The sequence below is a fragment of the Bombus huntii genome, chromosome 8 (assembly GCF_024542735.1).
Source record: "Bombus huntii isolate Logan2020A chromosome 8, iyBomHunt1.1, whole genome shotgun sequence".
In the NCBI taxonomy this organism is placed as follows: domain Eukaryota; kingdom Metazoa; phylum Arthropoda; class Insecta; order Hymenoptera; family Apidae; genus Bombus; species Bombus huntii.
Window position 1 is genome coordinate 15,318,686 of NC_066245.1, and position 72,089 is coordinate 15,390,774.

A 72,089-nucleotide genomic window follows, 5' to 3' on the forward strand; every position below is an offset into this window, starting at 1 on the left:
GCAGTGTACGTATAAATCTATTGATGTATTTGCGAACAATAGCTTATCGAGTAGGAATTTCACAAGAAGCAGTAAGAAGAATAATACGTAAAGAAGGTCTATGTTTTTATATGGTTCATATAATGTAAGAACTTTGTACGGTAGATTATACGGTACGGTAAATAGAAAAAAAAACCGATATTTCTTAGGCAATCTATCCACGATACTACATATCTGACTTTAAAATATGAACAAAATCAGTTTAAAAATTCAGGACACTTTAAATACCTGTTTCTAAGAGAACAGATTTTTGCAACAGGAAAAAATTTGGCCTTGTTAATCATGTTCAGTGTTGAGGTTATTCGATGTGTAAACAGAGAAAACACGTGGATAAATTGTAAGGCAGAAAATATATTTAAATAGAAGTGAATAAGTAAAAATACAATTTGAGCTGGTCCAGATCCGCACGCTAGCTGTGTTACCCAATAACTGAAAACCCCGAAGCCAACGTCGCCTGTCTATTGTTTATGGCCTTACTTCGTCGCAGTCTTTTGTCTACGCGCTGTCAATGGCTTCAGTGCTTGAGAAAACTAAAAAGACCAGGTGTAGAATTTTCTTAGAAGTGGTAACCATTTCAACATTCAGGAAATTTGGCGTTCCACTTTTTTGACAAATAAATATTTTAACACGCTGTACATAGTAGTAGCAATATGCTTCTGTTAATAAATTTTTAAGGACTAACGAGTGATGGCTAAAATCTTCTGGAAGTTAATCAGAAGTGTGTCCTTGTCAACATATATCAAGGCCCAAGGTATTGGTGCTGGCTTCCCTTTTGTTAGTATTTATTTGACTATGTAATTGTATATATGTACTATTTGATCCGCTTCAATGTGATTTCGGCCTATTTTCAAGAAGGAAAGGGGAAATATAACCCTCCCTCCTTTTTATCGATTTACTTTCGCGTTTCGTCTCAAAATTATGTTAAATTTTGCTTGTTACAGTACCACGCCAAAAAAATTTACTTATAATTCTCAATGAGAGTTGATTGAAAATAGTTCGGTCGAGTAATAATAACTCCATTTGATTTTAGGATTGAGTTCGACTCTATTTTATTTTGAATTTCTTGAATTTCCTTATAAGATCTCGAGTATGTTGCTGGTCCGTGATTGAATGTTGCTTTTTTCACTATGAAGTGATATGTGTCATCAACGGCATCAAAAGACACAATGAGGAACCGAACGCACAAGACAAGATAGATAGTTTATTTTCTAACTGTGAGCACAGGAACTACTACATACTTAATCCTTAAAGAACAGGGCACAGTAGATAATTATTATTATTAAATAATTTCCATTGAAGTACTTTTTACTATCAACTCAACATATGTATAAATATATGTATATAAATGAAATGAATGCAAATGAATTTTAGAGAGTTTTAAAGAATGCTTTGCACTGTTTCGGTAAAGTTATAATTCAGTCCTAAGCGGTACAAAGTAAAGTGTATAATTTATTTATTTTAATTTACAATGAAGAACGCAAGAATGATCATTAGATCGCTTATGCAAATAATAAATTTTCATTATTTTTAAAAATGCAATAATTATTTTAAGTTTAACTGGGAATTGTCAAGATTTATAGCTACTTCGTTTATGATTAATAAATATTGATTGGGTGAAACTATAGAACCGTAACGTCTTTTCCGACTTCAATGACTTTTGAATATGTTGTCAAGTGCATGATTGCGAACAACTTCCTTCTTTAACTATCTAAGAAATCTATCTATATCATTACAATGAATTCTGTTTATAAATTACATATCATATAATTATATAATGACTCATTGAAAACCAGCTTTCATTTTTTGTTGATAGTATGGTAAGAAAATGTCAAGTTCGAACGCTTGTAACGATTGCCTGAGTTGCGTCATCCTTGGTTTTAGGAAAAGATAGGGAAGTCACTCAAGGATGTCGCGGCTTCGATGTCTTTCGTAGCTGCGACGCGGAGGCCACTCGGTTGTTCTTTGAACAATCGTCAACGTGGACGAACGTCAAAGCGAAACCACGCGAATTCGGCATTTCCGATAATACGGAACACTGTAAACGCGACTGCGTTGAATTCGTTCGATTAATTCCTAGCAGTATCTATAAACAGTGAACTTAAGGCCCCATACACAACTGCATACGCTAGGTTGTAAGAAATAATAGCTATATGCGTATGTAGCGGCACATGAGTTAGAGGACGATGCAAATCGAGAGCGACTCATATTATTGTTTTGCCTCGTGACACTGACGCAATCTTGACGTACATGTAACGTCAACAAATATCTCCAACAGACTCAGGAAATCTGAACCGCCTTGCACACGACACCGACTCCCAAAACAAAGGAATATGAATTCGGCACATAGGCATAAGATAAACGAACATCTAGAAGGGCTGAGTCTTGATCGAGGCTTCAGTCTTTCGGTAACGGTCTAATCGCACACTTGTAATCCTATTATAAAATAAAGATCCTATTAAAAAAAACCTCGAACTCTGGTTCAAGAACCCAACATTTTTTTATTATTATTTTCCCATTATTTTTACGTGACATTTTGGCGATCCTGCCAGGATCCATTCGTTTCAGTGTAAGCGAAATTACGATTTCGGTCTACGGACATTATTGAAGATCGAAGGATTCGAAGCACTTGTGTTATGAACTCTGCTGCCAATAATTTACCACAGTGGATCAAATCAACGGGACCACTGCCAGCATAGAACAAATCAACAGAACGAGTTTGACACTCAAACAACACCTTTGAACGCGCCACAGAGGAAAACACCGCAAGGGAACCTCATTCTACGAACTTACGTATCAAGGTGAGAAAAGTCTGGATTCTTTTAAACAATATAGAACGCGAAAAGTTAGTTTCTCTAGTAACTCTAGCGAAGAGACAATATTCACTATGAACAACAAGAAAGACTCAATAGTCGAGACAAGTTTACCCTCTACAAGTGGAGTCCAAAATAAAACGGGATCACTCGATTCCTCTACCAGAGCAATTTTAGACTTAGTACAGAGACAGAACGAAGAATTTCGACAACAATTTAACGAAATAAAGAATGCTTTAAAATTAGCCAACGAAGAAAATAGAAAACGCGTTAACGAAATGGAAATATTAGGTAGAAACCTCTCTCGTGTTAAACTATCACAAATAGACGTAAAATCAACTGAATTCGGTTCTATGATGACTGACGATGACGATAATATATCAATATTAAAACACGATACTAATCCACCTCCACCTGTGCCACCAAGACCACCAACATATGTCCAACCATCCAATCCAACAGCTGCAAACTCTGGAAATCTAAAAGCTGTTTAGTATCTTCGATACTAACCGGAGAAGACGATATAGGTGTAGAAGATTTTATTCGTGAAATAAAAGAAATGAGAATGATGTGTAGCGAACAAACGTTATTATTAAAAATGATCAAAATAGAGAAAATTGTAGGAAAAGCCGCAATGACAATCCGCAATATTCATATTAACGAATTCGAAATTCTGTACGAAGGATTAAGACGTAACGTAGCTACTCAAGCATCAGTAAGAGAACACCAAGATCAGTTAAGAGTGATAAAGCAAGGAATAACCGAAAGCGTGCAAAATTATAACATTAGATTTCGACGTGTTTTCAACAAACTTCAATACAGCATTACCAATGAATATAAAGACGAACTAACTCGATGAGCGATGAACGATCGACTATACATGGTTTCTGTGATTGACTATGTAAGTAAGAGGCCTTCGTTCAGAAATAGGACGCGTGCTATTGGCTAATCCCCCCTCCCCCCCCAAACATCATCGATGCAGAAAAAAAGACAATGGACGTGGAAAAATACTTTCGCGAAGACAACGCTCGCAGACGGATGACACGACAAACAACCACTCCACCATCTTATCGTAACCAGACGTCTCGTCCAGTAGGTAACCGCTTCACGATTACAAGTAACATGAATAACAAAACTCCACCCACACAAAACATTCAACCAAGAATGAATAATTTTACAAAGCTTGAGAATCGACCATTAAACGAAAGGTCACAAACGAAATGTTTCAAATGAAATCGATTGGGACACCTTGCCAATCAATGCCAAAATTTTCGAATACCGCCTCAAACAAAAGCCTCTCCAGGAATAAACCACATTCAAGAACAATCAGAATTAACAATGATACCTCAGGAAGATTATCCACAATACGACTACAATTACCAGGACGACCAGGATTGCGATTTTTCGTTGACTCGGGAGCAGGAATCAACTTGCTTAAACAAGGATGCTACCCAGGAGGAACAATAATACCAGACACATAGAAATTCTCCATGGGACATTCCAAATACGAATCCAATTCCAAAATTAAACTAAATTTATTGAACAAAGAGATAGAATTTGCCTTAGTAGATGATAATTTCCCTATCATAGAAGACGGCATATTAGGCTTACCCGCTTTAAATCAATATCGATTCGAACTCTCCAATAAAACATTAAAATTAGATAATAATACCCTTCTGCTGCAGCAAGAACCAACCCTCGCATCAGGAGAAATCGTTCAAAAAATTGTATACCTCGAGGGAAAGCCAACGCCAGTATGCTTTATCAATGGTGGTAAGTTTTCAGTCCAAATTTCTAACATTATTGAAAATATAAACACTGTAGATCAAATCGAAAAATTCAAATCTTTGATTCGACTATCGCACATAGAAAAACCTCTTAGAGAACCTATGTAGTATTTTCGTCTGTACCTACTTTAATTATATTTATCTTATTTTCCTTTAAGCATTCGTGAACGTAGTGGTAATGGACTTCAATGTGTTTAGAATTTTTTGTGAAATTTCCGTACTTTGCTATACTTATCACTCCAGAGTTATCGTCATAAATTTTTACAGGGTTATTGTCTAGATTTACATTGAAGACCTTCATAATTTCTCTAATAGACATTAATTCACTCACCGCTTCCGATAGAGCTACATACTCTGCATACGTCCAGGCTTTTGTCACACACCTTTGTTTTTTAGATTTCCACCCGATTACATTTCCATACAATTTAATTACATATCCAGAAGTAGATTTCCTATCTAAATGATCTCCTGCCCAATCAGCGTCCACATAACAATCTATTGTTTCACACTTTTCATTCCTTTTCTAATGTAACCTTAAATCTTCTTCTTAAAACCCAATCTCGTCACATACCTATCAAAACACTCATACCAGTTCCTCGGACTTTCTTTTAACCCATAAGGCGCTTTCGATAATTTACAAACTCTATTCGTTCCGTCTGCATATCCCTTTGGTTGATTTACATATACCTCCGAACTTATTTCACCATTTAAAAAGGCAGTTTTTACATCCATTTGCTCAATGATTAATGCATTTTGACAACAATATGATAGCAATATTTTAAAGGTCTGATTACTCGCTACTGGAGAATATATGTCATCGACTACGTTTCTTTGTTGAAATCCTCTTACCACTAATCTAGCCTGATACCTGTCATCTGATTTTCTCGTGTAAACCCATTTTACATCTAATACTTCTTTGCCTTTTACCCTTTCTACCAATTTCCAAGTTTTATTTTTATAGAGACATTCTATTTCTTTATCCATAGCCTGTTTCCAATCTTCACTATTTTCACAACAAATCGCCTCCTCAAATGTACAAAGGATATCTACTCTACAATAATTTGCGTGAATCTCACTACTGTTTTCCTTTTCTGGATACCATACTGGAATTTTCTTATTACGAGTAGATCTCCTAGGAATCTTTAAGCTTTCAGAACTATTATCATTTTCATCTTCTCTACTTTCTAACTCTTCCTTATTCATGCTATCCAATAAATAATTATCTTTACTATCATCGCTAACTGCATCGAATGAATTCTCCTCAAAACCGATACATTTTTTGTCTGTTTCTACGACCTCTACATGTCGCTACTGTTATTTTTCCACCTAATAGGACTCTGTAACCTACTTCGCTATATCCTAACAGAATTCCCATATCTGCCTTCTTATCCCATTTAGAAACTCTTTTTTGTTCTGGCCTTCTTACAAAAACTTTACTTCCATATAGATACAAATTTTCAACACTTGGTTTTCTCTCGAAGAATATTTCAAAAGGTGTCTTTCTCTCTACAATGTTTGCTAGTATTCGATTTTTCAAGTACGCCGCTGTACATATTATTTCCGGCCAGTACTTTTTATGTACTTTCGCTTCCGTTAACAAGCAACGCGCCGTGTCCATCACTGTTCTATTATACCTTTCCGCTGTCCCGCTTAATTCATGTACGTAGGTAGGACAATTATTTATTATGATATCTTTATCCCTAGCAAATTTATAAATTCGATTGTTTAAGTATTCTCTTCCATTACCGCATCTTAATATTTTTAACCTCTTGCCCCTTAAGTTCTCAACTTCATTTACAAACTGTACGAGAGAATGACAGACCTTATCTTTTGATTTTATACAATAGATCCTAGCTATTTTACTATAATCATCGATAAATGAAATAAAATATTTCTCTCCATTTAATCCGGTAGTCTTAAAGATACCGCACACGTCCGTATGAATAATTTCCATTATCTCCCTAGCCTTAGTTCGATTATTTTTGAAAGATAAATTATGAATTTTACTTTCTATATACACCTTACATTTGAACAATTCCTTTTCAAATTTATTCGGTATACCTGTCACTAGCTGCTCTTTACTTGCCCAAAATATTTAAGTATCTAAAATTTACGCGTCCTAGCATCCTATGCCATCTTTCCTTTTTACTCATACCACTACGTTCGGCACTGTTTACTAAGTGCTTCTTCCTTTCAATATACTTTTCATTTTATATGTACCATTCTCTTTGACCGCTAAAGCTGTAAGTTTATTGTTCTCATCTATTATTTTTGCAATATTTCCTTTTGAAATAACCATATTATTATTATCCGTTAACTTGCCTAAACTAATCAAGATTGCGGACATTTCTTTCACATAAAAAACTTTATTCATATTTATTTTATTTCGCTTTCCAAATGCTTCAAAATAGCTAATAACATTTCATACTTCTGTTGCCTTTATCGATCTATTATCGCCCAAATATATATTTACCGGTTCTTTAAGGTCGATAGATTTATCAAAATAATTTACATCGTTAATAATGTGATCGGTAGAACCGCTATCTAATAGGCATGTTATTTCGTTACCACTTATCTCGTTCATCTCGCTGCTGTGTGCTGCGTGCGCTGTTGCCATCTATGTGCCTGCTCCTGTGTTGCCATATTCGCCATATTCGCTCGTGCCGGCTGCTGATTGACGATGGAAGTTTCCACGCCCCCTGCTCGTATTGCCATTGTTTCCTCTTCCTCTGCTGCGACCGCGTGTTGACTCACACCGATAACTGTTACTGCTTCCCCTTGGACGCTATTTTGACACTCTCTTGCAAAATGTCCCACTCTTCCACATTTGAAGCATCCTTCCTTTTTTGCAGCAAAGGCATTAGTTTTCATTTCTCCTCGATTAGACTTATCTTTCTTTTCCGCTATTTCTATTTTATTCTTCACGCACGCTACCGTTTCTTTCTCTTCTTTCACTGCATCTATTTTATCCGCTATGTAGCTATACTCTTCGGGTAACGTATTTAGCATGTAATTCAGCTTTTCCCTCTCACTCACTTGTGCGCCTGCACCTTTTAATTCATTTATTAATTTTTCAAAATCGCTAAAGAACGATGCTGAATCACTGTATTTATCAAGACTTATCTTCTCCAATCTCCTTCTGCACACGATCTAGTGCCGTCGACTCTTTCAAGTACACTTCGTCGAACTTTTTCATTATTTCATACGCTGTTTTTTCTCCCCTAATATATTCCAATTGTCTATTTGAGAAGGCACTGTAAATTATATTTATCTCCTTCAGATCCTTTTTATCCCAGTCTGGATTGTCTGTTTCAGTCTTCACTCTAGTTATAACAATATCACATTCTTTATACCTCAGAAACATTGTTATTCTTTTCTTCCACATACCGTAACCCTCACCATCAAATATCGATATCATAATTTCCGATCTCTCCATTTTAATTGATTTCCTATTCTTTACTCAAGCGTTCCTACGTGCTTGAAGTATTTTTTCTTTTATTTTATATTCTTTGAACGTTTCTTCCCTTACTAAACTCGCAAGACTAAAAACCACGCACTAAATAGCTTGCAAAACTAGTAACCACGCTCTGCTACCATGTTAAGGTATACAGAGGATTCGAAAATACAAATAGTTTACTTTATTTCGCACACAACAGCTATACATATATATATATATATATTACACTCTGAAGACTTCGATAACCTTCTTGCACGCACGCTTGTTGTCAAGCAACTCTTCTAGATTCTCCTAACAGCCTCCAATCGTCTTTTGTCTCAACTGAGACCTGGACGCCCTCTGACGCTTACACACACATTCACATGTACAGTGTAAATGTATCATCTACCTAACAAGATCATCAACGTAAAATCCTACCGTCCTCCCGAACATCATAAAACCGAAATAAATATACAGATGACTGAAATGTTAAACAAAAAGATTATAGAATCCTCCGACTCCCCCTATAACTCTCCTGTCTGGGTCGTTCCAAAGACAATCGACGCACCAGGGAAACAAAAGTGGCGAGTAGTGATTGACTTTAGGAAGTTAAACGAACTAACAGACCAAGACGCCTATCCACTACCTGACATTGACGATATACTATCACAACTAGGAAATGCGAAATATTTCTCCGCTTTAGACTTATCTTCAGGGTTCCATCAAATACCCATGGACGAGAATTCAAAGAAATACACTGCATTTAGCACACCACAAGAACACTTCCACTATAATAGAATGCCACTCGGGCTCAAGAACGCACCTGCTACCTTTCAAAGAATGGTGGATACCACGTTAAGAGGTTTGATTAACAATCATTGTTTCGTTTATCTCGATGATATCATTATATTCGGGCAATCGATAGAAGAACATAATAAAAACTTAGCCATTATATACCAAAGACTCAGGGGAGTAGGTCTAAGAATACAACCAGATAAATGTGAATTCTTAAAGCCCGAATTAGAATATCTAGGACATGTAGTGACAGCAGATGGAATAAAACCTAACCCTAAAAAGATGGAAGCAGTAAAGAATTTTAAACTACCAAAAAATCCTACAGATGTAAAATCATTCCTTGGGCTAGCTGGATACTATAGAAAATTTATTAGAAACTTCTCTAAAATTGCCAAACCTCAATCTATTTTTAAAGAAGGACATTTAGTATTAGTTCATAACGATCATAAATAACACAAGTTAGATACTGAATGGCCAGAGCCATACACCATTGAAAAAGTGAAAAGCCCCTTATTATGAAATAATAGTAAATGACTCGATTAGGAAAATACATGGTAACCGTATTAAACCTTACTTTCCAGGACGATCTTCACCTTCTACATAGTTAGCTAAGCTAAACGTTATACCTCTTAACGGTAGTTCTATATATCAAGAAAAATTAGCTCATGCATACTTATATAGCGAATCTGTAAACGTAATTATAGGTTTAGACATTAAGGATATATATGCAAAACTCAGCGAAATTAAGAGATTTAGACTAATGTTAACAGAGCATTATAAAAGTGAATGCCCGCATTCCAATGAAATGATTACACGCGCTCGCGAAAGAAATTTAGACAATTTAATAATGCATATGTAGTATCGGGGAGAAGGGCCTAAGAAACGTCGAGCTAACTACAGACAATGTCGCGAGAGTCGTGGCGCTGTCGGCTCCATCAATGCATTACCGGGTCCTTCAAATAAATAGCTTCGCCGAAAAGACCTACGTGACCCTGGCTACGAGCGTCTGCAGAACACATGTGCGGTGGGCCTAGCAAAAGACAATAGAATGCTACAACGGCCAGAGAGTCAGTCGAGAAGCAGAGTGCGAGATGAGCTGATACGGAGTGTGAGTCGGCGTGCGACGATATCGTAGTCGGTCCTGTTGTTATCGAATATCACTTATTAAAATACATCAAACTTTGAACTCTACCATCATCACTTGTCCTTACTCTAAGAATCCATCAGTTACTACACATATAACGTAATACGTTATAACGTTATACCATATAATGTATTGCGTCATGGCGTTATACCATATGACGTTATACCATATAACGTAATACGTTATAACGTTATACCATATAACGTAATACGTTATAACGTTATACCATATAACGTAATACGTTATAACGTTATACCATATAACGTAATAAGTTATAACGTTATACCATATAACGTAATACGTTATAACGTTATACCATATAACGTAATAAGTTATAACGTTATACCATATAACGTAATACGTTATAACGTTATACCATATAACTTTTTTGTTCTGGCCTTCTTACAAAAACTTTACTTCCATATAGATACAAATTTTCAACACTTGGTTTTCTCTCGAAGAATATTTCAAAAGGTGTCTTTCTCTCTACAATGTTTGCTAGTATTCGATTTTTCAAGTACGCCGCTGTACATATTATTTCCGGCCAGTACTTTTTATGTACTTTCGCTTCCGTTAACAAGCAACGCGCCGTGTCCATCACTGTTCTATTATACCTTTCCGCTGTCCCGCTTAATTCATGTACGTAGGTAGGACAATTATTTATTATGATATCTTTATCCCTAGCAAATTTATAAATTCGATTGTTTAAGTATTCTCTTCCATTACCGCATCTTAATATTTTTAACCTCTTGCCCCTTAAGTTCTCAACTTCATTTACAAACTGTACGAGAGAATGACAGACCTTATCTTTTGATTTTATACAATAGATCCTAGCTATTTTACTATAATCATCGATAAATGAAATAAAATATTTCTCTCCATTTAATCCGGTAGTCTTAAAGATACCGCACACGTCCGTATGAATAATTTCCATTATCTCCCTAGCCTTAGTTCGATTATTTTTGAAAGATAAATTATGAATTTTACTTTCTATATACACCTTACATTTGAACAATTCCTTTTCAAATTTATTCGGTATACCTGTCACTAGCTGCTCTTTACTTGCCCAAAATATTTAAGTATCTAAAATTTACGCGTCCTAGCATCCTATGCCATCTTTCCTTTTTACTCATACCACTACGTTCGGCACTGTTTACTAAGTGCTTCTTCCTTTCAATATACTTTTCATTTTATATGTACCATTCTCTTTGACCGCTAAAGCTGTAAGTTTATTGTTCTCATCTATTATTTTTGCAATATTTCCTTTTGAAATAACCATATTATTATTATCCGTTAACTTGCCTAAACTAATCAAGATTGCGGACATTTCTTTCACATAAAAAACTTTATTCATATTTATTTTATTTCGCTTTCCAAATGCTTCAAAATAGCTAATAACATTTCATACTTCTGTTGCCTTTATCGATCTATTATCGCCCAAATATATATTTACCGGTTCTTTAAGGTCGATAGATTTATCAAAATAATTTACATCGTTAATAATGTGATCGGTAGAACCGCTATCTAATAGGCATGTTATTTCGTTACCACTTATCTCGTTCATCTCGCTGCTGTGTGCTGCGTGCGCTGTTGCCATCCATGTGCCTGCTCCTGTGTTGCCATATTCGCCATATTCGCTCGTGCCGGCTGCTGATTGACGATGGAAGTTTCCACGCCCCCTGCTCGTATTGCCATTGTTTCCTCTTCCTCTGCTGCGACCGCGTGTTGACTCACACCGATAACTGTTACTGCTTCCCCTTGGACGCTATTTTGACACTCTCTTGCAAAATGTCCCACTCTTCCACATTTGAAGCATCCTTCCTTTTTTGCAGCAAAGGCATTAGTTTTCATTTCTCCTCGATTAGACTTATCTTTCTTTTCCGCTATTTCTATTTTATTCTTCACGCACGCTACCGTTTCTTTCTCTTCTTTCACTGCATCTATTTTATCCGCTATGTAGCTATACTCTTCGGGTAACGTATTTAGCATGTAATTCAGCTTTTCCCTCTCACTCACTTGTGCGCCTGCACCTTTTAATTCATTTATTAATTTTTCAAAATCGCTAAAGAACGATGCTGAATCACTGTATTTATCAAGACTTATCTTCTCCAATCTCCTTCTGCACACGATCTAGTGCCGTCGACTCTTTCAAGTACACTTCGTCGAACTTTTTCATTATTTCATACGCTGTTTTTTCTCCCCTAATATATTCCAATTGTCTATTTGAGAAGGCACTGTAAATTATATTTATCTCCTTCAGATCCTTTTTATCCCAGTCTGGATTGTCTGTTTCAGTCTTCACTCTAGTTATAACAATATCACATTCTTTATACCTCAGAAACATTGTTATTCTTTTCTTCCACATACCGTAACCCTCACCATCAAATATCGATATCATAATTTCCGATCTCTCCATTTTAATTGATTTCCTATTCTTTACTCAAGCGTTCCTACGTGCTTGAAGTATTTTTTCTTTTATTTTATATTCTTTGAACGTTTCTTCCCTTACTAAACTCGCAAGACTAAAAACCACGCACTAAATAGCTTGCAAAACTAGTAACCACGCTCTGCTACCATGTTAAGGTATACAGAGGATTCGAAAATACAAATAGTTTACTTTATTTCGCACACAACAGCTATACATATATATATATATATATTACACTCTGAAGACTTCGATAACCTTCTTGCACGCACGCTTGTTGTCAAGCAACTCTTCTAGATTCTCCTAACAGCCTCCAATCGTCTTTTGTCTCAACTGAGACCTGGACGCCCTCTGACGCTTACACACACATTCACATGTACAGTGTAAATGTATCATCTACCTAACAAGATCATCAACGTAAAATCCTACCGTCCTCCCGAACATCATAAAACCGAAATAAATATACAGATGACTGAAATGTTAAACAAAAAGATTATAGAATCCTCCGACTCCCCCTATAACTCTCCTGTCTGGGTCGTTCCAAAGACAATCGACGCACCAGGGAAACAAAAGTGGCGAGTAGTGATTGACTTTAGGAAGTTAAACGAACTAACAGACCAAGACGCCTATCCACTACCTGACATTGACGATATACTATCACAACTAGGAAATGCGAAATATTTCTCCGCTTTAGACTTATCTTCAGGGTTCCATCAAATACCCATGGACGAGAATTCAAAGAAATACACTGCATTTAGCACACCACAAGAACACTTCCACTATAATAGAATGCCACTCGGGCTCAAGAACGCACCTGCTACCTTTCAAAGAATGGTGGATACCACGTTAAGAGGTTTGATTAACAATCATTGTTTCGTTTATCTCGATGATATCATTATATTCGGGCAATCGATAGAAGAACATAATAAAAACTTAGCCATTATATACCAAAGACTCAGGGGAGTAGGTCTAAGAATACAACCAGATAAATGTGAATTCTTAAAGCCCGAATTAGAATATCTAGGACATGTAGTGACAGCAGATGGAATAAAACCTAACCCTAAAAAGATGGAAGCAGTAAAGAATTTTAAACTACCAAAAAATCCTACAGATGTAAAATCATTCCTTGGGCTAGCTGGATACTATAGAAAATTTATTAGAAACTTCTCTAAAATTGCCAAACCTCAATCTATTTTTAAAGAAGGACATTTAGTATTAGTTCATAACGATCATAAATAACACAAGTTAGATACTGAATGGCCAGAGCCATACACCATTGAAAAAGTGAAAAGCCCCTTATTATGAAATAATAGTAAATGACTCGATTAGGAAAATACATGGTAACCGTATTAAACCTTACTTTCCAGGACGATCTTCACCTTCTACATAGTTAGCTAAGCTAAACGTTATACCTCTTTATAACGTTTTATACCTCTCTTTAGTATACCTCTAAAGTATACCTCTTTATAAGCTTAACGTTATAACGGTAGTTCTATATATCAAGAAAAATTAGCTCATGCATACTTATATAGCGAATCTGTAAACGTAATTATAGGTTTAGACATTAAGGATATATATGCAAAACTCAGCGAAATTAAGAGATTTAGACTAATGTTAACAGAGCATTATAAAAGTGAATGCCCGCATTCCAATGAAATGATTACACGCGCTCGCGAAAGAAATTTAGACAATTTAATAATGCATATGTAGTATCGGGGAGAAGGGCCTAAGAAACGTCGAGCTAACTACAGACAATGTCGCGAGAGTCGTGGCGCTGTCGGCTCCATCAATGCATTACCGGGTCCTTCAAATAAATAGCTTCGCCGAAAAGACCTACGTGACCCTGGCTACGAGCGTCTGCAGAACACATGTGCGGTGGGCCTAGCAAAAGACAATAGAATGCTACAACGGCCAGAGAGTCAGTCGAGAAGCAGAGTGCGAGATGAGCTGATACGGAGTGTGAGTCGGCGTGCGACGATATCGTAGTCGGTCCTGTTGTTATCGAATATCACTTATTAAAATACATCAAACTTTGAACTCTACCATCATCACTTGTCCTTACTCTAAGAATCCATCAGTTACTACACATATAACGTAATACGTTATAACGTTATACCATATAATGTATTGCGTCATGGCGTTATACCATATGACGTTATACCATATAACGTAATACGTTATAACGTTATACCATATAACGTAATACGTTATAACGTTATACCATATAACGTAATACGTTATAACGTTATACCATATAACGTAATAAGTTATAACGTTATACCATATAACGTAATACGTTATAACGTTATACCATATAACGTAATAAGTTATAACGTTATACCATATAACGTAATACGTTATAACGTTATACCAAATAACTTTTTTGTTCTGGCCTTCTTACAAAAACTTTACTTCCATATAGATACAAATTTTCAACACTTGGTTTTCTCTCGAAGAATATTTCAAAAGGTGTCTTTCTCTCTACAATGTTTGCTAGTATTCGATTTTTCAAGTACGCCGCTGTACATATTATTTCCGGCCAGTACTTTTTATGTACTTTCGCTTCCGTTAACAAGCAACGCGCCGTGTCCATCACTGTTCTATTATACCTTTCCGCTGTCCCGCTTAATTCATGTACGTAGGTAGGACAATTATTTATTATGATATCTTTATCCCTAGCAAATTTATAAATTCGATTGTTTAAGTATTCTCTTCCATTACCGCATCTTAATATTTTTAACCTCTTGCCCCTTAAGTTCTCAACTTCATTTACAAACTGTACGAGAGAATGACAGACCTTATCTTTTGATTTTATACAATAGATCCCAGCTATTTTACTATAATCATCGATAAATGAAATAAAATATTTCTCTCCATTTAATCCGGTAGTCTTAAAGATACCGCACACGTCCGTATGAATAATTTCCATTATCTCCCTAACCTTAGTTCGATTATTTTTGAAAGATAAATTATGAATTTTACGTTCTATATACACCTTACATTTGAACAATTCCTTTTCAAATTTATTCGGTATACCTGTCACTAGCTGCTCTTTACTTGCCCAAAATATTTAAGTATCTAAAATTTACGCGTCCTAGCATCCTATGCCATCTTTCCTTTTTACTCATACCACTACGTTCGGCACTGTTTACTAAGTGCTTCTTCCTTTCAATATACTTTTCATTTTATATGTACCATTCTCTTTGACCGCTAAAGCTGTAAGTTTATTGTTCTCATCTATTATTTTTGCAATATTTCCTTTTGAAATAACCATATTATTATTATCCGTTAACTTGCCTAAACTAATCAAGATTGCGGACATTTCTTTCACATAAAAAACTTTATTCATATTTATTTTATTTCGCTTTCCAAATGCTTCAAAATAGCTAATAACATTTCATACTTCTGTTGCCTTTATCGATCTATTATCGCCCAAATATATATTTACCGGTTCTTTAAGGTCGATAGATTTATCAAAATAATTTACATCGTTAATAATGTGATCGGTAGAACCGCTATCTAATAGGCATGTTATTTCGTTACCACTTATCTCGTTCATCTCGCTGCTGTGTGCTGCGTGCGCTGTTGCCATCCATGTGCCTGCTCCTGTGTTGCCATATTCGCCATATTCGCTCGTGCCGGCTGCTGATTGACGATGGAAGTTTCCACGCCCCCTGCTCGTATTGCCATTGTTTCCTCTTCCTCTGCTGCGACCGCGTGTTGACTCACACCGATAACTGTTACTGCTTCCCCTTGGACGCTATTTTGACACTCTCTTGCAAAATGTCCCACTCTTCCACATTTGAAGCATCCTTCCTTTTTTGCAGCAAAGGCATTAGTTTTCATTTCTCCTCGATTAGACTTATCTTTCTTTTCCGCTATTTCTATTTTATTCTTCACGCACGCTACCGTTTCTTTCTCTTCTTTCACTGCATCTATTTTATCCGCTATGTAGCTATACTCTTCGGGTAACGTATTTAGCATGTAATTCAGCTTTTCCCTCTCACTCACTTGTGCGCCTGCACCTTTTAATTCATTTATTAATTTTTCAAAATCGCTAAAGAACGATGCTGAATCACTGTATTTATCAAGACTTATCTTCTCCAATCTCCTTCTGCACACGATCTAGTGCCGTCGACTCTTTCAAGTACACTTCGTCGAACTTTTTCATTATTTCATACGCTGTTTTTTCTCCCCTAATATATTCCAATTGTCTATTTGAGAAGGCACTGTAAATTATATTTATCTCCTTCAGATCCTTTTTATCCCAGTCTGGATTGTCTGTTTCAGTCTTCACTCTAGTTATAACAATATCACATTCTTTATACCTCAGAAACATTGTTATTCTTTTCTTCCACATACCGTAACCCTCACCATCAAATATCGATATCATAATTTCCGATCTCTCCATTTTAATTGATTTCCTATTCTTTACTCAAGCGTTCCTACGTGCTTGAAGTATTTTTTCTTTTATTTTATATTCTTTGAACGTTTCTTCCCTTACTAAACTCGCAAGACTAAAAACCACGCACTAAATAGCTTGCAAAACTAGTAACCACGCTCTGCTACCATGTTAAGGTATACAGAGGATTCGAAAATACAAATAGTTTACTTTATTTCGCACACAACAGCTATACATATATATATATATATTACACTCTGAAGACTTCGATAACCTTCTTGCACGCACGCTTGTTGTCAAGCAACTCTTCTAGATTCTCCTAACAGCCTCCAATCGTCTTTTGTCTCAACTGAGACCTGGACGCCCTCTGACGCTTACACACACATTCACATGTACAGTGTAAATGTATCATCTACCTAACAAGATCATCAACGTAAAATCCTACCGTCCTCCCGAACATCATAAAACCGAAATAAATATACAGATGACTGAAATGTTAAACAAAAAGATTATAGAAAACAATAACTTAAAAACCAATATAACTTACAAAATAAATCTCAAAACTATAACTTTACCCTTAACTGACAGTCTAGAAGAAATCCTAACAAAAATTAAGAGCGCTCCAAAAATCATTAATAATGTATAATCGTATAGAATGCACCTCAATCAAATTTCCAACGAAGTAAACTCCCTTAATTATGAACATAGAATTAGAAGTCTTAAGAAATAGGAACTAAGTGTCTTATAAATTATTAGTTATATTGATCTAATCTAATCGCACACTTGTAATCCTATTATAGAATAAAGGTATCTCGAACTCTGGTTCAAGAACCCAACATTTTTTTATTATTATTTTCCCATTACTTTTACGTGACACGCAAAGCGTAACGATAAACAAATTCCGGGCAAAACATTGTTGCCGCTACGTGCAATCGTCAACCGAGGTTGAATTTAAAGTTTCTGGTACTCCCCCGAGTATAAATAAAAGAACACGATCGTTAAGACAGTTAGTATCGAACATTCTTATAGCGAATTAATATCGAACGAACGTAAGCATTACCTTGTAAACACATATCGAGCAACACTAAGCGAACGACGACTAACTCTGTACTGCAAATAATTTTAAATACATTTGACTAAACTAAGTATCAACTCGTCTAGTCATTAATTAACAACACGTTTAATCGTCCTCCACATACATGTTGTATAAGCTACTATGTGTATATTTATTTATGTTTCCCATAGTACAGACGTATTCCTTATATTATTGTAGCTGTGTAATTTCAGTAGTATTGCATAAAGGACATCTGTTTTGTTGCAATTGTATCAGCTATTAATTGTAATACTTGAAGCATTTGTATCTAATCGTCATGCATCTGTGATGGCACTCGACCATGGAACTTTCCAACGGCTTCGCGACACAAAGCGCTATACCTTCAAAGCGTAAGGCCGACATGCCTAATGTACCATCGATATACCTACAGTTCTTTCGCCGAATATTCGGAAGAATGCATACGCGGCAACCGTTGCGGGTGTCACGACCGGCATACTTCAAATCCGACGGACTGACGATAGAGATAAAGATGTGGCGGCACTCGGCGACAATGTATATCGCTGAAGTGCCTAATGAACCATCAACATCCCAACGGTCCTTCCACCGAAGGTTCTAGAAGAAAGAGCACGTGGCAACGATCGCGGACGCCTAGCAAATGCATGGACGGTGGGGATGTTGAGGGGTGACAAAAGAAAGTAATCGGATCCGATCGAAAGTAAAATCATAAGAGTCAGTCTTAGAAAGTCACGCCTAGAGTTCGGAAGTAAATTGTAAAGTGTATTGATGTTAGAAAAAAAATAAAGTTTTCTTTTTTTATTTTTTACCTCAAATTCCTTTTTTTATTTTGTTATTTTACGTGACATTTTGGCGATCCTGCCAGGATAGTGAAAAGTGTTTGTTCGGAAACCAAAAGACATTCATCATCTACGGAAGATCGAATTATTTGGGACTACGGTCATCCGCAACAACAAAGTAACTATCACGAACCAAGTGAAGTAACAATAAAAGGTAAACTGAATTCCTGTGTACGTTACCGTGAAAGAAAATTTAGCTTCAGTAGCCAAGACTCGTCTTCGTCTGAAAATTATAAATCAGCGCAATAATGTCTAAGGCAAACGAATCTCAAACTTCAACCTCAACTGACCCAATGTTGCGAGCAATATGGGACAGTATTCAAAAACAGAACGAGAACATTGCCCTTTTACGAGAGGAAATGTTACGTTTGTCTATGCAAAATGACGAAGAGAACAGACACAGGGCAGCAGAAATCGAGAATCTCGGGAAAACCGTCGCAGCGCTACGGACTGGGTTCGGATCCCCTGCGACCGATGAATTTGCTTCCATTATCACCGAATACAATGAAAGTGCGTCGACAGCAATCAATCGTACTGTGAATATGGCAAAAGCACGCAAACTGTCAGGGTTAGCAGCTTCAGACACCCCACCTGTCCACCTCGACAGCGAACAACCCGAGGTGGAAGAAAGAGGCTATTTTTCGCCCGCTCCTCCCACTCTACGAGCTAAGGATGCAATACGCTACATCCCAACGCTCAACGGAGATGATGATGTAGGAGTTGAAGACTTCATCAAAGAAGTGAGAAGTATGAAGGATCGCTGTATGGAGCAAGATCTATTGCTAAAAGCAATAAAAGTGGAAAAAATCGTGGGGAAAGCAGCCCAAAGTATTCGCAACATTCCTATTGAGTGTTACAGTGATCTGTACGACGCACTGAGAAATAACTTAGCAGCACAAGTGACTTCGGATGAGTACCAAGAACAATTACGAGAGTTGAGACAGGGACGCGAGGAATCAGTGCAAAGTTTTAATATTCGGTTTAGAAGAATACTCAACCGTTTGCTGTACGCAGTAACCAATGAGTACCCACAACCACTAACACGTAAAATTATGACTGAAGAAATCACGAAGAAGACTGTTCGTGTGTACCTAAAGGGACTCAGACGCGACATAGGGCGAATACTATTAAGCAGTGAACCCTTGAATCTTCCGGAAGCTGAAAAAAAGGCAGCCGATGTAGAACGCTACTTGCGAGAAGAACGACAACCTAATTGGTCATGTAATCGCTTACCTTCGGTTAGTAATCGCCCCGACAACCAGCATATGCAGGTAAGACGATCTAATGTACCATCAAGATCGCCTAACACGCCAGTAGCTCAGAAACCTGCTACATTTAACCAAGTAGAAAATAGATCACCTGCTGAACGCGCGCAGATGAAGTGCTTCAAGTGCGGAAAGCTGGGACACATTGCCAACAAGTGTCAAAATTTTCTACCACCGAGCCAGCGCGATCGACCACCCGCAAGGATTCCAGGCAGTCCAGGAATGGGACGAAATACAAGAAACAACATCGAACCAGGAGATGGACGAACCGTACGAGACATACGAGTCAACATCGCCACGGGAAGATTACTCGCAATACCTTTGTCAACCCGAACCGAAGAGCGAGTATTTCTGGTCGACACAGGAGCAGGGATAAACCTGGTGAAACGTAACAAAACTGTCAACGCGATACAAATAGGGCCTAAACAAAAATTTTCTATGGGACGAGACAAGTACGAAACTAACGAATACGTAACGAAACGAATTTTTGGACAAAATCACATTTTTCACATAGTACCGAACAATTTCCCTATTATCGAAGACGGAATCATTGGGCTACCATGTTTAGAGAAGTATAACTATTCAATATCCAATGACAAAATCCGATTAAACGACAAAACCATTTTATTTCAGAAACCAATACATTTGACTCCTGGAGAAAACAGAGTTCAAACAATCTATTTGGAAGGCAAACCAACTAAAGTATGTTTTATCAACACTGGAGAGCAAAACGTTGAAATTTCTAGCAATATTCAAAATTCTCATGACTTTTCCAACGTATCAAAACTAAAAAGCCTAGTGAGAACAGATCACATTGAAAAACCAATCCGTGAATCCATCGAAAAGATTATCCTTCATTATATTGACATCTTTAATTTAGAAACCGATCTTTTACCCTGTACTAATTTAACTCAGCACACAATTTCGTTAACCAAAGACAAAATTATTAACACACGATCGTATAGACCACCGGAATGTCACCGTGACGAGATTTCGCGACAAATAGGAGACATGTTGAAGAAAAATATTATAGAAGAATCCGAATCCCCTTATAACTCTCCGGTATGGGTAGTTCCGAAAAAATTAGACGCCTCAGGAAAACAGAAATGGAGGATAGTTATCGATTTCAGGAAACTAAATGAACTCACAGAACAAGACGCTTACCCTTTACCTGATATAGACGACATTTTAACACAACTAGGAAACGCAAAATTCTTTTCGGCGCTTGATTTATCCTCAGGATTCCATCAAATTCCAATGAACGAGAAATCTAAAAAATATACCGCTTTTTCGACACCGCAAGGGCATTTTCATTTCAATCGAATGCCATTCGGACTTAAAAACGCACCCGCTACCTTTCAAAGATTAATGGACAGAGCCTTAGCTGGACTTGTAGGAAAATACTGCTTTGTTTATTTGGATGACATAGTGATATTCGGAAAAACGATTCAAGAACATAACGAAAACCTCGCGATAGTATTTCAGAGACTCAGAGAATTAGGACTTAAATTGCAACCGGACAAATGTGAATTCGTAAAACCGGAATTAGAATACTTAGGCCATGTAGTTTCATCCGAAGGAGTCAAACCAAACCCCAAGAAATTAGACGCTGTAAAAAAACTTTCGATTACCCCGCAATGCCACGGACGTGAAATCATTCTTAGGTTTAGCAGGTTATTATCGCAAATTTATTCGAAACTTTTCCAAAATCGCGAAAAGCCTTACAGACTTAACAAAAAAGGACACACCATTCCATTGGACTGACAAACACCAGATTAGCTTTGATACTTTAAAAGACAAACTCTGTAATTTCCCAATATTAGCTTATCCAGACTTTAACAAAACCTTTACCTTAACTACCGACGCAAGTAACGAAGGACTAGGAGCAATACTGTCGCAAGACGGTCATCCTTGTTGTTACATTTCAAGAACACTGAATCCACCCGAACGAAACTATACCACGACAGAAAAGGAACTCTTAGCCATCGTATGGGCCGTGAAAAGATTAAGACAATATTTGTTAGGACGACGCTTCATTATTCGAACCGACCACCAAGCTCTTAAGTGGCTACACAATTGCAAAGACCCTTCTAGCAGACTGATTCGTTGGAGACTTAGACTCGAAGAATATGACTATGAAATCGAATATACAAAGGGTAAAGATAACACAGCTGCAGACGCTTTATCTAGAGTTCACGCAGTAACTCGCGACGAAGTAGTTAACCTCGACCTAGTAATTGATCACACTAATTCATTCAACGCATGGAAAGACAACAACGAGAATCCGAAACTCTTAGAAATTAAACCAAATGACCAAACATTTTACCAATTAACTCGAAACGACTTAGGAGAATACGACGAGACACTTTGGATCAGAAGACTTTACAAAATTCTTAAAGATACAACAAAAATCGGCATAGGAAATAACGACTTCACTGAATTAGAGAAAACACAGATTAAACTCATGCTAATATATTTTAACGACACGTACAAGAAAATTACTTATGCACCTAATCCCATCTTAAAACTAGACGAAAACGAAATAATACAAGCAATAAAGGAAAACCATAACGACACCGTAGGACATTTAGGGATACAGAAAACGTATCAACGGATCAAGGATAAATTCAAAATTTCCGGACTTTTAGAAAGAGTAGAAAACTTTGTGAAAACATGCGACACATGTCAAAAGGAGAAACTAACACGTATCAGACCCAAAGAATCCCCACAAATCTCAGACACGCCACTTAACCCTAACGACAAAATCGCTATGGACATCATAGGACCGATGACGAAAACCAAACGCGGAAACCAATACATACTTTCAATACACGATGAACTTACGAAATATCTGATACTAGTTCCCCTTAAAACGCAACGAACTGAATCCATAATTAACGCGCTTATTGAACACTATATTTACATATTTTCGGCACCAAAAACGATCCTAACAGATCAGGGACAAAATTTTGTTAGTGATTTAATGACGAAATTTGAAGAAGCTTTTAAAATCAAACACATCAAAACAACTTCATTTCACCCACAAAGTAACGGATCCCTCGAAAGAACGCATGCCTCAGTTAAAGATTTAATTCGTACTGCATTACACGACAATGACAAAGAATGGGATGAAGTACTTAATTTCATTTGTTTAGGGTACAACACCGCGAAACATGAAGGAACAGGATTCTCTCCCTTTGAATTGACCTTTGGGCGAAAAGCTAACTTACCTTCCGCAATATCCAAATTTCCCACACTTACCTATGATGATATGTACTCACTTTGGCAAAAACAGTTGAATAAATATTGGGAAACAGCTCACAAAACACTTATTCAGAATAAGCAACGATACAAGCGAGACCAAGAAAGAAAGATTGTTAAAACTCAGACTGTGTTTAGGAAAGGAGACTTTGTTTTAATTCACAACGACCATAAAAGAGATAAGTTGGACATTGAATGGTTAGGACCCTACAGAATTAACGATGTGAAAACTCCTTATTACATTATTTCTATCGACAATGCTAAGAAAAAGATACATGGTAACCGATTGAAAGCGTACTTTTTTCAGGATAATGCTGACCCTAGCACTAGTAACAATACCCTTAATTAGTTGCCTTAAATTCACGGGATAGGAATTACGCTTTGTAAACAAACCCAACCAATTCACGATCGAAAACTACAACATGATTACGCCTCTGAAATTATTAGCTTCTCGAACACTAACAAATATTGTAAAATTGCTATATTTAAGATTAACGAAATAACTTTTGTACCATAACATGCAGAAAATCAATTCATAGCGATTCCTGAAAAAAAAGCATAAACATATCCTTTGATCTACATTTAAATAATTCCATTCTACTACGATCTTAGAGGACCAAGATCAATCTAACCAGGGGGGTATGTCACGACCGGCATACTTCAAATCCGACGGACTGACGATAGAGATAAAGATGTGGCGGCACTCGGCGACAATGTATATCGCTGAAGTGCCTAATGAACCATCAACATCCCAACGGTCCTTCCACCGAAGGTTCTAGAAGAAAGAGCACGTGGCAACGATCGCGGACGCCTAGCAAATGCATGGACGGTGGGGATGTTGAGGGGTGACAAAAGAAAGTAATCGGATCCGATCGAAAGTAAAATCATAAGAGTCAGTCTTAGAAAGTCACGCCTAGAGTTCGGAAGTAAATTGTAAAGTGTATTGATGTTAGAAAAAAAATAAAGTTTTCTTTTTTTATTTTTTACCTCAAATTCCTTTTTTTATTTTGTTATTTTACGTGACACGGGCATCTAATAAACGCGTGCGTAGTGGGGATATCGAGGGGCAACAAAATAAAGAATCCATTTGGTTTCGAATCAAAGATTCATTCTGCCCCGAGCTGCGGAGTGCGAAAGGTTAAGCGTCATAGCGAAGTAAACACAATTAGAGATACGTGATTATTGACTCTTGATAGTTAATCGTTAATCGTTAATCGTTAATTGTTGTTCATCGTTAATCGTTAATTGTTGTCGATCGTTCATCGTTAATCGTTAATTGTTGTTGACAGTTAATCGTTAGTCGTTAATTGTTGATCATAAATTATTGACTGTTGATTGTTAATAGTTTAATTAACTTTTTTGTTGAACATCAAGAGTATTTCTTGTGGCCACCTTCACCCGCTATCCACCTCACATCGTTATTCTACATACGGAAGGCAAGATTGACATCGAGTTCGAAAGACAGACCGCAGAAGTCTGGTCTCTGCTATTACCACGAGACCTTTCGAGACCGCGCAAGGAAGTGCCGGGCCCCTTGCAACTGGACCCAGTGAAACGAGACCAGCCGTCCGTAAACGCGGCATGTGGCGATGGCTTTAGTATCCCGTCGGATTTTCGTGACGGACAGGGCACCAAGGATCTCTTTCCTCGTGAACACCGGTGTCAATATAAACGTATACCCGTGCAACAAACTACGCGGATCCGCGAACAAAGATACGTACGAGCTGTTCGCGGCGATTCGAGTGGTCGAAGCAAACCGAAAACGCCTTTTGCGATTCGAAGCGCGTCCTCTCTGACGCCACAATGTTAGTGTTACGACCGGCATACTTCAAATCCGATGGACTGACGATGGAGATAAAGATGTGGCGGCACTCGGCGACAATGTATATCGCTGAAGTGTCTAATGAACCATCAACATCCCAACGGTCCTTCCACCGAAGGGTCTAGAAGAAAGAGCACGTGGCAACGGCCGCGGACGCCTAGCAAATGCATTGACGGTGGGGATGTTGAGGAATGACAAAAGAAAGTAATCGGATCCGATCGAAAATCAAATCATAAGAGCTTCAGTCTTGGAAAGTCACGCCTAGAGTTCGGAAGTGGATTGTTGTTAGAAAAAAAGTTTCTTTTTTTATTTTTTACCTCAAATTTCTTTTTTTATTTTGTTATTTTACGTGACATTAGCGCATCCGGTATTGGCAACAGCGCGTGAACGACAAATGGCAGCCGCTAGGATTCGTTATAAAATCTTTGTCTCCCGCGCGATTAATTCTGTATTTAGAATAATTTTAAATATATTTGACAATATCAAGTATCAACTCGTCACGTCATTATTTAAATCATCCACCACAAATCCAAAAACGGAACAAGGAAAACAGAGAAAAGAACAAATAGAAAATTAAATTGCTAACATGTTTTTCTATAATAATATTTTAACATCAATATTGTAATACGCAATGTGAAAATGAAAAAATTGGAAGCAACCGAACTACGAATGAAACTGAATCACTTCGCTGCTTGTAAAGATAACTTTTAGTGTTATAAACATAAGTCAAGTAGCAAATAGCATACATTGAATTTACCCAAACTCTTCTTGGAATCTGACAAAATGATTCTTTATTTTGTCAAAAAAATCTTTACGTATGTTCCATTCCCATTCGTCGCTTTTTTCAGTGGCGTGTTTATCGCTACGTCGAAACTCCGTCGGGTAGCAGATAATGTCATTTGAAGTAGAAAACTATTCAGAAACGTGTATACGTTACACAGCAACAAACCAGTCGCCCTTTTATTACCTCGTTCTCAACAGTTCAAATTTCAGGGACGACCGACTACTTAGTATCGACCCAGTACGTCATATTTACTCGCCAAAAGTATTGTAAACGAAAATTGTAACCAGACGTGCCGTTAGTAACCACCATTTTTCGCGAAACTTCTTTTTCATTTGGCGGAAATTTAAACAAACCCCGAAACACGTGGCGTTTTGCAACTGTCTTTAATCCTTTAAGATAAAAAAGATTGACGCAAAATTTTGACGGGATGAAATTTCACGATATATTCAGGTGAAACGATGCGAAATTAGAGCGAAGCTTATAATGGGAATATAGTTTGCTTGTCTGTTGTCATAAAATGAGATATGCAGAATATATTAAAAAATATAGTATATGTAATACGAAACTTTGTATTATTCATGTTATTATGGACAAAATATCACAATATGTTCATATATTTAAATCTCATCCGAAAAAGATTATTGTATGTAGAACACAGTTTAACTGTATTTTGAATTCTTGTTTATCAGATCACAATTGATAAGTCGATATTAGGATGATTATCATCATTTGAAACAATTTTGTGACTGTTATTTGTCAATATACTTTATATCTTATGTACATTTTAAATATGGTACGCAAAATCGAAGTTGCAAGGAACATTAATAAAAATTCAATATTTCAATAACACCTTTCATGATTATAATTAAATATTTTTCAAAATGTCGCATCAGTGTTACATCTAGCACCCCCTCCCCCACACACAAAAGTTTACCAATTTATAATATATGTACTAGTAGATTGACAAGTTACGATTTACAGATTATATAGAATTCTATTTTATGATTTTATAATTTTTCGTTAAATAGAATAATCAAATAACTTGCAATTAGTAAAATTTCATTTGTTTTATCGTCAAACTTGTGCAAGGGAACATATTAATGCTGGTAACTTTAGTGACTTGCAAAATTTCAATAGTGCAAAACAGGCCAGATATTCAATAGCAATTGGTTGCTATCCATATTTTCATCGGTCTTACAATAACCTTATGTTATCAATTATGAATTAAAAAGTTAATGAAATCACAACTCATCCAAGGCCAATGGTTATGACTTCTTTTCGAAGATCCATTGAAATCTCGAGTTTGTTGTTTGAGACATTCAGTTACCACAAAACAAAAACACCACTCTATTACGGCCGACGTAAACAAAAGATGACAGATTTTTCAAATTCTCGGACAACAAACACAGGCTTACACACTTACTGTTTTAAAGTCACAGTCTGTCGTTGAACTTTCGCCAAGTAACTTGATACGTACAGATACACGTCCCTCGAAATCAGTTTTCGACGAAAATATATACGTGACATGTTATGTTGCAACCGAACGTGAATTTCTCCCGGGAAATAGTCTGATATCGTTTATTTATGCGTCTCTCAAATACGAATTTTACTATACACTTCGTTTAAGGCACGCCATTTTGCAAAACGATTATCGAAAGATTACTGCTTACATCGAGATCGAGAATAGATTCGCAGGAAGCTGGATGCCGCGATTTCTTCCCGCGCTTTACTTTTCTCCGAAGTTCTGATTGGTTGATTTCCTGCTGCCATATTCGGTTTCGCCGAGAATCGTGAACACGTACGCCGGAAGCAATGCGGGGTAATTATTTGATTTATTTCATAATATTATTTAACATATATCGTGAAAAGTTCTGAATATTCGGATTCTTCTGTTATCGTTTCATCGTGTGTTAGCATTATCAGCTCTCGGTATCGAATTGACAAACAGAATTTTTCTCATAGAAAGTGAGTCACATTAAGTATGTGTATATGTATAGTCGAAGCAATGCAATTAAAAATTTTTCTATTTTAATTGGAATTATTTATCACAGACATTTTACCGAGGATTCATTTTATAAATCTTATATATATGTGTGTAATCATATATGTGTGTATTCATATATATATATTATAAATTGGTTTTATATATATATATAATATAACCAATATATAATATATAATATATATATATATATAACCAATTTATAATATATATATGAATTCACACACACACACATACATACATATACATATGAATATATACACACACACACATATATATACAATACAATAGAAATACTTTCGTGTGCTATTATACGTAGTTCGATAGTTTACATTTCACGGGCCCCGTGTTGCACCCGCATTGCTTTCGTTCCTGTTTCCAACGTATAAGTGTAGCGTCAGTGATTCGCGTGACGCGACGTAACCTTCAACGTTTGTTTTTCTCGGTTTATGCGTTGTGTGTTCGTTTGAATGAAAATGTCGCGAGTGTTGTAACAAAAACCACGGAAAACAGAAGAAGAATACGGGAGCAAAAGGAATTCCAGGCTACAGCAGAATGCCCATTACCCAACAGGGTTTCGTTCCATGGTATTTCAACGAGGTAAGCTACCTTTTTTAGTACGCTTCAAGGCGCCTCTGTTCAACCAATTAATTTGCGTCCAACACCATTTTAACTTCGTATACGCAGAGAAAATATCGTTCTTTTGTATTTTCTAACTCTGATCTATGTATAAATTTACCGCGACGGATCATTTCTACGGATTAACGTATCTTATAAAAACGTTGCGTGAAATGTTAATCGTATATAAGTCTTGAAATATTTATACTAATTTCATAGAGGAACGTAGTTGGTACCTTCCGGCTGGCATATTGTATGCTTGTTACATGAACTTTCCAAATATCTTACAGTTAAATGGTTGGATTGTTTACTAGAATAAGCAACGCAGCATTGTTTTTGATTTATTGTTAATGAATTTATAGAATCATATTGTTTTACACATATACACTATCGCTCAAAAGTATCCCAACATTTGATTACTTTTGATATTATGTTATTTAATTGCACAATCAAATTGACAGTACGTGCTGATATATAATGATTACGATCTGTATTATTATCTTATTCCTATGACGTGGTTTTAACAAAGGTCGTAACAAAACGGTCAGAAAAAGTTCTTTATTCACAGACTCTGTAGCCTGTAAGAAACGAATTAATTAATTAAGAATCTCGTTGTAACCTACAGGTTCGAAAAAGGCTGATAGGCTTTGGTCTACGTGGTGGTTGGGAATTTTCATTCGTTTCGAGTTCGCTTAGCTGATAAATAGTGAATGTGCATTTCTTCCAAAATAAAGAAGAAAGCGAAGTCGATAGAAACGTGGGTCAAATTTGAAATCACTTCTCGGTTATGTGGAGGTTGATTAAACACGTTGGTGTATATAGTGATGAGACGAGTTGATATTTGGTGTAGTCAAATGTGTTTAAAACTATCGGCAGTACTCTTCTAACGATCTCCTTCTAACGAATTTAAATTCGACTTCGGTTGACGGTTGCGCGTAGCGGCGATATTGTTCTGTCCGGAGTTTGTTTATTATCAAGTTTCGTACCTCAAGACGGTATCAATGCCCCGAGGCAAAACAACAACATGAGTTACTCTCGATTCGCATCGTCCTATGATTCATATGCCGCTACAATATGCAATCGAATAAAGTGATAAATAGCTTGCGAATGTTTACGCGTCTCTGAAAATGTTAAAAGATATAACATGTTTAACGCGAAGTATTCGTGATTATATTCGCTGCAATTTGAAATATCTGCGTGCAGTCTCGTAGATTTTGAATAAAAATTTATCTTTTATCGAAAAATACATACATGTTTTGGCCTATATATAGCTTTATACTCTTGTAAACTAAAAAAGAAATCGAAAAAATGTGATGTTGACTCTTGGAGTAAAAAATTCATTTATATCAATACTACTTTTAGAAATGCACCAAGAGAAGCAAGACAAATTATTGACGAAACACAGGATAGTCATTTCCGATCCAAAAGAAAAACGCAACTAAAATAATATGTAGATAGCTATTAAGGCAACATGCAGATATGCAAAAAGAAAAATAAATGTGGAAAGATACATAAAATCAAAGAGATTTTGAAATTATAAAGTTCTCCTGTGTTATGTCTAAAATGGAAATAATAAAGTCATTGAAATGATCCATCATTTCAAACTAATATCGCTTCTCTTTACTTCAGAACTGCTATAAACATTTTAAATATCATTATGTCTTGGTTCCCTTGCGAAGTTCTCGAAGAATTCGTCAAATGATGTCATCAACAATATAAATAATCGTAAAAAATGTATATTTGTGTTTAAAAAATAGGCGAATAAAGAGAAATAGGATAATCGAGACTGGTGAAAAAGGATCAACCTTTTCAGCAATGGCAAGGCACATCCCGCATCTGATACAAGCGGAAGAGAAATCAATTCCTATCATGTCACACGGTGAACAAGAACGCAAATACGGAATCTTTTGTATAATACTACTCCAAATTCTGTTGAGTCGCAGTAATAATAATAATCGGGTGTTGACTTCTGCTCGTTTTTACTTGAAGTCTGCTCGTTACCTCTTTGACATTTGGAGGATCGTTTTCTGTCGAAACCCGTTCCATCTGACGTTAAAACCAATAAAAACAATATTACGATAAAGACTTTTATCTCCATTGTCGTCAACTTCCGTCAAGTCTTCGTTTTCTGCTCGCTGGATATAATACGGATTCCCAAAAACTTTCTTCGTATGAAATTTTACTAATGTACATTTATCAAACATTGCACATTTTAAAATAGGTTATCATTATAAGATTAAAAAATATAGCTAAAAATATTTTGAAACGGAAGAAACCAATTTTGAAGTTTGTTGGCCCGGAAATGTCATGGTAAGAAGGTATACTTCGATATTATTTTTACTCTCGATAGGCGTCGCTGTCGTTGCTGTTGTCACATACGAGACACAACAAATCACGAAATTGACAAATCACCGGTGATCTCCTCGAGTCGCAGTTCGAACGTTTCACAAATAAGTTAAAGTATTGAACTTTAGATATAGTGGTAAAATTTATTGCATGAATCCAACAGAGTGACGGTTCAGAGTGTCATAACAAAGAGGTATATTTTGTCTACTCCATTAGTGCTTCTAAGCGTGTGATACTGTCGACGATTCGCCTGTGCATGATTATACATTGAGTAAACGTATAGTCTGAGTTGGAGTTTTGATGATTAGGATAATCGAAATAATTCATAGCCATGGTAATATTTTAACTAATTTATTTTGTTGTCTTTTATAGGCCACTGCAATGAGAAAGGAATTCCTGAAGCCAAAAAAAATGATACATCCAAATAGCAGAAAGTCTATCGCTATTACGAAAAAAGCCAAAAAGTAAATACAATTACTATTAAATTGTGTGATTTATGTTATGTACATTTCATTTATTTTATATGATTATATAATACTTTTGTGTACTAAAGAAGGAAATGGACAATGTGTTTTGTTTCAGAATATCAAATAGACAGAAGGCAGAAATGTCCCGCTTGATAAAACAGAATTCAATAGGAGAGAAAATATCATGGATCAGAAACAATATGATTCCAGGCGTGTGTCCCTATACTCCAGAGTTAACTGCAAGTTTGTTAGAAACGGAGGTAAAACAAAAATGTATACACATGATGATACAGAGATTGTACATTAAAGATGTGATTAGTTATAGTTCTATATTTGATCCAAAGGTATGTAGCAAGAAATGATGAAGCAATGGAAGAAATTACTATTAAAAGATCTATAGGTAGCAACAGGAGTAGACAGCATGCTAGGAGGGAACATATAATTAGAGTAGAAAGAACTAGGAGAATATCATACACGTGGAATAGGTAAAGAATTACAGCCAAATTTATTTTCAATATATCCTGATGTACAAACTCTCCTTTATTTTTCAGAAATTTCTGATATTTTAAATGCAACTCAGTGTGAAATGTTATTGAATTGGAATAATGAATTACAGTGTGTGAATAATTCTAAATTTATAAGGTTTGGCGAGAAAGATTTAAAGAAAGTATTAGAGCTAAGACAAAGAATGAAAATAAGCCATATTAGACTATTCAAATCTCTGTTAGCTATGCCTGTAAACAAGAAGAATTTATTAAGTAAGTCAAGTCAATTGATTTAGATGAAAATAATCAATCGGCAGAACGTGTAATGGAAATAGAATAAATTCTGTAGATATATGTCTTTTTATCTTTCACCTCTATTTAAAAACAAGAAAACAGAAGAAAAGCGAACAGTTTCGTCCTTTTTTGTTTTCGAAATGCTAGAAACCGCATATCGTCTTGCTCTTATCTCCCACGAGAAACAGTCACGTCACAAGATACAAGAGTACGATAGAAGAGAAAAGAAAATGTTCGATCGTGAAATATACAACAAAACTGAAACACGTAGATGAATCACACGCACATCATTAATATTCTGCATCGTTTCTTCGCCTTTTCTTTTATTTTTTCGCTAGTTGCTCCATTATTTAAGAACGAAGATATAGCAATTATTCTCAAAATTGTACATTTCGAAATGGTAAGAAAATCAATAGTACAATGATAAATATACGATTTTAAAAACTTTTTAAATTTCTTACATACTTAGCATTAATCAAATAGCTTAGTATATAAAAGAGTGTACTTGTGTCGCATGTTATAGATGCAGCTGCGTTCGTTACAACAATTCCAATTCCAAGGAATTTCTCTCGAAGATCGCAGTGAAGAATTTGCTTTGTTAAATTATTACTGGTATACTTCGTCAACGTGTGGTATATCGATACAATTTGTCAACCATCACTTTCAATAGCTTCTCGCTAATAAAAACATTTCGTAACTATTTAATAAGAAGCAGTATATTCTTAATTATTTAGAAATTTACTTAATGATGTTTAAAAATACGAATATGTTTAAAAATTATAATGTAAATATATATATTTCATTTCATGTTTTACTAATATATCTCTAATTTAGATTAAATATCTGAAACTTGAAGGAAACTTAAAACTTTCAACACATCGCATACGTTTCAAATTTAGTGCATAGTTCTTGGGTTACATTACCTTCGCTTTCCAAAGATTAATCTTAATATATGGATTTAATGCATTATACAATAACCTCTCTTTGTCAGAAAATTTTAGAAATTATCTATATGATCATAATCTTATTTCATGGTGGATATATTAGATTTGATGGACTATATCTTAATTTTATTTTATATTACTATTAGTAGAACAGTAAGTAGAAAGGTTACGTATATGCACTGTTACACAGTACGAATAAGCATACAATTTTTTATATTTCGCTTGTAACAGCAATCTGTAATTCTGTAATTATCTGTCTTCACATAATACTTAAAATTCGCATTTTAAAATCATAATGAACAATATGTTCATTCTGAAAATATTTGTTAAAATACAAGATTTTGTTAAAGAAATCATGTTTGTTGATGTACGCATATATACGTGTGCACTTTAGTGTTCAAATTCTTATAGTTATCTGGTTTGAAAATATTCAGTTCATAAGTTCGTAAAATGTAAGAAAATTTTTGCGGCGTTTGGTATTTCAATTTCTCGCGCGCATTGCATACAAACGAAGCCTCGTCGCCTCAGCCAATCAAGAATCGGCTAGGCTCACTTTTAGCGGGATACCACCATTCTACCGTCGAAGAGCGAGACTTTTTTCTGTTTCTTTCCATTGGTAGACTATTTGATCGTTTTTATTACCGGTGGCTTGTATCATAAACTTTTGAAACATAAGTTCGATATAAGTTTATTTAAATCTTTGATTTTGTTTCGTACAGTTCATTAATTGCAGGACTGAATAATGAAATAATTAGCATTCTATTCCATGCTTTTTCATACAGCAATGTTTAGTAACGTTTCATTTATGATATACACATTTATGATGTCTATATATCTATATGTCTATATGTCATGTATATTTAACTTAATATTTAACTTAATATGACGAAATTATACGTAATTCTATAATTTCTCTAAAAAATACCAAAGTGGAATTAGACGTAATGAAATAAGAAATCATTACTTTTATGAGAGTTCAAATATCTTCAACGTTTTTTTATTTTAAATAATTTTTTCCTCGAGCTGTACTACAAAATAAAGTTTTGAACAATTCGATAAAATAATTAGTATATTATCAATTGAAATTAAAATAAAAATTGAAATATCTCATATATTATATGAATTGTAAATTCTTGACGAGAACATCGTAGCGTCACTAAATCTTTGTCAACAACTTTTTGTTTTCACGAGAGCTCTACAATACCAGACACGTGTAAACGCATATACAAAACGTATCCTTGAGTGTTCCAGGAATTTGACGAATTCTATTCGTGTATGTATGGATAGCCGACAACTCTAGCCCCCTACTTCTCCCTAACCCAAATTCGTCGGGTAAATCGCAGTATGGGATGTCAGTTTAGCGTAGACAATCAGAGGAATCAGACGTATGTCCATCCGTGTCATTTCGCGACAGGTGGCTTTGGCACTTTGGTAGACATTTTTCTACCGTTCAAACTCACACTATTGTTATTTTCATTTAATTGTACGTTTTTCTTCAATACTTCGTTGTAATCTATTATTTAATTACCTTTGTTTTTCCGACTGTCTTTTTGGTTGTCCCATTTGCCGGTAGCTCGTGCAATATGTTTTCGAAAAACAATTTTACCCTGATCATTGTTTCATTTTCAAATGATTTATTCTTTTTATACATTTGTTTTAATATTTCGCTCTTTTTTTGTGCAGATTACTATTATATGATACCGAGGGGAACTTTGATGTATTAGAAGGATGCTGTGAAATTCGAAAGGACGGGATGAAAGTCAAGAGGACACCATGGTGATTAACGATAAATTTGATAACTTTTCGTCGAAATGTGATAATATTTGTTCACTTTTAGATTAACTCCATTTCTTATAAATATTTCGTGATATTATCGTAATTAATATCTAATATAACAAATTCTAAATTCACGGTTTATTAGAACACCAAGATGAAAAATGCAAGATTAAAGAAATTATTTTTTTCTTTCGAATATATTGTTACGACGCCTAAAACATCTGCACGCCAGCCCGCGCGACCGGACAACATCCGACCTGCGTAACGGCACTTCGACCCTCAATAAACCTAAGGACCCACCATAACTTTCACTTCCCTGCATTGTTTAGCCATATGTCTTCAATCCGATTGTCTTGAAGAATTGCTAAAACCTAAAAATATGCTCGAAACACAGTCGGTTTTATAGGTGTCCTTGGGTTTATTAGTCGCCTTCAAAACACGGAGAAAGCGGGTATGCACCCATTAGGAAAACCCGAATAGCCCTGTAATAAAACAGGCTAGGTTTTCTCATACACACCGTCATTTACGCACCACGATGGTAGAAGACTCCCTACTCATCCCTTCGAGCAGTAGTGCAGCATGACCAATCGACACCGCGGTTCGTTACCCTCACTTTTCCTAACGAAAGTGGGACCAACGAATCCGCGTTCTTTAGGCACAGGGGCACCCCACACCGAACTTTCTTCCGTATTAAACGAAAGAGCGACAAACAGTCTACCCACTAACGCCTAACGCGACAGTCTACCCACTAACGCCTAACGCGACGGTCTACCAGCTAACGCCTAACGAGACAGTCTACCAACTAACGCCTAACGCGGCAATCTACACATAGCGCGAGAGTCGCATACTTCACGCAAATCCTTTTGTAACTAAGTGCTTGGAAATATATACTTTATAATACTGTGAATCCCAGTGTTATACCAAATCAATCACCCCTTATTATCTCAAAGGAAATCAGGGGATCGATCAATTCGTGGTGTCGATTGTTATAATCGTAACGGGGATTTACGACCCCCGTTGACGACTCTCCACGCGAGTACGTCTCCCCGCGATTGGTCGAATTTACATGGTCCTTCGAGCCGGATTTCGTGCCACCAAAAAGTGCACTAACCAGTGACTATACAGTGTCGTGTGAGATCCAAGTTCCAACCACTTAGTCAACTGAGCAAGGGAACCGCCATCGGAGAGAAGCACCTCCGTCGCGCAGCATCTACACGAGCCCACGCCGCATCGTAACGATTAGCAACAGAATCCCAGATCAACGTCCATTTGATCAAGGTAAGGGCGTTCATTATCAAAATCAAACATGGCCCAAGCTGAATCAATCAGCACGTTACGGCGGAGACGAGGCGTCCTAGCCCGTCGACTTGCAACCATAAGGCGCGAACTCGATGAGTACGAAGCGTCTGGGAAGGCAAACAGAATCTTCCTAGCATCTTGCCGCAGCTCGTTCGATGAGCTTTGGAAGAGGATACTCGAGGTACAAGAAGAGTTAGGTGTGGTAGATGAGGGGGAAGATGCACGGGTAGATTCGTTATCGCAAGAGCATCGGGAGCTTGACATGCGGTTCCGAGAGCTCTTTGAGCAAATATCAGCAACAACCCCGTCGACTACAACAAGAGGTGAGACGTGCCGGAAACCAGAGCCGACCACCGTTCCAGAGGTCCGCGTGCCCCAATTCGACGGTGCCCTCGAGAATTGGACCTATTTCTACGACACGTTCACATCCATAGTGGACCGTAACGAAGGTTTGACGAATGTCCAAAAGTTCCAGCATCTACGCTCATCTATAACTGGACGGGCCGCACAGAGTATCCAGTCATTAGAACTCACAGAGGCCAACTATTCCATCGCGCTTGATACACTGAAGGACAAGTTCAATTGCCCCCTCCAAATCTGCATGCGCCATTGGAATCTGATGCGCAATTATCCGGAAATAAAAAGGGAAACTCCAGAGGCCCTGGAGGATTTGCTGGAAACCATCAGCGTAAATCTAAAGGCGCTCGAACATCTAAAGGAGCCCGTCACTTCAAACATAGCGATGATCGAATTGATCGCGTCGAAGTTGCCCGCGTCCAGCCTGCGTAAATGGCAACGCACACTGCCCCGCCAAAAGGTGCCATCCTATCAGCATCTGATAGACTTTCTCAAAACACGGGCGAACGGGACTCAATTCCTCTCTAAAGAGAAGGAATCAAAAGGGTCAACACACAAACACCGCAGTCAGCGAACAACCATACCGCATGGGCGAACCCTTGCTACAACCAGCAGAACGGTGGTGTGTCCGACCTGCAACGGACATCACGAGATCAGACACTGCAAAATATTCAAGGCCAAATCAGCGACCAAACGTTTTCAAATCGTGAAGAAGGCGTCGTTGTGCATAAATTGCCTAGGCACAGGACATTCGCCGACACAGTGTACATCGGGTTCGTGTCGTATCTGCGGTCACCGACACCATACGTATCTACACCGCGAAAAAACCCAGGTAGATTCATGGTCGTCGAGCGGTCGATCTTCGAGCGGTCGATCTTCGAGCGGTCGATCGGCAAGCGGTTGGTCGCCGAGCAGTCGGTCGTCGGACAGTCGCTCATCGAGCGGTCGGTCGTCGGGCAGTCGCGCATCGAGCGGTCGGTCGTCGGGCAATCGCGCACCGAGCGGTCGGTCGTCGGGCAGTCGTTCATCACGCAAGCGAGCCTCCACCGAACAATCCCCATCGGGATCATCGAAGTCGCGGTCGTCCCACAAATCGAGGCGAACATCCGACACTTCACGGAAGCATACATCTTCGGCTCCAAGAGGTACGAAAGAGCATTCCTCGTACGAGTCACGCTCAGCCCGGATCCGGAACACCACCCCAACCTCTTCATCCAAGTCCCAACCGGGGCAAAACTGACTGTCCGAGACTACGACAGCAAAGGGGATCGGACTAACAAACACATCTCCCCACACCCCTCTGCATCATGATCTGTTGGCCACAGCACAGATCAAGGTTTTAAACAAACAGGCACAACCAATCCGAGCCCGAGCCTTACTCGACACTGGGTCGAGCATGAACTTCATGACCGACAGGCTCGCGAACTCCCTCGGTATAAGGCAAAGGAGATGTGCGATCCAGATCGGAGCCCTCGACAATTTGAGCACCACGGCAAAACGTTACACCACGGCCACCATCACGTCGACGGACGGCGAGTACAAGAAGACATTGAGATTTCTTGTTATCCCGGCCATATCGATCCTCGTACCAAGCGAGCCCATCGATCCCTCGAGTCTGGGACTACCCAGAAATATTCATCTAGCCGATCCACAATTCCATTGCCCAGCCCCGATCGATGTATTACTTAGTACCGGATCAACATTTGCGTCGCTGTGCATCGGGCAGGTCAATCTGGCACAACCAGGCGAACCTGAACTACGCCTACAGAAAACACGCTTCGGCTGGGTAATCGGGGGGAGTCCCACGTCCCAAACCGCGATAAATACGTTCCACGCAACCACAACGGCTCTGCAAGAGGACCTCGCACGGTTTTGGGAGATCGACGAGGGACCGGCCACTACTCATCTTTCGGAATCGGAACGACTATGTGAAGAACATTTCCGAAACCATGTCCGACGAACCAAGGAAGGCAGATACATCGTTGCATTACCGTTCAACGAAAGGCTTTCCTCACTAGGGTCATCGAAGGCCGCTGCAATGAGCAGGCTCGCCTCTCTTCATCGCCGATTCCAACGCGACAAACAATATGAAACCGCGTATAGTGCTGTGATTCAAGAATATTTAGACTTGGGTCACATGACAAAGATCAACACGGATCACGCCACCGACCACGGATATTATTTACCACATCACGGCGTGACCAAGGAATCGAGCGACACCACCAAGCTACGGGTTGTGTTCGACGGCTCAGCTTCAAGTACCACGGGAGTGTCTCTAAACGACGCCCTTCATACGGGTCCGAAATTACAAGAAGACCTGAGGAACATCCTATTGAGATTCCGGTCATTTCAATATGTCCTTACCGGCGACATCGAGAAGATGTACCGCCAATTCCTCCTACGTCCAGAAGATCGTCCCTACCAAAAGATTCTGTGGCGTGCCGACAACGGAGAGATCGAAACTTACCGACTCAACACCGTAACGTTCGGTCTATCCGCAGCCCCGTATCTGGCCATCCGATGTCTCAAACAGTTGGCAGAGGACGAGGGACCTCGATTTCCGAGAGCAGCGCAGATCCTACGGCGAGACTTCTATGTCGACGATGCGTTGACCGGAGCCGACACGAAGGACGAAGCCCTATCAATCAGGAGTGATCTCACGAGATTACTTAAGCGAGCCGGTCTAAATATCCGCAAATGGGCCTCAAACGATCGGGATCTGCTGAGAGGGCTACCTGAGGAAGACACCAAGCAGAAATTACATCTCGGTGAGTCATCCACGTTAAAAACACTCGGCGTCTTTTGGGATTCAGCCGACGATACCATACTATATTCGGTCAAGACGAACAGTGACACTTCCCGAATCACAAAGCGATCAATCAGCTCAGTCATCGCACAAATATATGATCCACTAGGATTGCTCGCGCCGGTAATCGTTCGAGCAAAAATGATTTTGCAACAAGTCTGGACGTTGAAGGTAGATTGGGACGAATCCCTTCCGTCAGACGTACACACAGCATGGATCAAATACCACACCCAATTGCCGTTGTTAAATGCGGTAAGGTTCCCTCGGAAGACCATCCTAGAATCCGCAACGAAAATTGAGCTCCACGGATTCTGTGACGCTAGCGAAAGGGCATATGGGGCGTGCGTCTACGTGCGGACGACTGACCGAAAGAACCATATTTGGACTCGACTCCTCACGGCGCGGTCGAAGGTAGCGCCGCTCAAATCGCTCTCCATACCACGTCTCGAATTAAGTGGGGCACTTATTTTGACGTCCTTGATTTCGTCAATACAACAGGCCCTGACGACCAAGATATCGCGAATAGTTTACTGGACTGACTCCACCATCGTACTCCATTGGATCAGGTCTTCGCCGCACACCTTGAAAACATTTGTGGCGAATCGAGTCGCTGAGATACAGACCAAGACCAATATCTCCGACTGGCGTCATGTGCCTACCGACGATAATCCAGCGGATCTCATCTCCCGAGGCCAGACGCCCAAGGAATTCCTATGTCCGTCCATTTGGAAAAACGGGCCAAGGTGGCTCCTGCAAAGCGAAAGCTATTGGCCGGTTTGGAGCCCGATACCGGTAGTCGACCTCCCGGAGCAAAAGAAGACGATCTGTCTGAGGACGAGTGTTAACGACAACACTCTCCTCCATCGCTACTCGTCTTGGCCAAGACTAATAAGAATCGTCGCCCGGTGTCTTCGATGGAGACATAAGCAACACCGAACTGCCCATCTCACCACAGACGAACTGACCGCAGCGCACAACAGGCTAATAAAAATCTTACAATCCCAGCATTTCGCGCCTGAAATTCGGATCCTCCAAAAGAATCGAAGCGAGGACGTTGGAGGGAAACTACAGCCATTAAACCCCTTCCTCGACGAAGATGGGCTACTCCGGGTAGGAGGGCGACTAACCAACTCCGCCATACCCTTCAGCCAAAAACACCCGATCATCCTACCCAAATCCCCGGTGACAGAGCTAATTATAGAACAAGAGCACCGGAACAATCATCACACAGGGACCCAAGCTACCCTATACGCGATGAGACTGCGCTATTGGCCGATCGACGGCCGTAGCCAGGTATGGCGCACTCTCAGAAGGTGCGTCCGCTGCTGCAGAGCCAACCCTCCACCAGTGGAATACTTGATGGGTGATTTGCCAGAGGCGCGTATTACCGAATCGCGGCCGTTCACGAACGTCGGAATCGACTACTGCGGCCCATTCAACATCAAGGAGAGGAGGGACCGCAACCGACGTAAAATCAAGACGTACGCCGCCATATTCGTTTGTCTGGCGACAAAGGCGGTCCACATAGAGTTAGTCAGCGACCTAACCACCGACGCCTTCTTGGCCGCGCTACGCCGTTTCATCTCGCGGCGAGGATACTGCGCAACGATCCTCACCGACAACGGCACCAATTTCGTCGGGGCTAATCGGGAGCTGCAAGAACTCCGGACCCTATTGCAGTCCGACGACCACCAGGATAGGGTACAGAATTTTCTCGCCGACCGACAAATACAATGGCGTTTTAATCCTCCGAACACACCACATTTTGGCGGCTTATGGGAAGCCGCAGTTAAATCGTTCAAACGCCATCTCATCCGCGTGGTCGGCACGGAGCTCCTGACCTTTGAACACCTCAACACCCTTGTGATCGAAATTGAGGCCATTCTCAATTCACGCCCACTGACTCCCATCTCATCCGATCCGAAAGATCCCCCTGTCCTCACTCCCGGTCATTTTCTAATCGGTGATACCCTAACCAGTTTACGGGAGCGTGATTTCAGGACAGTTCCATCAGGACGGCTATCCAGTTGGCAGCGCATTCACCAGATTAAGCAGCACTTCTGGAGCCGATGGTATCGAGAATACCTAAACGAGTTAACCCGCCGCAGCAAATGGGACAAGGGCAAACACAACATTCATGAAGGCACCGTAGTAATCCTCAGGGAGGACAACGTGCCCTCTATGCAGTGGCCTTTGGGCCGCGTAATCAAGGTCCATCCAGGAGCCGACGGAATCATCCGGACCGCTACCGTGCAGACGGCAACAAGCATCCTGGACCGCGGCGTCAAAAGACTGGTCCCCTTACCCATCCACCCAGATCCAGACGAGGCCGAACGCCCACACGGAGCGAAGGAGGTCACCAACGACACACCAGACTCCACAGCCAGAATTTGATCGGTGCCCTCTCAACGGGGGGAGGATGTTACGACGCCTAAAACATCTGCACGCCAGCCCGCGCGACCGGACAACATCCGACCTGCGTAACGGCACTTCGACCCTCAATAAACCTAAGGACCCACCATAACTTTCACTTCCCTGCATTGTTTAGCCATATGTCTTCAATCCGATTGTCTTGAAGAATTGCTAAAACCTAAAAATATGCTCGAAACACAGTCGGTTTTATAGGTGTCCTTGGGTTTATTAGTCGCCTTCAAAACACGGAGAAAGCGGGTATGCACCCATTAGGAAAACCCGAATAGCCCTGTAATAAAACAGGCTAGGTTTTCTCATACACACCGTCATTTACGCACCACGATGGTAGAAGACTCCCTACTCATCCCTTCGAGCAGTAGTGCAGCATGACCAATCGACACCGCGGTTCGTTACCCTCACTTTTCCTAACGAAAGTGGGACCAACGAATCCGCGTTCTTTAGGCACAGGGGCACCCCACACCGAACTTTCTTCCGTATTAAACGAAAGAGCGACAAACAGTCTACCCACTAACGCCTAACGCGACAGTCTACCCACTAACGCCTAACGCGACGGTCTACCAGCTAACGCCTAACGAGACAGTCTACCAACTAACGCCTAACGCGGCAATCTACACATAGCGCGAGAGTCGCATACTTCACGCAAATCCTTTTGTAACTAAGTGCTTGGAAATATATACTTTATAATACTGTGAATCCCAGTGTTATACCAAATCAATCACCCCTTATTATCTCAAAGGAAATCAGGGGATCGATCAATTCGTGGTGTCGATTGTTATAATCGTAACGGGGATTTACGACCCCCGTTGACGACTCTCCACGCGAGTACGTCTCCCCGCGATTGGTCGAATTTACATATATTAAATTATATTTCCGAAGAAATTGAATAGATTGTTTAACATAAATTTAACATAGATTCTCTCGATTCTGTTTCATTTGAGTAAGAAATTCAAATAACTTTCTCATTTTGCTTCATTATTCGTAAATTGTCTGTAATATAATATGGACTATTAATTTCGTTTTTCTCAATAACTTTTATTACATTTGAGAAATTACGTTATCACAGACTAGTTAAAACAGTTTCTGCATATCGCGTTATTTTCGTATTGCGCAGCTTTGTTTAACGGGCAGAAAAAGTGCGCCATGTTGCATTAGAACGAAGTCAAGTAATGCATAAAATATTTGAAATTATAATGGCGGACATTCTATTTGGCGGATAACTTTTACAAATCAATCGTATTATGCAATATTCATACATATATTTGACAATAATAAAAAATACTTTGAAAATATTTTAAATATACTAACGATATATTTTCTTTCGCATTTTTGGTATAATATTTATGTGTATATTTTCGTGCTCTTGATATGATATATGATTCTACCTATGGTAAATAAATAATAATTAATTCGTAGTTCTAAGAAAGCAGTATTTTCGTAAACAAACACTCGACAGAAAAAAGAAAAAAATTTCCTTTTCCTATCCCCTACCTCTAATAAAGTTTTCTTTCAGAATATTTTTATGTCCGCGCGCAATGCGGTCGGTAGAATCAGCGTTTGCTGCGTTAAATCACATTTAATATTGATTTAGAGCATAATAACTTTCATTAAATGTAATTATAATAATCAGACGCGAAATTAGGGTCTGTGTGTTCGCCGATTGTCAGTTGACATAACGGATGCGTTAGTCTATTATTATTATTATTATTATTTTTTTATTTGCTTTGCTTTGCTATGCTTTATTAAAGTTTTCTTCCATCGAATTCGATGATTTCAATTTGATGACGACTTGATAACGAATCCCTTGGATCAGAACAATATCGAACACGACATTCTTTACATCTAATCGTGAGTCGCATGCGTTTTTGTTCTTCAAGTCACTCAATTATATCGAAGGATGGAAGGTCCGAATCGACACGGGCAATTTGTTATATACGTAGAATTTTTGACGAGCATAGTGACCGCGGTTATTTATTATACCCGTGAGTAGTAACATTTTTGTCTATATTTTATTTATTAGTTTAGGATAGGTTTTCTTGCACACCGCGTTTTTAAATGATGATGAATATATATGTCGGAGATGAAAGGACACCGGAGCCTTCCCTTTGGAACTTCGGGAAAACCCCTTAATACTGTAATCTAGATTCTACCATAGCCGTTATTAAGCAATTGTCGTCATTCAATCCGATTGTATTTGTTCGAGATTTGTGATAATGAGCTTGGGCTCGAGGTGACAACCAGTCGCCGAACGTAGTCGCGTTCAAGGGATGAACGTTTTGCCTAACAAAGGTATGGAGTAATAGTATAGCTCTCCTTAAAAAGAAATAGTTGTAGCAGCACGGGACAATAAACATTCCAACGGTTTCTGTCCCGTGGCTCGTCACACACAGACCCTATTCTTCCTAACAGTCCCTAAATCTACCACCTACTACAGGGAGATACGGGAAATCTGCTTTTCTCACGAATGACGCTTCCCGCTAGCAACTTTCTCTCAAGGGTGGTTAGCATCCTTCTTCAACCACCAACCTAGAAATTAACCAATTAACAGAAACGTCCATTTCCCTCACTTTCCGAACGAAGGCTTTCCTCGACGAATCCGACGATCTCGTGTCCTTAGACACGCCCTATTATAGTTCTCCTCTGCAGCATCATTGTGACGGAAAGTCATTCTCTCGTGAGGTCGCATTAGCGAGATACATAGCGTCTTTACGCTCTGTGGATATTCTACGTTTTAACAAAGACTTAGTTCAGTAATACTTGTACCGTAGACAAGCAAGTGGAGTACAACTTGGATTTTGGAAGAAAGCGCATTTGGTTATCCCGTTGACTGCGGATTCGCTATTGAACCTAAGATCATTGTTATTAGCATCTCGATTAGCTAATTACCACGGTTACTTGTCAAATTCTGTAATAATCGTATTTGCGCTAGTAAATATCTTCTCTATTGCATAACAACGATGTCTAATCCAAATGAAAATTCGCTTCACGCCCCTAACCTTAATCATAATCTGAACCCGACATATATAATATATATAAGTATGGTATTTACATATTACAATATAAAGTATTTTGTGTAAGTAATATAATGTTGATAATAATATAATTATATATATTGTATTATTAGATATAACTAATGTATATATGCATATGATTGAAAATTACACAATATATTATGTAAATTCGACCAATTGCGGGGAGACGTAATCGCGAGGAGAGACGTCAACGGGAGTCGTAAATTCCCGTTACGATTATAACAATCGACACCACGAATTGATCGATCCCCTGATTTCCGGTGAGATAATAGGGGTGATTGAGTTTGTATAACACTGTGATTCACAGAATTATAAATTATATGTCGGATCACGATTCGAATTTTGGGCGCGCGACGACTCTTCATGTGGACTAGCCATCGTTTCACAAAGCCGAGATTTTATTTACACGTATATACAGGTCTATCACTAAGCTTAATAAATAATAAGTACAACTAACAATAAGTCTAACAAACACTAAGCCTAATGAATAATACGATCTACGAATAATTAAATTAAATAATACTATTAGCAATGTTCGAGTTCAAACGAATCCACGGTCACCGGGATAACTCCTTACTAAGCGAAACTAACTTAGACGCAAATGCGATCGTCGAAAATGCTCGATGTATCACTCTCCAAGGCAATCGCAAGAATGCCAGCCTCGTGGAGATTTTTCTTCCTGTACGATTGCATTTTGTTTTCTATACCCGTTTGGAAGCATCGAGAAGGTTCCAAACGCCGTTGCTAGGCACACTCGTTGGAAGCATCGAGAAAGTTCCAAACGCCGTTGCTAGGCAGTTTCTGCCTGGAGTTTTGATTACTAATACAATGTATGTCCCATTGCATCGGCACCTCCGAGGCAACATCACACGTGGCTAGGCCCGCTCTCGAGGCCGCATGCCGCCACAACCACATTTCTCGGAAAACACATACAACCACTCCAGACCTCCGTTAGATAAAACATCCATCCCGTGACCGTGGCTACGTTCAGCGACCGATTGTCACCTCGAACCCAATCTCGCTTATTACAAATCTTAAGCAATTACAACTATAATAAAATCTAGGCTAAGGTACTAGAGGATGTTCCCAAAATTTCCAAGGAAAGGCTTCGGCTTTCCTTTCATCTCCGACACGGCCATCCTGACTATCACACGTCCTCGGGTGTACCTTCGTCAACAAAACAAAAGGAAACAAGATTAGTATCATTGTGATTAGCATTCAAAGTGCCAGTTGCATTCTGCGTGCTTTCAGTCGGGTCGTAATGACATGACGGACCATTCTCGATTTCACACCCAAATGGGTCTCATCCTTCGAATCGCACATACTCTCAAAGTTCGTTACATAACCAGCTTCGTAACACGATCGCTGTCAACACTAGACCGCCTCCAGCCTCGTGACATTGTCACTGTCGGTACTAGACCAGCTCCAGCTTCGTGACATCGTCGCTGTCGGTACTAAACCGGCTCCCAGCTTCGTGACATCGTCACTTCCAGTGCCTGACCGCACTGAACTCTATCCCATGGCCGCACCTGGGCTCATATAATTCTACGATCCTCTGGGATCGGGGTACTCACATCGCCATGGTCACTGTTCTCGTCATCACAACAGACATCCAACTCCGCAGGAATGCAACTATCCGGCATTTTCCTTAACCTGTCATGACTGTACTTGTATGACCTTTTCCCATCCAGTGTTTTCAAGGTATATCGGTCTCCTTCCAGGACCTCCGATATCACAAACGGACCCCTGAATTTTGGATCCAATTTTGTCTGGTTCCTTTCTTCATTTTGGCGTAGTACCAAATCACCGAGATTAAACCTAACTACTTTAGCTTTGGTTTTATCGAATCTCTCTTTGTCATACCTAGCACTAGTTTCCATCTCTTTTATTGCCTGTTGTCTTACACTGGAGATATCTATTTCTTTTTCCTCGATGTTATCAGGTAGTAATAAGTCATACGGTCTTGCTGCTCTACCAATCAATAACTCTAAAGGACTCGATTTGGTTACGCGGTTGATGGTGCAATTCAAAGCCAATTGCATCTCCCCGATCGCGTCTTGCCATGAACGCCCGGTCGTTTCTACCGTTGTGAACATATTTTTTAACGTGCTCATAACACGTTCTACTTGCCCATTGGCCCTACTTGCACCGGTCGCGATCAAATGAACTTTGATTTGTTTGCTTGCACAGAATTCTCGAAATTCCCGGCCCGTGAAACATCTACCCTGATCTGCTATTATCCGACAGGGACTACCGAACAAAAACACGGCGGACTTAAGTGCCTTGATAACGCTAAGCGAATCCAATTTGCGTGTGTGATGTAAGTGCACGAATTTCGTAAAGGCATCGATCAAGACGACGACATACTCTTTCGAGTCATTCTTGCCACTCAGCTTGCCCGTTATGTCCATGTGCACCGTATGCCACGGTATGCCGGTCTTAGGTATAGGATGCAGTTCAGCCTGTATTTTACCTGAACTAGCCTTCGAAACTCTACAAGCATGGCAGTTCTCGACAAATTTGCGAACATACTTCGCCATTCCCTCGAACCAATAATACTCATAGAGCTTCTCGAGCGTTTTATCCCATCCTAAGTGCATAATTGACTGATGCACATGGTTGATGACGGACCATCTAAAACCTCTCGGAACAATGGGTGAGCAAAGGGTTCTGCCCTTTCGTTGTATTTTACGGTAAAGTGTACCGGATCGCAGTTCGTAGGTATTCGCGATATCTTCCGCGAGCTCTTCGTTCTGTAATTTATTAACGATTTCGGAGATTTGCGGATCGCGACGTTGTTCCGCTAATAGCCAATCTTCGGAGATCTCAGCCAGATTAATCTCTTTCTCTGCGACCTTGTCTATCATACGTCGATTCAAGTCTACGGGGTTTCGCGAAAAGAAATCTACGTGGGCCATTCGTTTACTCTCTCGATACATGATGTCAAAATCGAATGTTTGCAAATAAGCCCACCACCTATAAACCCGGTCGTTTAAGTTTACTTTGTTGCTGGAGGCTTTCAAAGAATTACAGTCGGTAACTACTAAGAATTTCCGTCCATGTAAGTAGTGTCGGAAATGCTTGACGGCGCTTACTACTGCTAGTGTCTCCAGTTCGTACGAATGATACTTAGATTCCGCGGGACTGGTCCTTTTACTATAATATTCGATGACTCTGTTTTCCTTTTCGACTTTATGCATTAAAATAGCTCCATACCCCTCCGAACTAGCGTCGGTATGTAGCTCTATGGGACGATTGGGATCAAATATCATTAACACCGGCGCGTCGGTCAGAACGGAAATTATCTGTTGTCTTATCTTTTCGTGCCTGTCCGTCCAAGTTATGTGCTTGTTACTAGAAGTGAGTGCGTACAAGGGTTTCATCACTTGTGAAAATTTAGGAATAAATTTTCGGAAGTAAGAGGCCAAACCTATGAACTGCCTAAGCTGTGTGACGGTCGACGGTGCAGGTAAAGAATTCAAAGCTTGTATTTTTCCCGGGTTTGGACGAACTTCTCCGTTACGAATTACATATCCCAAATAAAGTACCGACGTCTTCAGAAAAGAACATTTAGCGAAATTGAAAGAAAATCCGGCGTTTACGAGAGTGTTTAGTACAGTGTGCAACCTTTCTAGAGCTTGATCTATTGAGTCGGCGATTATTAGAACGTCGTCCAAATAAACAACGACATACGAATAAGCGAGGTCGCCTAAGGCCTTGAAAATGGCTCTCTGGAAAACGGCTGGTGCATTTTTCAATCCAAACGGCATCGTCACGTATTCGTATTGACCGTCGGGGGTAACGAACGCAGTATATTCCGTCGAGTTAGGATGAATGGGAATCTGGTGAAATCCGCTAGCCATGTCCAGGCTAATGAAGTATCTCGCACTCTGCAATCTCGCGATTTGGTCAGCAATAAGGGGTAAGGGATACCGATCCGCGACCGTATTTTTATTCAGCGCTCGAAAGTCTACACACAATCTGTCTGAGCCGTCCTTCTTCTTCACGAGTATCATAGGGCTCGCGAACGGCGAATTACTAGGTTTTACAATTTGTGCTTTAATTAATTCGTCTATTCTCTCGCGTACTATTCTTCGCTCTTCCTCGCTAAGCCTGTAAGGGCTTCTCTGCACGGTGACGTTGGGATCAATTAGCCGTATTTCCAACTGGCCCGTACTGACGCGAGTACGCGGGAAACCCGTAATGAATGATTCTTTAAATTTTTCGAGAACAGAGATTAATCGATCTTTATCGTTACCGATCACATCAGTGTCAACCTCGTTAATGTTGACCGCATCTTCCGCGACTTTACCACAAGCGTTAACGACCTTTGTTTTACAAATAACGAGGCTATTTTGCGTGATATTTACGTCGAATCCCTGGCTCAAAATCTCGCGACCAATCATGATGTCGTATTTTAGGTAATCGTCAGCAAGGACATGAAAAACTATCTCCAATGTAAGACCGTTAATACAAACAGTGGACAAAATCTGAAGTGTACTCTTAATACAAGTATTCCCGATCCCCCGCATCACTACCACATCGGTTATTCTTTTACCCGAAAATTTCGAGGCTAGGGACTCTTTGATTAACGAACACTCGGCCCCAGAATCAAAGTAAAATGGATACGACTCACCCAGATGGCTTAATCTACCAGCCGGAGCTTCCACTACACAGGAGTCGATCCGGCGTTCGTCAGTGGAATCGTAGTTTCTTTTCCGCGATGATGGGCAATTAGGCGCGATATGTCCCTCCTCGTGGCATTTGAAGCAGGTCACCTTCGACGATGCGGCTGGTCGTTTTTCCTTCGGGTTTCGTATATCCTGCTCCTTCCCCGTTTGTGTTTGCAGGCGACACTCCGTTCTCCTATGTCCGTGAGCACCACAGCGGTAGCACTTAATCCGAGGAACTGATAACCTGCTTCGTTTAGCTTCAGGTTCCGTTAGTGAATTTCTTGGCGAAAATGTCGGCTGATCGTTGTAAGGGAGAATCCTCATTTCATCATGAAATTGGTCCTCCGTCCTGATATTATTCGCGAGCGTTAGTCGCCGAAAGCGTCGATCTTGTGAACTCAGTATATAAAGGGCGAGGGCATTGATCACTTCGGGCATCGTTAGATCTTGCAACTTCATCTGCAGCATGGAGCGGAGGCGACTACCGTACGCTCCCGGGGATTCAGTCTCCGACGGTCGTTCTCTGGATATCCTTATTAACGCCGAAGCGGCTGTCTCTCTGCCACCAAAACGCGAAAGAAATTGTTCCTTAAACGTTGGCCAGGTAAGCTTTCCACCGCGCACCATTTGTGAAAGCCAATGCGCAGCAGAACCCCTTAGGGCGCGATTTAGAGCGGAAAGTAACGCACTATCTTGCATCGGGTGGTCTTTCAAAATCAGATCAGCATGAGAGCACCACGCGGATGGATCGGCGCCCGCGCCTTCGGGGTCAAAACGTGGTAACGTTGCATCCTTAGATTCCGTACTCGGTCTTTGCTCCCCCGGTTTGTGCGCTAGCGTCTGAATTAACTCGCGCATAAGGACCATTTGCTCTTGTAGCACTTTAAACGGTTCTAATCCCACTTCTGATGTCGGATCACGATTCGAATTTTGGGCGCGCGACGACTCTTCATGTGGACTAGCCATCGTTTCACAAAGCCGAGATTTTATTTACACGTATATACAGGACTATCACTAAGCTTAACAAATAATAAGTACAACTAATAATAAGTCTAACAAACACTAAGCCTAATGAATAATACGATCTACGAATAATTAAATTAAATAATACTATTAGCAATGTTCGAGTTCAAACGAATCCACGGTCACCGGGATAACTCCTTAGCGAAACTAACTTAGACGCAAATGCGATCGTCGAAAATGCTCGATGTATCACTCTCCAAGGCAATCGCAAGAATGCCAGCCTCGTGGAGATTTTTCTTCCTGTACGATTGCATTTTGTTTTCTATACCCGTTTGGAAGCATCGAGAAGGTTCCAAACGCCGTTGCTAGGCACACTCGTTGGAAGCATCGAGAAAGTTCCAAACGCCGTTGCTAGGCAGTTTCTGCCTGGAGTTTTGATTACTAATACAATGTATGTCCCATTGCATCGGCACCTCCGAGGCAACATCACACGTGGCTAGGCCCGCTCTCGAGGCCGCATGCCGCCACAACCACATTTCTCGGAAAACACATACAACCACTCCAGACCTCCGTTAGATAAAACATCCATCCCGTGACCGTGGCTACGTTCAGCGACCGATTGTCACCTCGAACCCAATCTCGCTTATTACAAATCTTAAGCAATTACAACTATAATAAAATCTAGGCTAAGGTACTAGAGGATGTTCCCAAAATTTCCAAGGAAAGGCTTCGGCTTTCCTTTCATCTCCGACATATATATTTCCAACACTTAGATTACACTGTCGAAGAGAAATAAATAGATAACAACTTGTCGCACGAAGATGCGATAGATATGTACGCTAGAGTTGGCCTCTTATAATGGAAGTTAATGTATTGATGGACGTAGCACTATAATATATTTAGGAGAGGAGATGTATGTTCGACAACACCGAGAACCGACAAAAGGTTTGCGTGAAGTATGCGACTCTCGCGCTATGTGTAGACTGCCGCGTTAGGCGTTAGTTTTTAGACTGACTGTCGCTCTTTTTTTAATACGGAAGGAAAGTTCGGTGTGGGTGTGCCCCTGTGTCTAAAGAACGCGGATTCGTTGTTCCCACTTTCGTTAGGAAAAGTGAGGGTAACGAACCGCGGTGTCGATTGGTCATGACCTGCACTACTGCTCGAAGGGATGAGTAGGAAGTCTCCTACCATCGTGGTGTATAGATGACCGTGTGCGTGAGGAAAACCTAGCTTGTTTTATTAGAGGGCTATTCGGATTTTCCTAATGGGTGCATACCCGCTTTCTCCGTGTTTTAAGTGCGCCTAATAAACCCAAGAACATCTCTAAAAACCGACGGTGTTTCGAGAATATTTTTAAGCTTTAGAAATTCTTCAAGACAAACGGATTGAAGACACATGGCGAAACAATACAGGGAAGTGAAAGTTATGGTGGGTCCTTAGGTTTATTGAGGGTCGAAGTGACGTTACGCAGGCCGGTTGTTGTCCGGTCGCGCGGGCTGGCGTGCAGATGTTTTAGGCGGCGTAACATATTAATTATAATCATTTATAAAATCAAATTATATTCAACATTACTATATGTTTATAAAGACCGAGTATCCATGTGAGCATATATATGAGTATTGTAATAAACGACGAAATGACTTCGTTTACATATTTCGTAGTGAAGAAGTCTGATACCCTCAAACTTCGTTAATATGAAAATTGAATTATGATTACGATGGTATGGAGCAGTTGTATCATTTGAGTATACACGAGATACTTAATAGTATAATTTCAGTAAAATTCGGGATATGGAATATGAAAATATATGTGAAAGTCTAACTTTGTCTGTCCGTTATGATAAATATTATCAAATTTCACGTGCAAGAAAATACTTCGCGACAGGCTGGTTTCTGAATCAAAACAAATTTCGAACGTTTTTTTGTGTTTTCAAAGATGTGTTTTGATAAAGATATCGCCTGAGGATATTTCGAGTAATAGAGTTCATTTAGAGTCCATTGTTATTCATTGATATAAATATTACTTGCATTGAATCCTGCTTTATGTTTAATAAATATGTATATTCTTCATTAATTATCTTCATTCAGTTTAATTGTTCATTAAAGTAATAAAGTAAAATAAAGTATAGATGAACTTTCGGACGTTCAATAGGAGACACGTTCTCGAAGGAGCACGCCAACGGGAGTCGTAAATTCCCGTTTTCTTTTATTATTTCTTGTGGGATAATAAGGGTAGTTGATTGAAGATAACGCTGCTATTAACAGGTTACTATATATTTTAATGATCCAACAACTTTAGTGTGATACAAGATTGAGTATTTGAAATGACAACTACGAACGAGTACGACCTGAGTCTCCTTTCGTGCTGACGATGATGATGACTGTTTTCGACTTGTAGATTCGTGCTGTTCTTTGCACTGTCCTCTGACTCGAGTTGATAGATTCGCTGATGAGATTTGATTGTCACTTGATTGTTCTGTCGTGATGAGAACAAGTGAAGTTCGTTCTTGTGTGATTACGGAGGAAAGCTCGGAGTGAGTGTGTCTTTTGAACTAAGAACGTGGATTCGTTGTTCACACTTTTCGTTAGAACAGTGAGAATAACGATCCGCAATGCCCATTGGTTATAGCCAATGTTAATAAATGAAGATTGGAGAAGGAAGCCTCCTACCGACGTGGCTCAGGGGTGACCTTGTTCATGGTAAAAACCGGCTTTTCCGTTAGACAAATATCCACCTTTTCCGTTAGATAACTACCTGCTTTCTCCGTAATTTGTAAGAACGCGCAATAGACTTAAGGACTGTTTTAAGTACCAGCTATAAACCGAAAATACTTGCAGGATTAAAGGTCCCTGCAAGCTAATAAGATTCGGTTTATGGTGGGGCCTTTGGTTTATTGAGGGTCTGTCTAATGGCGCTTGGGCGTTGACGGCCACGCAATGAAGGACATCGCACAGACCTACTTCACGCGACGTAACAATGTAACGACAAACGCATAATTGTCACCAAGCTGCGAGTTCTAGAAACGTCGATTCGCCTTCGGTCTGTTATTACAAAGAAGGTGGTATACGCGATCATAGGCGCGAACGGTGGCGGTGCAATCAGTATCATTTGGGGACTCAAACGGATTGCACCACGAGGTTCTGACGAATAAAATTAAAATCGCTTAGTCTAACAAATACATCGACAAATATCATACAGTCGATTCGAATTATTCTAATAAAATAATTGTACTCATCGTTAAATCATTTGTGACGAGCTCATTATAATATTAAATATTGTTAAAGATACAAGTTTATATTAACCCTGTCAATTCAGTGTTAAACTCATTTGAACCACCTCCGTTGCTTAATCGAAACAGGGGAACGACTAATTCGCGGCGTCGATTATTAGAATCGTACACTTTATCCATAGAATCGTAACATAATACGTTATAGCGTTATACCATATAACGTAATACGTTATGACGTTATAACATATAACGTAATGCTTCATAGCGTTATACCATATGACGTTATACCATATAACGCAATACGTTATAACGTTATACCATATAACGTAATACGTTATAACGTTATACCATATAACGTAATACGTTACAGCGTTATACCATACAACGTAGTACCATATAACGTAATACGTCATAACGTTATACCATATAACGTAACACGTTATAACGTTATACCATATAACGTAATACGTTCTAACGTTATACCATAAAACACAATACGTTGTAACGATATACCATATAACGTTATACCTTATAACGTAATACGTTATAACGTTATACCATATAACGTAATACGTTATTACGTATTACCATGTAACGTTATACCATATATGGTAATACGTTATAAAGTTATACCATATAACGTTATACCATATAACGTAAAAAGTTATTGCGTTCTACCATAGGACGTTATACCATTTAACGTTTTACGTTATTCCGTTATACCATATAACGTAATGCGTTATAACGTTAAACCATATGACGTTATACCATATCACGTAGTACGTTATAAGGTAGTACCATATAACGTAATACGTAATAACTTTATACCATATAACGTAATACGTTATAACGTTATACCATGTGGCGTTATACCATATAACGTAATACGTTACAACATTACATCATATGACGTAATACGTTAAAACGTTATACCATATACCGTAATACGTTATATCGTTATACTATATAACGTAATACATTATATCCTTATACCATATAACGTAATACGTTGTAACGTTATACCATATAACGTTATACCTTATCACGTAATACGTTATAACGTTATACCATATAACGTAATACGTAATAACTTTATACCATATAACGTAATACGTTATAACGTTATACCATGTGGCGTTATACCATATAACGTAATACGTTACAACATTACACCATATGACGTAATACGTTAAAACGTTATACCATATACCGTAATACGTTATATCGTTATACTATATAACGTAATACATTATATCTTTATACCATATAACGTAATACGTTGTAACGTTATACCATATAACGTTATACCTTATCACGTAATACGTCATAACGTTATACCATATAACGTAATACGTTATAACGTTATACCATATAACGTAATACGTTACAGCGTTATACCATACAACGTAGTACCATATAACGTAATACGTCATAACGTTATACCATATAACGTAACACGTTATAACGTTATACCATATAACGTAATACGTTCTAACGTTATACCATAAAACACAATACGTTGTAACGATATACCATATAACGTTATACCTCATAACGTAATACGTTATAACGTTATACCATATAACGTAATACGTTATAACGTATTACCATATAACGTTATACCATATAAGGTAATACGTTATAAAGTTATACCATACAACGTTATATCATATAACGTAATACGTTATAACGTTATACCATATAACGTAACAAGTTATAACGTTATAACATATAACGTAATACGTTATAGCGTTATACCATATGACGTTATACCATATAACGTTTTACGTTATTCCGTTATACCATATAACGTAATGCGTTATAACGTTATACCATATAAGGTAATAGGCTATAACGTTATACCATAAAACACAATACGTTGTAACGATATACCATATAACGTTATACCTTATAACGTAATACGTTATAACGTTATACCATATAACGTAATACGTTATAACGATATTCCATATAACGTAATACGTTATAACGTTATACCTTATAACGTAATACGTCGTAACGTTTACTATATGACGTTATATCATATAACGTAAAACCATATAACGTAATACGTTATAACGATATACCATATAACGTAATACGTTATAACGTTATACCATATAACGTAATACGTGATACCGTTATACCGTATAACGTAACACGTTATAACGTTATACCACATAACGTAATACGTTATAACGTTGTACCACATAACGTAATACGTTAAAGCATTATTCCACATAACGTAATACGTTATAACGTTATACCATATAACGTAATACGTTATAACGTTATACCTTATAACGTAATACGTCGTAACGTTTACTATATGACGTTATATCATATAACGTAAAACCATATAACGTAATACGTTATAACGATATACCATATAACGTAATACGTTATAACGTTATACCATATAACGTAATACGTTATAACGATATTCCATATAACGTAATACGTTATAACGTTATACCTTATAACGTAATACGTCGTAACGTTTACTATATGACGTTATATCATATAACGTAAAACCATATAACGTAATACGTTATAACGATATACCATATAACGTAATACGTTATAACGTTATACACTATAGCGTAATACGTTATAACGTTATACCATATAACGTAATACGTGATACCGTTATACCGTATAACGTAACACGTTATAACGTTATGCCACATAACGTAACACGTTATAACGTTATACCATATAACATAATACGTTATAACGTTATGCCATATAACGTAATACGTTATAACGATATACCATATAACGTAATACGTTATAACGTTATACAATACAACGTAATACGTTATAACGTTATACCATATAACGTAATACGTTATAGCGTTATACCACATAACGTAATACGTTATAACGTTATACTATATGACGTTATATCATATAACGTAATACGTTATAACGTTATACCATATAACGTAATACGTTATAACGATATACCATATAACGTAATACGTTATAACGTTATACCATATAACGTAATACGTTATAACGATATTCTATATAACGTAATACGTTATAACGTTATACCTTATAACGTAATACGTCGTAACGTTTACTATATGACGTTATATCATATAACGTAAAACCATATAACGTAATACGTTATAACGTTATACCATATACCGTAATACGTTATATCGTTATACTATATAACGTAATACATTATATCTTTATACCATATAACGTAATACGTTATAACGATATACCATATAACGTAATACGTTATAACGTTATACAATACAACGTAATACGTTATAACGTTATACCATATAACGTAATACGTTATAGCGTTATACCACATAACGTAATACGTTATAACGTTATACTATATGACGTTATATCATATAACGTAATACGTTATAGCGTTATACCACATAACGTAATACGTTATAACGTTATACTATATGACGTTATACCATATAACGTTTTACGTTATACCTTTATACCATATAACGCAATACGTTATAACGTTATACGATAAAACGTAATACGTTATAACCTTGTACCATATAACGTTATACCAAATAACGTAATAAGTTATAACGTTATACCATATAACGTAATACGTTGTAACGTTATACCATGTAACGTAAAACCATATAACGTAATACGTTATAACGATATACCATATAACGTAATACGTTATAACGTTATACACTATAGCGTAATACGTTATAACGTTATACCATATAACGTAATACGTGATACCGTTATACCGTATAACGTAACACGTTATAACGTTATGCCACATAACGTAACACGTTATAACGTTATACCATATAACATAATACGTTATAACGTTATGCCATATAACGTAATACGTTATAACGATATACCATATAACGTAATACGTTATAACGTTATACAATACAACGTAATACGTTATAACGTTATACCATATAACGTAATACGTTATAGCGTTATACCACATAACGTAATACGTTATAACGTTATACTATATGACGTTATATCATATAACGTAATACGTTATAGCGTTATACCACATAACGTAATACGTTATAACGTTATACTATATGACGTTATACCATATAACGTTTTACGTTATACCTTTATACCATATAACGCAATACGTTATAACGTTATACGATAAAACGTAATACGTTATAACCTTGTACCATATAACGTTATACCAAATAACGTAATAAGTTATAACGTTATACCATATAACGTAATACGTTGTAACGTTATACCATGTAACGTAAAACCATATAACGTAATACGTTATAACGATATACCATATAACGTAATACGTTATAACGTTATACACTATAGCGTAATACGTTATCACGTTATACCATATAACGTAATACGTTATAAAGTACTACCGTATATTGTATTACGTTATAACGTTATACCATATAACGTAATACGTTATAACGTTATAACATATAACCATTATATATTCATATAAAATGATAAAAATGGATATCATATTAAATCGTTGAAGGCGCCAATTTGTGATAAAATTAAGTAATTGTTGAATTTGATTTTGTCATAATGGAAAAACCGTCCTTTACTATGTTAAGAGATCGTTACCGTTTGATTGACATCTCGTCACCTTGTCAATGTATATAAGGAACACGGAAGTCGCGCGCGTGCTCTTTTGTGCCTGAAATTCCGGATAGTGAACATCGAAGAAGAACATAAATATAAGGTAAATGAAAAAAATATCAAATAACAACATTGCAACCAGTAATTTATAACGTCTAAACCATTAATTTACAACACTTATGCTATTAATTTATAACATTTAAGCAATTAATTTATCACATTTAAACTATTAATTTATAACATTTATACTATTAATTTATAACATTCAAGCTATTAATTTGCAACATCTAAGCCACTAATTTACAATATTTAAACTGTTATTTTATACATTTAAGCCATTAATTTATAACATTTAGACTATTAATTTATAACATTTAAGCCATTAATTTATAGCATTTAAGCCATTTATTTATAACATTGAAGCTATTAATTTATAGCATTTAAGCTATTAATTTACAACATTTAAGCCATTAATATTAACCAATTACTCCATTAGTTCTTAACAAATATACCAATAATTTCTAATCATATTCTCCCATTAATTCAAGGTAATTATGCTCTTAATTTATAACAGTTGTACCATTATTCGGAAGCAACTCTACGTACATTGATTTAAATAAATACCATCAATTCGTAGTGACTGAATTAATGATTTATTTTGTTTTATTTTATTAACGAAATCTTTCAAGTCCCTGAAGTGCTATTTTGTTTCTATATAGCATTATTTTTTAATTTTAAAGACAGTATTTAATTTCTCATTTCACTGTTTCGTATAAAACCAGTGGTAACACAGAGTGTAATTTTAAGATGTAATTTTAAGATGTAATTTTCCATATTTGCTCAAAACCAAGGAAATAACATGATATCCATGGAATCAAGGAAGCAAGTGCAATTTAACCGAAGGCAACCACATCTTATCTATAGCTGCACATGAGTCAGAGGACATTTCAGATCATGTTGTTGTTTTGCCTCGGAGTATCAAGACCGTTAGATTACAAGTAATGTAAGAACAAATACACTCCGGGCAAAACAATATCGCCGCTACAATGTCGCTTTATTATAAAATAATTTTACATCTCTGCTTCCAATGTTTAAAAACTGTTTATGTAAATGGGACCCGAGCGTAGTTACCTCCTCGTGGTGGGTCCCGGTAATTGGTATCGTTTCCCAAATCATAATACACCAAGCACTATTTTGAATATTAGTATTATTATTTGAAAAACGATATCAAGCTAAAAACTACTTGAATATAGTCTGGTCTCGATCATCCAAAATAGTTTTGGTAATCTAGACTGGACTAATATCCCCCCGCGGGGGCGCCGTTCTACATCGTGGGACATCGTGGGACACCGTGGGATGCGAGCGTTTTAGCCTTAATTAATCATAAGATAGATGCCTATGTTATGTGCATTGTAAGCTCATTCTGTACAAAGATACTTACCTATCTTGGAACGAAAAATAAAAATCTCGTCTCTCGTGATCCCCTCGCTTACCACACTGGAAAAACTGTTCACGCGATTTATCCGTTCACGGTCGCTCATTTCTTTCAAACCGTAGCGTGACGTACTCGCTCGCGCGTATTCCGGGTACGTGCGGGTCAACGTGCACTGGACAACTCTTTAGATTCGTAAGTCGCCCCAAGGACACCTTTGTCTTGGTGACTGCTCGACGACTGCTCGACGTTCGCATCGGATCGCGGGGGTTGTCGTCGCGCCGGTGATGCTTGCGATTCTGTTGGGGATTCAGTCGTGGATCCGCAGTCCTGTCCGATTGGTACTTCGGTACTCGGTCAGGGACCTGCAATTTCACGTCCTCCGTAATTCTGTTCGGGCCCGCGGGAGTGGACCCCACTGTGCAGTTGAGGTCAATGCCTTCGTAATCCTGTTCAGCGGTCCCTCCCCGTGAGTGGACCCCACTGTTCAGTTGAGGCCTCTTGCCTTCGTAATCCTGTTCAGCGGTCCATCCCCGGGTTCCACATGTTCAGTTGGAGTGTGTTAAGTTGCTGGCCTATGTGCTGGATCCACGGCTGAATTGCCAGTGGATCACTGGCATCATCGGTCGGCGCCATCGACCGCGACTCGTGTAAGTTTCGAACGGCGAAACAGGAATCGAGTTACGGTCAATTCTTGGGCTTTCCGCTGAACCTCGGGGTTATCTCGTGTACGAGGGTACGTCGCGTAGGTTTGTTAGTTCTTTCGAGAGATCGCGATCTCGTTCGTTTCGGGCGCGCCGCGATTTTTTCCTTTATCATCTGATTCATCGGGCATCTTCTTGCTTTCCCATTTTTAAGGGAAACTTATAGAGATCACGTTAGAGCTTATAACTTTTCAATATCTTCAATATCTTATAGTGTCGCAAAAGTAGAACGTTAAGCAGTTTAGTACAGCGACTCGTATGTCCCTTCTGCAAGACACGAAATGGTATATACAGTGTCAGTAGCTACATTTTCTTCTTTTCGTTCCTAGTTAGATAAATGTGTGTTTGATACCGAATGCTGCCAGTAGGGATGCGAATTATTGTATGATATTTGTACTGATCGATGTAATCGTTGTGTGGGAGATGGATGTTGCGTTACGTAGACTTTGTTCTACGTTTGTAAAGATTCATGTAAGCGCTGCGTTGGAGATATGTGTATCGCAGTTAGGCTACGAAAAAACTATTTCCATACGCAGGCCCATGATTAAGTAGAGTCAAAACTCGACATTCTGCCAACAGGTTGAATGTCGAGATCGATGTGTAGTGTTACATAACCCATGGGCGGGTCTCGCGCGTAGTCACCTCCTCGTGGTGAGACCTGGTAATTGGCATCCTTTTCCAAAAATTAATCAGTTGATTAATCTTTGGAAAACGATGCCAAGCAAAGAACTACGCACCAGTCCAGTTTGGATCTCCAAATGCCGCCAAAAGAATTTTGGATGATCTAGACTGGACTGGACCGTGGGACCCCGTGGGATACCGTCGGTCTAGTTTGGGTCTCCAAAAGCCTCCAACAGAATTTTGGATGATCTAGACTGGACTGCAACGTGGGACATCGTTGGACATCGTTGGACACCGTTGGACGGCGTTGGACATCGTTGGACACCGTTGGACATCGTTGGACGTCGTTGGACGTCGTTGGACAACGTTGGACACCGTTGGACAACGTTGGACACCGTTGGACACCATTGGACAACGTTGGACAACGTTGGACACCGTTGGACACCGTTGGACGTCGTTGGACATCGTTGGACACCGTTGGACATCGTGGGACGTCGTGGGACGTCGTTGGACGTCGTTGGACACCGTGGGACACCGTGGGACACCGTGGGACATCGCTGCACACCGTGGGACACTGTGGGATGCGTACCTTTTAGTCTTAATTAATCGTAAGGTAGATACCTATGTTAAGTGCATTGTGAGCTCATTCTGTACAACGATATTTATCCACCTTAGAACGAAAAAAAGAAAAATCTCGTCTCCCTTCACTCGTTTACCACACAGTACTTATTGTACTCGCGATTTATTCGTTCGCGACCACTCATTTCTTTCAAACCGTAGCGTGACGTACTCGCTCGCGCGTATTCCGGGTACGTGCGGGTCAACGTGCACTGGACAACTCTTTAGATTCGTAAGTCGCCCCAAGGACACCTTTGTCTTGGTGACTGCTCGACGACTGCTCGACGTTCGCATCGGATCGCGGGGGTTGTCGTCGCGCCGGTGATGCTTGCGATTCTGTTGGGGATTCAGTCGTGGATCCGCAGTCCTGTCCGATTGGTACTTCGGTACTCGGTCAGGGACCTGCAATTTCACGTCCTCCGTAATTCTGTTCGGGCCCGCGGGAGTGGACCCCACTGTGCAGTTGAGGTCAATGCCTTCGTAATCCTGTTCAGCGGTCCCTCCCCGTGAGTGGACCCCACTGTTCAGTTGAGGCCTCTTGCCTTCGTAATCCTGTTCAGCGGTCCATCCCCGGGTTCCACATGTTCAGTTGGAGTGTGTTAAGTTGCTGGCCTATGTGCTGGATCCACGGCTGAATTGCCAGTGGATCACTGGCATCATCGGTTGGCGCCATCGACCGCGACTCGTGTAAGTTTCGAACGGCGAAACAGGAATCGAGTTACGGTCAATTCTTGGGCTTTCCGCTGAACCTCGGGGTTATCTCGTGTACGAGGGTACGTCGCGTAGGTTTGTTAGTTCTTTCGAGAGATCGCGATCTCGTTCGTTTCGGGCGCGCCGCGATTTTTTCCTTTATCATCTGATTCATCGGGCATCTTCTTGCTTTCCCATTTTTAAGGGAAACTTATAGAGATCACGTTAGAGCTTATAACTTTTCAATATCTTCAATATCTTATAGTGTCGCAAAAGTAGAACGTTAAGCAGTTTAGTACAGCGACTCGTATGTCCCTTCTGCAAGACACGAAATGGTATATACAGTGTCAGTAGCTACATTTTCTTCTTTTCGTTCCTAGTTAGATAAATGTGTGTTTGATACCGAATGCTGCCAGTAGGGATGCGAATTATTGTATGATATTTGTACTGATCGATGTAATCGTTGTGTGGGAGATGGATGTTGCGTTACGTAGGCTTTGTTCTACGTTTGTAAAGATTCATGTAAGCGCTGCGTTGGAGATATGTGTATCGCAGTTAGGCTACGAAAAAACTATTTCCATACGCAGGCCCATGATTAAGTAGAGTCAAAACTCGACATTCTGCCAACAGGTTGAATGTCGAGATCGATGTGTAGTGTTACATAACCCATGGGCGGGTCTCGCGCGTAGTCACCTCCTCGTGGTGAGACCTGGTAATTGGCATCCTTTTCCAAAAATTAATCAGTTGATTAATCTTTGGAAAACGATGCCAAGCAAAGAACTACGCACCAGTCCAGTTTGGATCTCCAAATGCCGCCAAAAGAATTTTGGATGATCTAGACTGGACTGCACCGTGGGACACCGTGGGACGCCGTGGAACACCGCGGGATATGCCTTGACTGTGTCGAATCCATTCTGTGCCCATTCTGCACAATGATACTTATCCGACTTGGTCCGAGATATAGAAATCTAATCTTCATTTCCACTGAATTTTGCAGTTATTTTGAGCACAAGAGAGCGTCACATCAGTTAATTGACTCTTTCGAAAGAGCACGATGTGTGAAATTATTCTCTTATTTCAAATGAATTTTTAACGTATTCTCTTATTGTTTCAAATTGGGTAATAACGTCATAAACTTGCAACTTTGTAACAGATAGATTCAAATACCACGAAATAACGTTATGTTAGATAACGTAATAGATTATAACGTTATACCATATAACGTTATGTAATATAACGTAATACGTTATAACGTTATACCATGTAACATAATACATTATAACGTTATACCATATAACGTAACACGTCATAGCATTATACCATATGACGTTATACCATATAACGTAATACGTTATAACGTTATGCCATATAACGTAATACGTTATAACGTTATACTATATAGCGTAATACGTTATAACGTTATACCATGTAACGTAATACGTTATAACGTTAATACGTGATACCGTTACAACGTATAACGTAATACGATATAACGTTATAGCATATAACGTAATACATTATATCGTGATAGCATATAACGTTATACCATATAAGGTAACACGATATAACGTTATACCATACAACGTTATACCATATAACGTAATACGTTATAACGATATACCTTATAACGTTATACCACATAACGTAATAAGTTATAACGTTATACCATATAACGTAATACGTCATAGCATTATACCATATGACGTTATACCATATAACGTAATACGTTATAACGTTATGCCATAAAAAGTAATACGTTATAACGTTATACCATATAACGTAATACGTTATAACGTTATACCACATACCGTAATACCTTAAAACGTTTATACCACTTAACGTAATACGTTATAACGTTATACCACATAACGTAACACGTTATAACGTTATACCATATAACGTAATACGTTATAACGTTATACTATATGACGTTATATCATATAACGTAATACGTTATAACGTTATACCATATAACGTAATACGTCATAACGATATACCATATAACGTAATACGTTATAACGTTATACAATACAACGTAATACGTTATAACGTTATACCATATAACGTAATACGTTATAGCGTTATACCACATAACGTAATACGTTATAACGTTATACTATATAACGTAATACGTTATAATGATATACCATATAACGTAATACGTTATGACGTTATATCATATAACGTAATACGTTATAACGATATACCATATAACGTAATACGTTATAACGTTATACAATACAACGTAATACGTTATAACGTTATACCATATAACGTAATACCATATAAAGTAATACGTCATAACGTTATACTATATGACGTTATACCATATAACGTAATACGTTATAACGTTATACACTATAGCGTAATACGTTATAACGTTATACCATATAACGTAATACGTGATACCGTTATACCATATAACGTAATACATTATAACGTTATACACTATAACGTAATACGATATTACGTTATACCATATAACGTAATACGTTATAACGTTATGCCATATAACGTACTACGTTATAACGTTATGCCTTATAAGGTAATACGTCATAACGTTATACTATATAACGTAATACGTTATAACGTTATACCTTATAACGTAATACGTCATAACCTTATACTATATGACGTTATACCATATAGCGTAATACGATATTACGTTATACTATATAACGTAATACGTTGTGACGTTATATCATATAACGTAATACGTTATAACGTTATACTATATGACGTTATATCATATAACGTAATACGTTATAACGTTATACCATATAACGTAATACGTCATAACGATATACCATATAACGTAATACGTTATAACGTTTTACAATATAACGTAATACGTTATAACGTTATACCATATAACGTAATACATTATAACGTTATACCATATAACGTAATACGATATTACGTTATACAATACAACGTAATACGTTATAACGTTATGCCTTATAACGTAATACGTTATAACGATATACCACATAACGTAATACGTCATAACGTTATACTATATGACGTTATATCATATAACGTTACCATATAACGTAATACGTTATAACGTTTTACAATATAACGTAATACGTTATAACGTTATACCATATAACGTAATACGTTATAACGTAATACCATATAACGTAATACGTTATAACGTTTTACAATATAACGTAATACGTTATAACGATATACCATATAACGTAATACGTTATAACGATATTCTATATAACGTAATACGTTATAACGTTATACCATATGACGTAATACGATATAACATTATACCATACGACGTATTAAGATATAACATTATACCATACGACGTTACACCATATAACGTAATACGTCATAACCTTGTACCATGTGATGTTATACCATATATCGTAATACGTTATAACGTTATACCATATAACGTTATACCAAATAACGTAATAAGTTATAACGTTATACCATATAACGTAATACGTTATAACGTTATGCCATATAACGTACTACGTTATAACGCTATGCCTTATAAGGTAATACGTCATAACGTTATACTATATAACGTAATACGTTATAACGTTATACCTTATAACGTAATACGTCATAACGATATACCACATAACGTAATACGTCATAACGTTATACTATACGACGTTATATCATATAACGTAATACCATATAACATAATACGTCATAACGTTATACTATATGACGTTATACCATATAACGTAATACGTTGTAACGTTATACACTATAGCGTAATACGTTATAACGTTATACCTTATAACGTAATACGTGATACCGTTATACCGTATAACGTAACACGTTATAACGTTATGCCATATAACGTAACACGTTATAACGTTATACCATATAACATAATACGTTATAACGTTATGCCATATAACGTAATACGTTATAACCTTATGCCTTATAACGTAATACGTCATAACGATATACCACATAACGTAATACGTCATAACGTTATACTATACGACGTTATATCATATAACGTAATACCATATAACGTAATACGTGATACCGTTATACCATATAACGTAATACGTTATAACGATATTGTTTATAACGTAATACGCTATAACGTTATGCCATATAACGTAATACGTTATAACGTTATGCCTTGTAAGGTAATACGTCATAAAGTTATACTATATAACGTAATACGTTATAACGTTATACCTTATAACGTAATACGTCATAACGTTATACTATATGACGTTATACCATATAACGTAATACCATATAACGTAATACGTCATAGCGTTATACTATATGACGTTATACCATATAACGTAATACGTTATAACGTTATACACTATAGCGTAATACGTTATAACGTTATACCATATAACGTAATACGTGATACCGTTATACCATATAACGTAATACATTATAACGTTATACACTATAACGTAATACGATATTACGTTATACTATATAACGTAATACGTTATAACGTTATACCATATAACGTAATACATTATAACGTTATACCATATAACGTAATATGTTATAACGTAATACAATATAACGTAATGCGCAATAACGTTATACCATATAACGTAATACGTTATAACGTAATACCTTATAACGTAATACGTCGTAACGTTTACTATATGACGTTATATCATATAACGTAAATCCATATAAGGTAATACGTTATAACGATATACCATATAACGTAATACGTTATAACGTTATACCATATAACGTAATACGTTATAACGGTATTCCATATAACGTAATACGTTATAACGTTATACCATATGACGTAATACGATATAACATTATACCACACGACGTTATACCATATAACGTAATACGTCATAACCTTGTACCATATGATGTTATACCATATATCGTAATACGGTGTAACGTTATACCATATAACGTTATACCAAATAACGTAATAAGTTATAACGTTATACCATATAACGTAATACGTTATAACGTTATGCCATATAACGTACTACGTTATAACGTTATGCCTTATAGGGTAATACGTCATAACGTTATACTATATAACGTAATACGTTAAAACGTTATACCTTATAACGTAATACGTCATAACCTTATACTATATGACGTTATACCATATAACGTAATACCATATAACGTAATACGTTATAACGTTATACACTATAGCGTAATACCATATAACGTAATACGTTATAACGTTATATACTATAGCGTAATACGTTATAACGTTATACCATATAACGTAATACGTGATACCGTTATACCGTATAACGTAACACGTTATAACGTTATACCATATAACGTAATACGTTATAACGTTATACCTTATAACGTAATACGTCGTAACGTTTACTATATGACGTTATATCATATAACGTAAAACCATATAACGTCATACGTTATAACGATATACCATATAACGTAATACGTTATAATGTTATACCATATAACGTAATACGTTATAACGTTATGCCTCATAACGTAATACGTCATAACGATATACCACATAACGTAATACGTCATAACGTTATACTATACGACGTTATATCATATAACGTAATACCATATAACGTAATACGTGATACCGTTATACCATATAACGTAATACGTTATAACGTTATACCACATAACGTAATACGTTATAACGTTATACCACATAACGTAATACGTTAAAGCATTATACCACATAACGTAATACGTTATAACGTTATACCATATAACGTAATACGTTATAACGTTATACCTTATAACGTAATACGTCGTAACGTTTACTATATGTCGTTATATCATATAACGTAAAACCATATAACGTCATACGTTATAAAGATATACCATATAACGTAATACGTTATAACGTTATACCATATAACGTAATACGTTATAGCGTTATACCACATAACGTAATAAGTTATAACGTTATGCCATATAACGTAATACGTTATAACGTTATACAATACAACGTACTACGTTATAACGTTATACCATATAACGTAATACGTTCTAACGATATACCATATAACGTAATACGTTATAACGTTATACAATACAACGTAATACGTTATAACGTTATACCATATAACGTAATACCATATAACGTAATACGTCATAACGTTATACTATATGACGTTATACTATATAACGTAATACCATATAACGTAATACGTTATAACGTTATACACTATAGCGTAATACGTTATAACGTTATAGCATATAACGTAATACGTGATACCGTTATACCGTATAACGTAACACGTTATAACGTTATGCCATATAACGTAACACGTTATAACGTTATACCATATAACATAATACGTTATAACGTTATGCCATATAACGTAATACGTTATAACGATATACCATATAACGTAATACGTTATAACGTTATACAATACAACGTAATACGTTATAACGTTATACCATATAACGTAATACGTTATAGCGTTATACCACATAACGTAATACGTTATAACGTTATGCCATATAACGTAATACGATATTACGTTATACAATACAACGTGATACGTTATAACGTTATGCCTTATAACGTAATACGTCATAACGATATACCACATAACGTAATACGTCATAACGTTATACTATATGACGTTATATCATATAACGTAAAACCATATAAGGTAATACGTTATAACGATATACCATATAACGTAATACGTTATAACGATATTCTATATAACGTAATACGTTATAACGTTATACCATATGACGTAATACGATATAACATTATACCATACGACGTATTAAGATATAACATTATACCATACGACGTTACACCATATAACGTAATAAGTCATAACCTTGTACCATGTGATGTTATACCATATATCGTAATACGTTATAACGTTATACCATATAACGTTATACCAAATAACGTAATAAGTTATAACGTTATACCATATAACGTAATACGTTATAACGTTATGCCATATAACGTACTACGTTATAACGCTATGCCTTATAAGGTAATACGTCATAACGTTATACTATATAACGTAATACGTTATAACTTTATACCTTATAACGTAATACGTCATAACGATATACCACATAACGTAATACGTCATAACGTTATACTATACGACGTTATATCATATAACGTAATACCATATAACATAATACGTCATAACGTTATACTATATGACGTTATACCATATAACGTAATACGTTGTAACGTTATACACTATAGCGTAATACGTTATAACGTTATACCTTATAACGTAATACGTGATACCGTTATACCGTATAACGTAACACGTTATAACGTTATGCCATATAACGTAACACGTTATAACGTTATACCATATAACATAATACGTTATAACGTTATGCCATATAACGTAATACGTTATAACGTTATGCCTTATAACGTAATACGTCATAACGATATACCACATAACGTAATACGTCATAACGTTATACTATACGACGTTATATCATATAACGTAATACCATATAACGTAATACGTGATACCGTTATACCATATAACGTAATACGTTATAACGATATTGTATATAACGTAATACGTTATAACGTTATGCCATATAACGTAATACGTTATAACGTTATGCCTTGTAAGGTAATACGTCATAAAGTTATACTATATAACGTAATACGTTATAACGTTATACCTTATAACGTAATACGTCATAACGTTATACTATATGACGTTATACCATATAACGTAATACCATATAACGTAATACGTCATAGCGTTATACTATATGACGTTATACCATATAACGTAATACGTTATAACGTTATACACTATAGCGTAATACGTTATAACGTTATACCATATAACGTAATACGTGATACCGTTATACCATATAACGTAATACATTATAACGTTATACACTATAACGTAATACGATATTACGTTATACTATATAACGTAATACGTTATAACGTTATACCATATAACGTAATACATTATAACGTTATACCATATAACGTAATATGTTATAACGTAATACAATATAACGTAATGCGCAATAACGTTATACCATATAACGTAATACGTTATAACGTAATACCTTATAACGTAATACGTCGTAACGTTTACTATATGACGTTATATCATATAACGTAAACCCATATAAGGTAATACGTTATAACGATATACCATATAACGTAATACGTTATAACGTTATACCATATAACGTAATACGTTATAACGGTATTCCATATAACGTAATACGTTATAACGTTATACCATATGACGTAATACGATATAACATTATACCACACGACGTTATACCATATAACGTAATACGTCATAACCTTGTACCATATGATGTTATACCATATATCGTAATACGGTGTAACGTTATACCATATAACGTTATACCAAATAACGTAATAAGTTATAACGTTATACCATATAACGTAATACGTTATAACGTTATGCCATATAACGTACTACGTTATAACGTTATGCCTTATAAGGTAATACGTCATAACGTTATACTATATAACGTAATACGTTAAAACGTTATACCTTATAACGTAATACGTCATAACCTTATACTATATGACGTTATACCATATAACGTAATACCATATAACGTAATACGTTATAACGTTATACACTATAGCGTAATACCATATAACGTAATACGTTATAACGTTATATACTATAGCGTAATACGTTATAACGTTATACCATATAACGTAATACGTGATACCGTTATACCGTATAACGTAACACGTTATAACGTTATACCATATAACGTAATACGTTATAACGTTATACCTTATAACGTAATACGTCGTAACGTTTACTATATGACGTTATATCATATAACGTAAAACCATATAACGTCATACGTTATAACGATATACCATATAACGTAATACGTTATAATGTTATACCATATAACGTAATAGGTTATAACGTTATGCCTCATAACGTAATACGTCATAACGATATACCACATAACGTAATACGTCATAACGTTATACTATACGACGTTATATCATATAACGTAATACCATATAACGTAATACGTGATACCGTTATACCATATAACGTAATAAGTTATAACGTTATACCACATAACGTAATACGTTATAACGTTATACCACATAACGTAATACGTTAAAGCATTATACCACATAACGTAATACGTTATAACGTTATACCATATAACGTAATACGTTATAACGTTATACCTTATAACGTAATACGTCGTAACGTTTACTATATGTCGTTATATCATATAACGTAAAACCATATAACGTCATACGTTATAAAGATATACCATATAACGTAATACGTTATAACGTTATACCATATAACGTAATACGTTATAGCGTTATACCACATAACGTAATAAGTTATAACGTTATGCCATATAACGTAATACGTTATAACGTTATACAATACAACGTAATACGTTATAACGTTATACCATATAACGTAATACGTTCTAACGATATACCATATAACGTAATACGTTATAACGTTATACAATACAACGTAATACGTTATAACGTTATACCATATAACGTAATACCATATAACGTAATACGTCATAACGTTATACTATATGACGTTATACTATATAACGTAATACCATATAACGTAATACGTTATAACGTTATACACTATAGCGTAATACGTTATAACGTTATAGCATATAACGTAATACGTGATACCGTTATACCGTATAACGTAACACGTTATAACGTTATGCCATATAACGTAACACGTTATAACGTTATACCATATAACATAATACGTTATAACGTTATGCCATATAACGTAATACGTTATAACGATATACCATATAACGTAATACGTTATAACGTTATACA

General features: G+C 37.6%; 2 protein-coding genes and 1 long non-coding RNA gene across 10 annotated transcripts; all 3 read left to right on the forward strand.

Moving 5' to 3' along the window:
* The first annotated feature begins 24,303 nt into the window (after window positions 1-24,303).
* Window positions 24,304-26,727, forward strand: LOC126868741 (uncharacterized). The gene is made up of 2 exons (XR_007690735.1): window positions 24,304-24,427; window positions 24,647-26,727. It is a non-coding gene; the product is annotated as an uncharacterized LOC126868741 (long non-coding RNA).
* Window positions 26,728-27,642: 915 nt separating this feature from the next.
* LOC126868727 (translation machinery-associated protein 16 homolog) lies at window positions 27,643-35,006 on the forward strand. Of its 8 annotated transcripts, none has more exons than XR_007690689.1 (8): window positions 27,643-27,843; window positions 28,200-28,480; window positions 30,256-30,377; window positions 31,217-31,308; window positions 31,427-31,571; window positions 31,656-31,796; window positions 31,863-32,069; window positions 34,718-35,006. XR_007690689.1 is itself a non-coding variant. In XM_050624522.1 (4 exons), the coding sequence occupies exons 1-4, from the start codon at window positions 28,436-28,438 to the stop codon at window positions 34,730-34,732; spliced, it is 297 nt and encodes a 98-aa protein (XP_050480479.1). In that variant the 5' UTR covers window positions 28,220-28,435; the 3' UTR covers window positions 34,733-35,006. The 8 variants fall into 8 exon arrangements, 1 of the variants encoding a protein (XP_050480479.1); XR_007690688.1 differs by lacking the exon at window positions 30,256-30,377 and adding an exon at window positions 30,849-31,037; XR_007690686.1 differs by lacking the exon at window positions 30,256-30,377 and having other exon boundaries at window positions 27,647-27,843.
* A 1,110-nt stretch (window positions 35,007-36,116) lies between these two features.
* On the forward strand, window positions 36,117-41,666 carry LOC126868454 (uncharacterized). The gene is made up of 2 exons (XM_050623907.1): window positions 36,117-37,239; window positions 37,792-41,666. The coding sequence occupies exons 1-2, from the start codon at window positions 36,117-36,119 to the stop codon at window positions 41,664-41,666; spliced, it is 4,998 nt and encodes a 1,665-aa protein (XP_050479864.1).
* Window positions 41,667-72,089: the final 30,423 nt, after the last annotated feature.

Bases quoted from the DNA above. Each gene is read 5' to 3' on its own strand.
- LOC126868454 (XM_050623907.1), top strand. From the start codon at position 36,117: ATGGCCCAAGCTGAATCAATCAGCACGTTACGGCGGAGACGAGGCGTC. The intron at 37,240-37,791 runs GTTCGTGTCGTA...TGTTGGCCACAG, and splicing joins GCCGACACAGTGTACATCGG to CACAGATCAAGGTTTTAAAC.
- LOC126868727 (XM_050624522.1), top strand. From the start codon at position 28,436: ATGCCCATTACCCAACAGGGTTTCGTTCCATGGTATTTCAACGAG. The intron at 28,481-31,216 runs GTAAGCTACCTT...TGTCTTTTATAG, and splicing joins TTCCATGGTATTTCAACGAG to GCCACTGCAATGAGAAAGGA. The intron at 31,309-31,426 runs GTAAATACAATT...GTTTTGTTTCAG, and splicing joins ATTACGAAAAAAGCCAAAAA to AATATCAAATAGACAGAAGG.